At 33.5% G+C, this 61,484-nt stretch overlaps 1 protein-coding gene across 1 annotated transcript; it reads left to right on the top strand.

Moving 5' to 3' along the window:
* Positions 1–13,830: 13,830 nt before the first annotated feature.
* On the top strand, positions 13,831–55,328 carry LOTGIDRAFT_168803 (hypothetical protein; the record flags this gene model as incomplete). Its single annotated transcript, XM_009066717.1, has 33 exons — positions 13,831–13,836; positions 14,102–14,202; positions 21,191–21,326; positions 21,521–21,707; positions 26,248–26,338; positions 39,187–39,301; positions 40,292–40,420; positions 40,646–40,762; positions 41,037–41,130; positions 41,449–41,627; positions 41,872–42,011; positions 42,554–42,659; positions 42,978–43,117; positions 43,347–43,526; positions 43,864–43,957; positions 44,758–44,997; positions 45,372–45,530; positions 45,882–46,119; positions 46,611–46,756; positions 47,057–47,250; positions 47,560–47,640; positions 47,944–48,010; positions 48,316–48,462; positions 48,909–49,068; positions 51,591–51,754; positions 52,250–52,337; positions 52,743–52,840; positions 53,065–53,157; positions 53,686–53,855; positions 54,170–54,382; positions 54,595–54,670; positions 54,869–54,943; positions 55,227–55,328. The coding sequence occupies 33 exons, from the start codon at positions 13,831–13,833 to the stop codon at positions 55,326–55,328; spliced, it is 4,326 nt and encodes a 1,441-aa protein (XP_009064965.1).
* Positions 55,329–61,484: the final 6,156 nt, after the last annotated feature.

The raw sequence follows: 61,484 nt of genomic DNA, 5'->3' as shown, positions 1-61,484 counted from the left end.
TCTATGTACACAATGTCACACGATGCCCAACCATCAGTTCATATGGTTCTCAAGCTCTTGAGACAAACAAAGGGTTTAATTGACAGTTGGAGAGCCTAAAAGAGTAGGCCAATGCCACTGTTCTGACAAAATGTCCTCTTTTCACATTTCCTGGCATTGCCTGTCTTTATATGTAAAACCCCATTTCATTAAACTTTTCCAATGTACCTGATGAAATGTCACAGGAAGTCGTTTTTACGTCTGCTTCAACCAAGACAGACGGAAATTAAAATTCTGAGTAGAAATGTCATTTGGTCGTATTTTATATATCAAAGAGTGCAGAATTTTTTTCAATCACAAAAGGCAACTATATTAGATTTGCGCTATAAAAGTTTCAACAAGAACATGCTCTGAGAATGGTGAAAATTCATTGAAAACTGTTCACTCTAAAAATAAATTTACACTCAATTGAGCTAATGATGAGAGTTTGATTCTCCCATATGTATAGGCCTGACTGCATATTCTCAAAATGAACTTAACGCTAGGATATCCTAGGGTCTTAACTTCTAACACTGTTTCTAGGATGTCCTAGGGTTTTATCTTCTAACACTGTTTCTAGGATGTCCTAGGGTTTTATCTTCTAACACTGTTCCTAGAATATCCTAGGGTTTTATCTTCTAACACTGTTTCTAGGATATCCTAGGGTTTTAACTTCTAACACTGTTTCTAGGATATCCTAGGGTTTTATCTTCTAACACTGTTTCTAGGATATCCAAGCAATAAGATCATTTCAAGAATATTTAGCCCGGATAGAAGGAATACTACGTGTAGAAAATGTAATTAAGAAAACTTACCACAGTTATTGAATGCATATCTTGCAATATGAAGACCTTCAATTATTCATGTGGAATATCTAGGGACATCGTTAAAATGTTCGTATATTATATGCGTTAACAAATTATTATTCATACTGGAAATTAGAAATGGAGGTAAAATAACGCTGAATAACAAAATGGTTAAATATTTAACAGAAATCCATTTTGTGGTGTATTTTGTATTTAATTACGTTCGTCTCCAGAGATTGATATACTCTATTATTTCTTTTGAATATAAAATGACAGTACGATAGCATTGATAAGTCTTTTTTGACACTGACATATTCTCTTTGTTACCATGGCAACATAGATATTTTAATTTTACATGTCAATGAAATAAACATTATGTCTTTTGTGTAGATAATAACAGTTAATATCATAATTATATCATTTATATACTGCACAAATATACTTATAATACAGCTCCAAGTTTTGTTTCATTTAATTTTTGTGGTTTGCTTCAAAAATTCATTCCTCGTTAAATCGTGCTTGATGAATATTGGAAATATTGTATCCGAATATACAGATTGATATTTGGTTTCATTTATATCCTGTGGGTTGCTCCACTCATTCCTCTTTAAATCGTGCTTGATGAATAATGAAAATATTGTATCCCAATATACAGATTGATATTTGGTTTCATTTATATTCTGTGGGCTGCTACACTTATTCCTCTTTAAATCGTGCTTGTTGAATAATGAAAATACTGCATCCCAATATCATTGTGATACAGATCAATTATTTTGTTTCATTTATATTCCTTGGGTTGCTTCACTCATTCCTTTAACCCTTTCAACCTTAGCGTCCACACACTAACACTATATATATACCCGAGCAGCCGGCATACCAGTCGTTACTAAGTGACATCATACAATGTTAATGTCATACAGATTTGATTGGCTGAAAGAAGGTAAATGCAAATGTCACAAGTGGAAAGCAGAAGCTATAAGTATCCCCAATAGACATACAAAGACTAGAAAACATTTTTTGAACCCTATAAAGTCATTCAGTAAATCTAGCTATTTGTCATAATAGCCAAGTTTTCAGGTTTTTCTGCTCGATTTAAAAACTGGCAGCAATTTCCACGTCAATAAATCTTGCGGAATTCACAGCGCCATTGTTAGTCAATAGATCTTAATTAGTGGGCAAGCTCGGTAGAATGAGCATTATGTTCCGTCATCAAGGATAACCATATAGATCTTCATGGACTGGAATAATCTACCGCTTAATTTAATCGCCAGGAAAGGTCGGCATGACTTCCTGTATCTCTAGACACACAATTTCTGTTTTTCTTACAAAACTCTCTCTTTCATTGCATATTTTTTTTTTAAATCTTAAGATTTGGCAACTAAGGTCTTGATTAATACATAATTAAAAAGAATTTGTTGTGTTTCAATATTTCAAAATAGGAATTAGACCAGAGAAAGTTGTCTCTGGATTTTATTTTTGAAATGATGATTGTAGATCCAGGTAACTGGAATTGAGCTCTATCAGCTGATGGTTAATTACCTATACATATAGTCTGAATTCAGCTGGTAAAGTAGATATTTAGATTACTGTACAGAATTGAGCTCTATCAGCTGATGGTTAATTATCTATACATATAGTCTGAATTCAGCTGGTAAAGTAGATATTTAGATTACTGTACAGAATTGAGCTCTATCAGCTGATGGTTAATTACCTATACATATAGTCTGAATTCAGCTGGTAAAGTAGATATTTAGATTACTGTACAGAATTGAGCTCTATCAGCTGATGGTTAATTACCTATACATATAGTCTGAATTCAGCTGGTAAAGTAGATATTTAGATTACTGTACAGAATTGAGCTCTATCAGCTGGTTTAGGAATTGTTTAGTTGGCTATACAGATAGCTTAAATTGAGCTCTATCTGCTGGTTTAGGAATTGTTTAGACAACTGTACAGATAGCTTAAATTGAGCTCTATCAGTTGGTTTACGAATTGTTTAGACTACTGTATAGATAGCTTAAATTGAGCTCTATCAGCTGGTAAAGTAAATGTTTAGTTGGCTATACAGATAGCTTAAATTGAGCTCTATCAGCTGGTAAAAATATATTTTAGTTTGAGCTCTATCAACTATCAGCTGGTGAATAAAATGTATAGATGAGCTCTCTCAGCTGGTCAAAGGTAATATTTAAACGACTGTATACCTTTGATATGAAATGTTATAGATAAATGATATATTCAGTGTGTAAATGTTACTGTTGTAATTGGTAGTGATTATAGTGTATCGTAGGTGTTCAATCTAATATTTATTTTCTAAATGTCAAACATGATACTGTTACAGAGATATCATTGATATTCTTTAATGGGGGCTAGGACAAAGGCAATTCCAGGGTGGATTAGTTAGTGTAATATTCTTCAATTGGATTTTAGGGGGTGAAGGCGGACACCAAACTGACTCTCGGAGGCAATGGCAAAGGCATCAGAGTTTTTCTTACTTTGTAGAGGATTCGAACCCACTGCACCTAATTGCCTAGCAGATGACAGACTGGAGGCTTAACTTAACAGCATTGATAAAGGCATCAGAAGAAGATTCAAACCTGTGGCACCAAATGATCCACCAGAGAATTCCTGGAGACTTAATCATAGCATACTAAGAGACTGAAATATTTAACAGCATTCACAATGGCATCAGAATTGTGTGTTGCTTGAAGAGGATTCAAACCTGTGGCACCAAATGATCCACCAAAGAATTCCTGGAGACTAAATGATAGCACTTTAAAAGACTGAAATATTCAAGAGCATTCACAATTTCTTGAAAGAGGATTCAAACCTGCGGCACCAAATAATCTAAGAGACTTTAAGACTAAGTTATGTGTAAATGAGAAGTATAAGACTATATTATTTGAGTGTAGAAGGAAAGTTTGATATCTATTTTTAGATTTTATAGACTGATAACTGAAGACACATATTTCTTACTTAAAGTGGCTGAACAGACACTTTCTTGCTGGAAGAACTTACACCTTGTTAGCCTTCAGGAATTCTGATTACTCTTCCATTGCTTTTGAGACAGTGTCGCCTATATATCCCCTCCAACCTGAGGATGCATTGATGCCCTTGGGGCACCAGTAAATCAGCACATGGCATACAACAAGCCTTTTAGACAATTGGGAACAGATAATCTGGGAAAGATCAATGTCATGAGAATTGGCCAAGAAAAAGCTAGAAGACAGGATCCTTGTGAACCCAAGTTCTTATCCTTATAAATAATGATAGCTTCAAATTACAACATTCCAATTTTCATTCATATGTCTGTGGTTCCTGCAATTCCACTGAATCTTAGTGTTGATGACGTCACTATCACAAAATATGTTTTATCTTTGTGATAATAAAACCTCTTTACAATCCCTTTAAGAGAAATATAACCAAGGATAGACAATGATATTATTGGTCTAGAATTTTAGGTTACTATTTTTATATGATCAGACCTAGGTATCTGTATGAAGGTCGAAGGTCGTCTGAGATCAGACATCTTGTTTCCGAGAGAGTAGAGTCAGACCAGATTATCTTACTATATTCTGATGATTCCGTCAATCAACTTCCAGACTTTCTAGTCAATTGACTTCTGATTCACTTTGAAATAAATATCATTTTTTATATCAGTCTGTTTGAACAAAATTGGGTTTTGTTTCATCTTCACAATGTCTAGTTATTACAAACTTCGTACTTATACCTTGACTCATCTTAACAATGTTAGACTATTACCAACTTCGTATTTATACCTTGACTGCAATGGCCACTATTCCTGTATCATGTATACAGCGATTTGATTGGATTGTGGGCTTGCAAATACAGCCAATCAGAACCTTTGATAGAAAGGCAGTAAATGTTATGGCTCTGTGTTCACAGACTTTCGGTCCAGGCCTCTGAATGGTTGTATTCCCTAGCGTAAAATCCAATCAAATTGATTCATTTATGAACTTTCATGATACAAGAATAGCTTGACATTGTGAAGATGGTATTAAACGAGAGCTATACTTCAAGGTGATACGAGTACTTTCCAGATTTACTTGAGGTGTGCATGTGGATCAAAGTTCATAAAGATAACAGCTACTGTATTCTTTGATCTTTATTTTTACTGAGACTTATCTCCCCTGAGTGTTTGCATACGGTGTGCAAGTTGAAAGGGTTAATGGCCGAAATCCCAGACGACAATTTGTGAAATGAGATGGGAAGTTGACCGCTGCCATTGTTTGGCGTCTGGTCATTGTCAAACGATGTTGTTATAGTCTGTTTCAATATTTGTCTTGTTAGTAGGGTGAGGATCAATTTATTGTAAATTCCAACGAGAAGATTTTAGCACGAGTGTTTATTCTGTATTGTCAGTGATAACAGTTTTATAATGATTACAGCTTCATTACCAAACTTCGTTAATAAACTGGCCAATTAAGAACTAATCGTGTTTTAAACACACTGTTCATATCTCGTAAAATTAGTTTTTATGGGTTTTATGAATTTTATGGTATATGATGGGAAAACACCAGGGGGTAAGAATTAAGAAATATAGTAAAGAAAAGTATGTTATTAACAATGAATTTGTGTTGAAAAACTGGATTTTGGTGGTCTTTGTTTATCATTGTAATATTTACAGATTGAAGGGAATATCGCTTTGAATAGTATTTTAGTGGATTTAAGTAATCTTTCATATCTTTTGAAGTATTTATGACAGTTGCTAGAAAATATCAAGGAGTGAAAACAAGAATATTTACTAAAACAAAGGTACAATCTGTCGTGAATTTGATATGACAATTCCACTTGCAGAGTGGCCTCAGGTTTTCAGAAATACCAGTAAAAGTTTTGAGCTTAAGGCCATCTAGGTTTTTCCTCCGCAAAGAAATAAAAATTTAGTTTGCCTTAGATCATTCTGCTGTATCTTGTGGAAAAATTTGCAAGGTATAAATGGTTCCAAAAATATATTAAAAGAATTCCTTTGAATAAAGTGCCAAATTTTTCCTGAAATTTAAGCTGCAAGACATCAGAGAAAAAAAACCTCAAAGATGAAATAATATACTTGTTGAGTTAGCCATGTTTCTGAAGATAGTTGTATTAGAAGAATAAACAGATTTTATATTTGTACCAGAAACTTAATACAACTAGTTAATCAACCTCTCCCAAAACACTCCTTGTAAAATAGATAAAATATAACTATACAGATAAAATATTTCAAGGTATATATCCATTGAAATACCTGATTTTTCAAGTTACCTTGGCCAGCGCTTTCAATACACTCTTCATCTCACAATGTCAAGCTATTATGAACTTATACCTTGACTGCAATAACACTGTTCTTGTATCACAGAATGCAGCCATTTGATTGGAAATGTACGCCAGCAAATACAGCCAATCAGAGACATGTAGACATTATAGATTTGTGTTCATAGACATTCTGTCAATGCCTCTGATTGGCTGTATTCACAAGGGATTTAGTCATAATATCTAGATGTGCAGGGTATTTTTTGATTATGCCAAAGATTCAACATCTGGATTTATTAAGAATTCGGGTTCTGACTATGTTCCATTCCTAGTAAACAAATATGTAGAAGAACAGAGTATCAGAAATTGTGGTGATACCAAATATTAGTGGTCTACATCCCTTTAGAATCGGTAAAGTCAGGTGGTACCAGAATCATTTCATTCATCACCTGTGAAGTCGGATACCATTTCTGAAGATTTCTGAAGATTCCTGAAGGATTGAAACTAACACGTTAAAGATTAGAGGCTAAAATTTAGAAATGTTTCGCAGCAAGATACAAATTCAACTGATAAAGACCTTGATCTCATACTTATGTCATTCTGAAAATAGCTTTTCTAAATATGAAGACCTGATTTTGATATCAAATTAGACAGAGTTTGTTATACAGAGTTTTTGATCCATAATGCTGTCTCTTTAAATCAACTGGTATCTTTGATGTAAAATTATAAGAGCGTAGTTATTAAAATGATGGTAATTTGACATTATTAGTTTTAGAAAGTCTCCACATTGGCGTCTCTTTAAAGTAAATCTTATCTTAGAAGTGCGTAGTAATTATAGTGCGTAGTAATTTTACTTTATTAGTCGTAAAGAGTCTTGAAAGAAATTAACGTCTTCTCGACTGTATTAGTCTATTTTTACAAGATGAAAGTACAACAACCTAATAAAGGAGTCATCAATCTTAAATCAACAAAAATTTACCACAATTCTAGTTGAACTTCATTGACGAAATCGTTGCCTCCAACTCAAAATCAAACAACAATATTAATAGGAAAAAAAACTCGTCATAATCAAGTGGCTAAGTATAGAAACTACAATCAATTGACGAAAAAGTAATTTCATACTCGAAGATTCACGTTTAATCGTCTAATAACAAGTCTGTTGACTTAACTCTGACTTATTTGAAAAGATTGCCGAGAAATGTTTTCATGTTTATTTAGCAAGAAGGAAAAATATTTGATTCTACGTATGATCTATTCACATTGAATATTTGAGTTGAAATGATTGTAGAGTATAACGCCAATTTGTATGACCCCTCCGGAATTAGTCAGTCAGTCGCAGAATTTCAAAGATTCGTCGATATTGAATAGCGTTATAAAGATACGATATGAATAGTGATGGAGAATGAGTGGTCGTTATTCGATAAAAATTACACGGAATCGTGTAGATTTAATCAAATTACGTCAATTCGAATTATCACAGACGTAACTTAGTAATATCTAATATGCACCAGAAGAGAATATTAAAATAGCTCCGCAGCAATCAGATGGCTACAAATTTATTGGTAGATGAAATCATTTTTTTCCTTTGGATTTGAGAAATGTGTGCAAGAATGACTCGTATGATGAAATTTGCAGGAATTTAAATGATACAAATTTATTGGTAGATGAAATCGTTTCATTTCTTTGCGAGTTTCCGAATTTCTGCAAGAATGACTCGTATGAAAATTAATGCCAAACTATCAGATTAAAAAGAGGTCTGCCGCAATCAAAATTGGACAACTATGAATGCATGGCAACAACAAACGTAACAAAATAAAAACTTTTTAAATGAAATCTGCACAAGAAAATGAAACTGCAGTTTTAGCAACAAAGAATGAACAGTTGCCAAATGAAATATTCATAATAAAATCTGCACATAAAAAGAATATTAGAATGAAGTCTGCAGAAATCAAATTGCTGCAAATTGATTGGCTGGAAATATGAACAAAATTTCAGTATCAAAATGAATCTTCTATTGAAAATTTGCACTTTTGAAAGTGAAAACTTTGAAATATCTAAAGCAAGTTAGTGCTAAAGTGCAAAGTTCAAGAATAAGCCCTGATCATAAATAGATGCTGTAAATGTAAATATAGAAAGGAATAGATGGAGTAGATAAAATGAATAAATGGCAAATTTCTGACTAACTTTATTAGTTGAATCAAAGAATAGGGAATAATGGCGGAACTCACAAAAAATAAATATGATGATTACAGGAATGAAGAAATATGATAAAACCGGCAAAAACCAAAGCGGTAATCTACAGTTATGAGAATATACAGCCATAACTCTCTAGTTTGATATCTTTTGAATATTAGCATCGGATGATTCATTCCAAGAATTTCTAAGAAATAACAATTGGCCTGATTTTCGATTCCGACGTACTGATACAGAATTGAGTTCTTCCAAATCTTGACGTTTATTGATGTAATACAAGACTCATCTTTCAAATTTTCTCGTTTATCATTTTTTTACCATTTTCCCCGTTTTGATTAGAATCTTGTTTGATTAGAAATGATACATGTATATTAAATCATTCATATTCAGTTAAAAATCAATTTCATTACGGCAAACAAGTTCACTTGGAAATAACACAAAGTTCAGATTCAAGAAATTTTTAATTTGTTTAGGGGGTACAGATCATTTTTTACCTTTGTCTTGTTTTGATTTGATAGTGGATAGTATATTGAGCCACTCGTAGTCAGTTAGAAATCAATTTCATTACAGCAAACAAGTTCACTTGGAAATAACAGAACAGCCAGGGTCAAAAAGTTTTAGCAGTTGGTAAGGGGGTGTAGATATAGGCAGTGAATGTGGGCTATGGGTTTTGGGGGGCAGTTTTTACCATCGAATATTAAGAAAGAATTCTAAAGATTTTTTGAAAATAGGTTCAGCACTCATTGTATTGAGATGTATTTCCAGCAGATTTTTCAAGGTCAATATTTTTATGTGTATGTGTCTGATAGCTTATCCTGGATCTAAAATAGGTTATAATTGAATTCAGGTTATAATTAGATTTTTATATAAGCTAATATGATAAGCTTAGTTTATTAACCTACTTTCATATACTTTATTATCTGATATATAAATATATGTAATCCACTTTGGAGGCTTAGTCTGTGATATCAGCTTTATAAGCTGGAAGCGGATGTTATCTTGTCATCTACCAACCAACCAAGCAGGTTATTTTATTGAGTTCGAAGTGTGCAAACTCACTTGTCAGGAGCTTATAGTGTTGTATAAAGGTTTTGTATGTGTATCAGGTACACTAGAAGTGTCTATTTACACCATTCTGATATTCTAGTCTTTGTATGTGTATCAGAGACACTTATAGCTTCTATTTACATCATTCTGATTTTCTAGTAAATAGAAGCTTTAAGTGTACCAAATACTCATATCATAATAGAAAAGCTCTTCACAATCCCTTTAATATACAGATAATGCTTACAAGTGATATTGCACTTTTACATTTTGATATTCAACTCCTTTGCCATATGACATGTATTTGCAATTGAAACCACTTAAAACCTGCCGTCAAATCATTTATAATTTTACATTAAAATATTATTTCAAGTGTTTCAACATGTTAGTGAAGTAGTTAGGGAAACAAATACTTAAATATCATAGAAACAATAATATTTAATTATGTATTGTTTATAATTTGACCTAATAATATCATTGATTTAAACAAAAATGAATGGCATTTTAACCTAGAGACAGTTTGTTGTTCTACTTTTCAATGCAAATGATTTTTCTGAATTGAACAATGGTTCCTCTCCTAGGGAATCTTTACACAATGTCATTTCCTTGGAACAAATGGTGGTTGTGGGTTCTAATCTCAGTCAACTTGTGTCAACCCAGCTGTAATGGGTACAGATAATCCTGGCCATGTATTCTTGAAATGATCACTAGGATGTCCCAAGGTTCTTATCTTCTAACATTGATTCTAGGACTGCCTAAGATCGTTTCAAGAATACGTGGCCAGGAAAGATCAATGCCAAGACGTTTGGGGACCACCTGGTAGAAAGGATCCTTGTAATCCAAAGTTTTGTTTTTTTAAAAAAAGCCCATCATTGATCAATGTTGACCCTCCGAAAGTGATTGATGCCCAATTTCCAAATTATTATTTCTGTCACTAGTAAAATGCTTGGTAAGATTTCATTCGATGTGGACAGACCGGATTAGTAAAGGATGAGGCACGGTGCCCATTGTATTGTCTGGTAGGAGCCAATCTGGAACCTCAGGGTTTTCACTTTTTAAATGCCTTCAAGATTTACTTCACTTAAGTGTAAAAGACATGAACATTGTTTCCAGCCTGTTGCAAGTGAATTGCTGCGAATCTGTAAATGGCATGATATTGCTGCGAGCCTGTTTCTAATTAAAAAAAACCCTCGTTCTTTATTCTAATCAGCTTGGAAACACTGAATGAATTTTAATTAGATTTTTTTCTGAATGAAGTTTGGTGGGAGATAATTCGTCTTTGTACATCAATAAAATGACAAGCAGATTGGTCTGATCAGCAGTTAATGTAATGGATTTCATCAATTTCGGCAGCAAATTTCATTAAAAAGTGCAGCGGGGCTGATATTGTGTAAAATTGAAAATAGAATTTGCGTTATTGATGGCGAGAGACTAGTAATTCACTTAAAAAATTACTTTAATTAGTACAGACTGTGACCTCGAAAAATCAATTATTTGTTTTGAAGAGGAAAAAAAAATCAATTTTTTTACGTGCTTGATAAAAAAATCACAGACGACTTCAGACAAACAGGTTTTTCTTCGCCTCTTTTACCCAATCAACGTTTGATGTGACATTTGTAATTTTTTATTGAAATGATCCGTCAATTAGACCAGTTGTCTTGATTTCATTTGTACGTCTGCTCTGATTAGATTATCTCCCTTTGACAACCCTTGACCTTGACCTTTGTATCTTGAGAGGAAATTTGATTTCTGTGAAAAAGAAATTCAGCCATTGTTAAGCTAACTTGATTGACATCTTACGAGACCTTGGGTCACTTTCGAGAGGATATCGTTGATCGAGGTTCGTTCGCAATTTAATCGCTTTGTGAAAGATTAAACAAGTTGAGGTCATCTTTGCCACGCAATGTGTTTGAGATTGTTTACCTCCTCAGATCTCATTTTTGAACTTCCGATTAAACAAATAAGTCAAAGGGTACATTATGTCAAGCAAATGCCACGTCCAATCCTCTTGCAAAAAATAAAACAAAGTTCTTCTGCTCTTTGATATTTCTGTTACTCAACAATTATTGAAAAAATTTTTATTTGATCTTTTGGTTATCATGACAACAAAGTGACTTGCATAATGCATTTGAATTTTGAATCTAGTATCTAAAAAAACAAAAAAATTGTCAAAGTTTTGGTCGTCATGGCAACAAATTGTGATCAAGAATGCTTTTATTCCTGGGTCTTTTCTTCATCTTTAGAAATCTAACGCTGTTTTTATGAAGTCTGTTGACCCAGTGTTAAGTCTAGCCAGGAGCTATGTGAAGGCTAATATTTGTTGTCGTTGTATCAGGACAGACAAGATGTTTGTTATTACAGGGTATTACTCTGGTTGTTTGAACAATTTCTTCCATTGTCTTGTCTCTTGTCTCCTGCATTATTCTCTGATTACAGATTAGGTGACGCTGGATTGACTCTCAGAAGCAATGGCCATGGCATAAGGTTTTTTCTTACACTGAGAATGGTTCAAACCCTTAGAACTCTACAGATTTAGCTGAATACAGAACGTATCTGTTGGCTATTCTTGCACTCAATCTTATTGGCAATAGAAAGGAAATAACACCACTATCTTGTGTGGTTTATGAATAGCTTAATAAAAGACATAATAATAGTAATTCTAGACTTAGATACATAATTATTATCATTATTATAGAAAGAAAATTATCTCTACTCATTGATTCTTCTTAAATACTCTTTCAAGTTGGATTCCCTATCTCTCGTTATTTCTCAAACTTTGCATGTTATAGGTCTCTTCAGATATTTAGAAGTCGGTAGGACTTAGGGGCCGTATGCAGCGCTCTTACCTTGACTAAAGTTGAACTTTGGCTAAAGTCAAACTTTACAAACTTAAGATCAAGGCTTTCATTTGATAGTCAAATTTAAGCATGACTTTCGTAAAGATCGATGGGTGCATACCTAAGTCTAACTTTAGTCAAAGTTTAGGTTCAGTATGAGCGCTGCATATGGCCCTAAGAGTCCTATTAGAAAGGGAGACAATTGACTTGAGAACGCCATGTACTGTGCAATGAAGCGAAATTTTCAAAACAGCGGCATTAACCAGGGAGACTCTAACTTAGAAAATAATCTTGAGTAAAACAATGAATAGAGAAAATCAATGAATATGAAGAAAAGTAAAAGAATTGATGAAGTTTTATATTAACGTCTATTGTCTTCGTTGTTTTGCTTTCCAGAGTCAAAATTTTCTTAATTATTCTCTTCTATAACAATAGACTAAAGATATATCAGACTAATTATGTCCCTTGACAGACGAAATCGAAATTTTCTTCATTGCACACTGCATTAGAGTGATAGTTAACTTTATAGAATTGATGAAGGTCTATTGTGTTGGTCGTCTTGCCGACCCAAGTCCAAATTTTCTCTTCTATAACAATAGTTAGTTTATAGTTATTATGAAAGGCTTTTAACATTATAGACGGAAGGAAATATATATTAAACCATATAATTATGTCCCTTGACGGATGGAACAATACAGGCTTAGGCTTATCTCACTGTTCTAGTTAAATTTCCCTCATTGCACACTGGATATAAATTAATGCAGATCTATTGAATGTATTAGATGGTTTAATTTAGTTGGGACATGATAATTTTAGAGATCCCTTGATGGATAAAAATCAAAAAGTATGCTAATGCAGCTACCCTGGTAAAATTTCCCTCATTGCAAACTGAAATAGAATTTGAATACATTCAAGATATATTAGATGTTCTAATATTAAAGATCCCTTGACAGTAGAATATAGAAAAAGAGTGTCATTTCAAAACTTGCTAGCAAAAGATTCCAAACAGGAATAAGATAAAAGTAGACTTGAGAACAGTTGCACGTAGGCGACAGTCATCAATTATATTTCACTTCTGTTGAAGAGTTCCACATTAGCATATAACTTTATAAATATTCCCTTAATTAGTATTACATACGTTGAATTAACCATCACGTTAAATCGTTCGGGGAAATCATCACCAAATCGGGAAATATTTCATATTTAAAAGGATATCAAATTCTCGTTATTCAGATATTTAAAAACATTTTACGTGTCGTCCACATCTGGTAAGTCAGATTGTCATCACGCCCAGACAAAATGGCTTCCAAAAGTTCACATTTTAAAATATTCTGATGAATTTACCAAAAGATCTATGACATATATATAAATATGAATAAATATACTACAATATTTCAGAGAGTTCACATAGATAAAAATTCGCGAAATATCAACCTGACATCTCAAAGACAAAGTAGGTCGTCATGACCAGACATGAAAGTTCACATTTTAAAATATTCTGATAAATTTACCAAAAATCTATGACATATACATAGATATATGAATACATATACTACAATATTTCAGAGAGTCCACATAGATAAAAAAAAATCGTAAAATATCAATTTGACTTCTCAAGGGCAAAGAGGGGACACAGGATCAATGAGGGGGGCTCCCAGCATCAATTTGAAAGTGGGGGAGGGGCAATGCCAGTCAGTTCCTTGGTTTCCCCATTGAAATGCCACTAGAGTGTTCACACAGCATCCACATTTTGAATTGTTATTGAAGAAATTTGAGGGTTGAGGGTGAAGGGCCAATCACTCCCCAAGCCACTAGAGAGTCCACACAGCATCCACATTGATTTTGAATCGTTATTGAAGAAATTTGAGGTTGAGGGTGAAGGGCCAATCACTAGAGAGTCCACACGGCCTCCACACATTTTCAGAATCTTAATGGTTTATGTTCTTTTTATTTCAGGTAACCAAGTTACAAGTACATGATTGCAGCCAGTATACTACTTGTTACGATTGTCTGGGAGCCAAAGATCCGTATTGTGGATGGTGTTCTTTTGAAGACAAGTAAGTCAGTCTTATATAATCTTATTAATGCCCCGATTCCTTAAAAACATCTGAAACAAATATATCAACTTCTGAATTTATTGGACAAGTAGGTTCAAGAAATCTTTTAAAGGGATTGTAAAGAGGTTTTCTAAATTTTTATGTATATCAGTGATACCTATACCATCGCTTACACCATTCCAATTTTCAATCAGACGTCTGTCTTTCTTAAATAACGTCACTATCAAAAAGGTCCTTGATATTTAGCAAGCTTTAGCAATCAAACGTCACCAACTGCTTAGTTTTAGTGGAATTGCAAGAACCACAGATGTCTGATTGAAAATTGAAATGGTGCGAATTGAATGCTATCAGTGTCCCAGATATACAGAAAATCTCTTTACAATCTCTTAATTCTATTGGCCATTATGTAACTTAAGTTCAAATCCCTTTTATGACAAGAAAATATTTTGATATCAAAAGATGAGGATGTTTTTAACACAGAAACGTAGAACAGAAATATCTCTGAGTTTTATCTTAACACGTAATATTTGTTATTCTGTCTTCTAGAGGTGTGATTTTTACTTAGCTTTTAGCACCCAGATACCAGTTTGTTTTTTTCTGGCTGTTAATTTAATAACTGCATGATCAATTATTAACTCTAAAAATAACATGATGATTACCTAATTTATAGAATGGTTTTTGATACGCCCAAATGTGGTTTAAGGGTGGGAATAGAGGAGGAATGGTTAATAGTGAACGGATCAGGGTGAACAGAGAACGGTTCAGGGTGTCCAGTGTAGGATTATCGATACAGTAGAAAATAGAAGATGCGAACACATAACGTTAACGATTTGGACACAATGTAGACAGGATTAGCTTCTTATATTTTATATTGTATCAACAATCCTACAACTTACACCAGTCCTGACACTGTACATTGTTTATTCTTACTTTCCACTTGCCAACCATGATCTGACATAGTTGTTTCGGATCTCATGTTCTAGTTTATGAATCATTTAACCAATCAAATTCTCTGTTCAATAAATATTTCTTTGAAAAGTGATTTTTATTGGTTAACATAAATAATAAAGACTTTTCAAGCTATTGTGTCAAATGTTTCAGCAGAACACAATTTAAAGAAGATGGATCACAGTTGACAGTTGAAGTCATTCGTAGAAAAACATAAAACAAAATCTCCAGATCACATTTAAACTAGATTGTCCATTAATTAACCCTAGCTTTGTAATCAGCAATTAGCTTTTATTAATTAACCATTTTAATTTTTAGAATGGCCTGTTAATATAGAATGCCTTTCTGACTTAAGTTTCATTCATTATTTCTAATTTTTTATTTTGATTTTTTAAAAGAAACAAGCGAGTGGATGTGTGAGTATATAATTTATGTTGTTCTGTTTTGGATTCTGTTGTAGCTTCAGTCAGTTGGTTTTGGATTTGCTTATATTTTACATTATTTCAGTCAATATGTATTAATTGTGGATGTCATATTTTAGCTGTCTTGTTTGGGGTTTTATAGCTCAGTCTGATAGAGCTTGGTGCTTTATGTGACTTCATTTGCTTAGTAATATCTAACAAATGGTGGTCGTGGGTTCTAATTCTGGTCTGCATGTGATAGTCTGAGGACTTGAATAAGTCGACCCAACTGTACATGGGTTCAGATAATCTGGGAAAGATCAATGTCAAGAGGTTTGATCTAGGACCAGCTTGTGAATCTAAGTTGTTATCCTTGTAAGATATTGTTGTTTCTTTCTTTCCTTTTATCAGCCTTGTATTTTTAAAACTTTTAGAAACCAATGGATATCCAAAACCCTGCCACAAAACGTATTATAACATGCTTCTTTGGGTTGGAACCTAAAAATTCCAATTGGCATTCTATTTTGTTTTTGAATTGTTTTTGAAAATAATGGAATCATAATATGGTATGTCTTTGGCTACATGACAAATCTTTCTTATTGATGTAAGCTTTAAGATATTCTAGTTCTCACCATTATATAAAGTAATTATAAATACATGGTCTACAACAAGTTGTTATTTTATGATAAAAACATCTGGTAGGTAGATCACTTACAGAAAATAAATTACATAATGTTTAAAGGGACTGTGAAGAGGTGTTCTAGATTTTTTATCCTTATCGGGGAGGTTTTTGGTTTCTATTTGCATCATTCCAATGTTTAGTCAGATGTCTGTGGTTCCTGTAATTATAGAAATGCTTACTAATATTATTTGGTTTTATTGAAATTGCAGGAACCACAGATGTCTGACCGAAAATTGGAATGGTGCAAATTGATGCTATCAGTGTCCCTGACACTCCGATACACATACATAGTTTAAAAAACTCTTGACAATCTCTTTAATCTTGAGATTTGAAATGTAATAAAATGGTTTAAACAATGTATATTACACCTTTAGACATAAAGTTATACAACAATATAAGTAAGCTTTCGTATACAATCAAGAGATTTTCCTAATCCAGAACAAATGTACAGAACGAGAGATTTCCTGAAAATTAAGCTTGTGAAAATTTGAACATATTTCAAGCACAATCCTCAAGTTAACAAACACAAAATAAATATCAATGAATTTTTTACGATCAGAAATATTTTCAAAATAAACAACCAAAGTCACATGATCAATTCCATGCAAAGAAAAGGCCTGGATAAACAAACAATATTTTTTACGATTTTCTGCATCATTTCACGAACTTTTGTTGTTTTGATTGATGAAACGGTTCTGCAGCAAAGATATTCGGAATTTCGTTGTTAATATTGAATGAACTTGAACTATTTTCTCTTTGCGATGTTTGTTTGAGGAATTTTTTATTTATTTCTGCTGAAAGGCGATCATTAGATGTTGCATTTTGATTCCGTTTTCAAACCTGTGTCTGTTATTTGACTAAACAAGTTGTAACAGAAGTCAACGATTTTTTTCATTATTTTTCATCGTGTTATATTTGTAAGAGAATGTTCGCTGTTGACCAATCAACCAATCAAAAGTATTGAAGGTCTCTCGTGTGGAAAGGACAAGTGAGGTTGAAATTAAATGAAAAGTTGACCAATCAACCAATCAAAATTTAGAAGGAATTGATGGTCGCCCTTATGGAAACAACAAGTTGTGTTCGAATTGTCCAACTTTCAAATGAATAGTTTTATAATGGACCAATCAAATTGGGTATATTGAAGAAGGTATTTGAAGCCTACCGAGTGAAAGCAATAAGTAGAGTTCAAATTGTCAAACATACGAATGAGAAGGGAACCAATCAAAATTGAGAAGAAATTGTAAGTTTACCTTTCATTCCGATGAAAAGTTTACCAATGGACCAATCAAATTGGATATTTTGATAAGGTATTTGAAGTCTCCCGTGTGAAAAGGACAAGTTGAGTTCAAAATGTCGAAAATTCCAATAAAAAGTGTGATGTTTGTCATTCAGTTTGACAGACATATTGACGTTTACTAATTAGACAAACCGATCTGCTTCGTCACTTTTATCTTCATCAATTGATGAAATTAACGAGTTCTAGCTAATTAGACAATTTTCCCCATCCTTATCATAGCGTTCAATAGTACCTTGACAGTTTTACTAATTGCTTTTTATGGTTTTTTTGTGTTAAGAGTTACATGTTCAATGGTGTCTAAACACTATCAGGAATTGCTTTTATTGTTGTTTTCTTACATTAGTTATTGAACTGGAATATTTCTTAATTGCTTTATGAAACCGCGGTGGCTCAGTGAGTGAGTTAGATGTTTGCTCACTTACCCGAAGGTCCAGAGTTCAATCCCTGTATTGGTAGAGATAATACCTTCAGATTTTTCAACCTGGTTTCCCCCCTGTCAGTGATGCAGGTAAGAGGGACTGAGATGGAAAGACAATGGATGAGAAGATGGATGAGACAATAAACTAACATCTTGTGTGATACAGGCTGTACATGTTAAAGATCCCTGTTGGATATTGATCGGACAAATTTCCTATATCAGACACTGCATGGGGTTGTTCAATTGATTGCAGACAAGTAGGACATAATGTAATCTCTATAGCTTTGTATTGTTTTTGTTAATTTGCTCAAATTATAATTGCTATAGCCATTTTAAGACTTTATGGGTAGACTGTTTCAGAGACCAGTTTTTAAAGTATAAAGTTTTTAAGTTCGTCATTGAAATCTATTTGTCTATTGATCATTCATTGGTCTTGAGAGAAAAACATTTAATTCAATTTGTTTTAAAAAAAACTGATTCCAACCGTTTCATTCGGTTTCTGGAACCTGATAAAGCAACAAGTTGGCTTTTTAGAAATTTCACAAAAAATCTATTTTATCGCCAATAAGTGGGACTCGTTTTTAGAAAAAAAAAATTAATTCGATAAAATGGAAAACATCGGCTGGAAGTTTATTCAGTTTATTCGTTTACGATCTATCCCATGATTCATCTTGATGATTTATGTCGATTTGGGCGGAAAATTTTACGTTTCTTTCTGCTTGATTGCCAGGAATATTTTACATTTCTGTCGTTTGCGGCCATCGTAGAGCAATTCATATCAATTAGACACGCTTCACGTTTGCGAAAAATATATTCCTCGGGGACTTGTTAGTCAGAGTGGTTTGTGTTTCGTGTCAAAATACGACTAGTTATGACTGAAAAATGAATATTTTAGAAAACTTGAAGCAGTTTTTATCTGTTTTATGTTTTTTTAATGTCAATTGGTGTTGTTTTATGGTCTAAGTCTTGAGGGATTTTAAAAACTATTTCCCATTTCGATGGATGCCTTGCTGTCATAATGATACATCTTTTACAAGTTAATGTCTTTTTTATGAGTCTTTTGGAATAATGCCTTGAAAATTCTCCTACTTTTCATTTGAAACTTAAACAGCTTTGCAATTAAAAACTTTTTAAACAGCTGTTAAACTTTCTGTTATCCAAATTTATCAGAAGACAAAAATATTGTATAGAACTAGTGAATAAACAATTGAGACATCTGATTGAAAATTGGAAAGGTGCAAATTGATGCTATCAGTGTTCCTGATACACATAAAAAATTTAGAAAAACCTCTTTACAATCCCTTTAAGAATTGGCATAACATATTGCTGGTATTGTAGTCAAAGTGTTACAAAGATTAGCGCTGAAAATACCATAAGATACGAGAAGCGTTGGTAGATTAACTCATAGATGGATAAGATAACAAAATATTACCACGGAATGATTAATACTCAACAATCAATAAATAATTATGCAAATGAGGACAATTACGCATAATGACGTGCACATTTGACCAGAATTTGAATCATAAATAATGTTTGTCATATCATCTGATATAGCATAGTATTTGAATATTGAAATGATAAATAAGATCGTGTTGCATTCTTTGACAATTTAATCTTCCCGATTTACGTTAATTATTGTCCTTTATGACAGCTCCCTCGTCAATCATTTTTATGTTTAAATCATATGAATTGCAAATGTTTCGGGTATTAAACTCCGACCTCTAGGGTTCGTGACCTCTAATATTTTAGAAATTGCAGGAATTAGTCAGACAGGCGGTTGATTAGAAGCAACAGGCTGCAACCTGATGATTCCACTGACTGATTAAAAGATTCTACTACTTGCATGAATGAGTTTCTGCGATTCCATGCTTTCAGGAATGGTCTTTTGTAAATCAGTGATTCACGTATGATTCCATGGCAATTTCTGCCAGAATTTCCATATTTTGATGATTCCATGTTTTTATACCTACTGATTAAAAGTTCCTGTAAGTTGCATGAATGACTTTCTGCAATTCCACACTTTCAGGGATGGTCTTTTGTAATTCAGTGATTTGTGTATGATTCTTTGGTTCATGATTGAATGGCGCTTTCTCCTCGGATTTCCATATATGGTGGTCAATTGTCTATGGCCTCCAGAATATCTATTGATATGCAAATATAGAATGAGTAATATTTCATAGTCGAATACAAGTAACGTTTAATTTTTCTGATTAGTGACTGAATGATTAAAGAGATTGTTAAGAGATTTACTAAATTTTGTACGTGTATAATGGTTACTGATAGCATCAATTGCACCATTTCAATTAACCAATTTTGTTCCTGCAATTCCACTAAATTTAGGGTTTTATGATGTCACAAAGGCTCTAAGGGATGTTAAACTCTTGCTAAGAAAACCATTTTTCAATCCCTTTAATCCAATCTAAGTTAAAGGGAATTAGTGAAGATGTATTATTAGGCTTTGGCTAACAGAGTTTTGCTTAAAGCATTTTCAAATTGTCCAGCCCTTTAGGTCCTTTTTTGGAATCAGTAAGCCTGACTCTTCCTGACACCAGGTGATTCTGGCCAAATGTTACTGATATTTGGATTTGAAGGCCATTCTGACAACAATGTAAACATGAAACTTGTTTGAATATTTTTGCCTATTTGGTATATTATATTTAGTTTGTATGCATGTATAATTGTATTATTTATCTATTATATTTGTCTTGTATTTTAGTGGAATGAATGTTGATCATCTACTGTATTTTGTGCATTTCAAGGGATGTTGTCATTTAATTTTCTTCTTTAAGCTTGACTTTTGAAGTTCACATTTCATTAAAGCAAATTTCACAAAAACTTGACTGAAAATCATGTTCAAGTCATTTGATTGGTTGAACCAAAAATGTCTTTTGCAACCAATCATATTACTGCATTTTGAATTTTGATTTTAATCTTAGTTCTGTAAACCAATCAGATCACTGTATTTTTTTTAAACTCTGGTTAAGATTTTGTGAAATAGTAAATAGTCCGCTATTAATAACACACCAACTGCATAAAGAAAGTTTTTAAGTTAATCCTTCGTTTTCAGTTTTTAAGTTAAAGAGAAACTGTCCTGACATTGTATGTCAAAGAAAATTTTTTCATGACAGTCATTGTGCCATAGTGTGTCTTATCCAAATTTTTTTGAGCTTTCACATTTATCATTTCTTTAACTTTTCATCATTTACAGATTTCTTATTTTTATTTTCTTCTATTTTTAGATGTAGCCCGACAACAGACTGCCAAATCAAAGATCAGTCCATGCGTTGGTTGTCATACAGTGGTCAGCAGTGTACCAACATCACTCAAGTTGTACCATCAAAAATACAGAAGGGTCGTGGGATCACTACTCAAGAGGTAGGTTTATGAATCTTCTTTGTTGCTAAGGAAGTTGCAGTGGCTCAAAGAGTTGCTAAGGAGCTTACAATGACAGCTTACAGTTGTCTGATTGGTCAATCACTAAAATTGATTTTCAATGTAGTTTTATAAACCAATCAAATTGCTCCTTATTAGATTTTTGAAATTATATTTTTAGATATTTTATATTTCAGCTGAAAGTATCGATAGCCTATCTACCACCAATAGATGAAAACGAATTAAAATGTGTTTTTACCAGCTACGAGATTGGCAATAAACGCCCTGTGGTGTTAAAAACGCAGGGGAAGCCATTGTTACAGGGTGGAGTTCGTTGTGATACCCCTATGCCTAATAAACTACCACCAATTCCAACAGGAAAAGGTAAGAATCCTATAAGTTTATTTTTGGGTTTCTTGGCAACTTTTCCCTCATTGCACACTGTATGATGTTGCCAGTCTTCATGAGTCCAATTTTGGCTTTTCTACGTTCAGATGGAGCCGCAGTAATTTAGTGAGTTGGACACTTGCTTACTAACCTGAAGGTCCACGGTATAATCCTGAATCCTGGCATAGGTTGAGATAATTCCTTTATAATTTTAAAACAGGTTTCCTGCAGTTAAAAATGCAGGTTGCAGGGGCTAACATGGAAAAAGCCTCTAGTCTTTTTAATTTCTGCCGCTAAAACAAAATCTGTCCCAAAAGATGGGACGCATTCTAAAACCGCGTTTTTGTCCCCGCAGACGACCTGATAAGTAAGAAAGTAGCAGACGTCAAGCGTCTTAAAACACCGTAATTAACAGCAATAATTAACATTGTAAAAGTGATTGTCGAATCAAAAACAAAAAACCTAATTCCCTTTCTACAGTGACGTCTTTTAACCGAATTTGGTCCCTGCAGACGACACGTCATGACAACAAAACTCATCAGACGTCAAGCATCTTAAAACCACTAATTGACAGAGCAGAAGTCATTGCTGTTCAAAAACCAAATTCTCTCCCTAAAGAGGCATTCTGAAACCATAGCCTTGGTCCCTGCAGACTTTAAACTTTCATAATGTTCTAGAGCTGGTCAATTTGAGTTCAACCAATTAGATTTGACAAATTTTGGAAAATTTTTACAACCACCGTCCATCCCTACAGATGCGATGAACCCTTAAACGACATTCTGGTCTGTGCTGCCAGTAGACATATAAAAAACCTCATCGTTTTGATTCCAACCAATGAAACTTGACAAAATTTATAATCAAGTTCAAGAAGATTAATTTTGTCTTCTATAGCGACGATTTCTTAATCAGAAGACCTACGGGAGTGGAGAACAGAGATCGTAAAAAATCTCTTTATATCATTAAGAATTTGTCAACAAGTTGGATTTGAATTTTATCATTATTATAACGATGATAATGGCCTCACGCTCGGAACAATTTGATTAAAACACGAACAAATACAACCATAAAATGTTTCGTCGCATCTTAAACAGGCTTTTAACCAACGCAAAGAATTCCTTCACGTTTTTTATCGTTTCTGCCATCCAACTTCAAACATTTTCAACATAAAAGGTTGATTTGGTTAAGGAGAAAAGATGGCCGAAGAAATGACGTTCGGTTTAAATCGTCGTTTTACGCAGAAACTAATTTTTACATCGTGTTCTGGGTCATGGACCATGTTTCTTTAATTCATTAACAAGACGGTCTTAATTTAGATTAAGGCAAAATCAATACAATTTGCTGTGTAGACGCTCTTAATCATAAAGAGAAATTGTGTGGATTCTCCAAAGTTTGTAATGCTTTTCTGATTCAGTTGTAGCATAGGATCAAAGAAAGAATAGAGAAGGGGGGGGGGGGCTTCTTTTTTAATCTAATTTTAAGTTTTTGGCAAATCAATACTATATAAACTAATATACATATTCTGGAATTTACCTCATTGCACACTGCATGGTGTTGCCTGTCTTCATAAGCCTCATCTGAAAGGACTAGGCCAGGATTCCAAACCTCATCTTTTTATTCTGTTTGATGTTCCAATAGTGCAAATTTCTTCAAACAAAAAAAATAGGAAAAAAAAAAACAGCAGACATTTTCAAAGGCTGATTAAAGTCTCAGAAATTTGATGTGAGTCAGAAAGTTGGTCAATGGCGGGTCAGGATTGGAGCTCTCTAATTTACGTGAGGAAAAAGGAAGGAAAACGATTGAAGTAATCATGGATTTGTGACTATCAGCGATTATTAACCAAAGTTTGATAAACACTTTCGGCAGATTTGAACAAGGCTGATATTTGTGTTGATGTAGTTAATAGTGGTTTCTACGTCTGCTATCTTAGCTTGTGGCGCCATCTCTACATGTCGATTAATCTTGATCCTGCTTAATCTTCACTGATATTTGTGATAATTTAAAGGGACGAACGAAGCAGGTTCTACATTGTCTGGTCAAGTTGCCACCTTTCTCGAAAAAGAAAAATTGGTTGTTATCCATGAGAACTTTTCAAAAGAAATGGGTTGTTGATAAACTTAACATTATTAGCTATGTGGACTCTCTGAAAGAGATGCCAAGTTGATAAACACAAACACTAAATTTGTAGCGGCTATGTGGACTCTCTGAAACTGATGCCAAGTTTAAAAACACAAACACCAAAATGTTAGCTATGTGGACTATCTAAAAGGGATGCCTAGTTACCTACATACATGCACTAAAGCTAGTCCTATCAAAGGAAGATGTAGAATTTACCAAAACCGTCACTTTAATTGCTTATATTTACGTGTATTAACCAATATTTATCACATTTTAACTCTCAAGAGTAATGAAACCTCATTTTTAAAAAACCTTCATCCTTGAATCAGATTCCAATTTGACTTGCTAATCGCAGAAAAACAGAATCAAGATGTTGAAATTTCCACTTCTACTCAATTATTGAATATAACTGCGTAGAGATCAGCAAAAAAAAACTGAAACTTTGTAACACTTTCAGCAGACGTGAAGTCTGAACCACAAATGAAATTCAATTACATTTTCTCAATATGATTCTTATTCTGCTTCAGCTCCAATTTCCCGCCTTTAAAATAATGGCGGCATATTACCATCAATTACTATGCATGGAATCTATTCACTGCAATTGAAATGCAACAAATTCTGGTGGTGTTTTCGCGTCTGCCTGCTGTTTTTTTGCGACACATATGGTCATTTTAACGAACTTTTTCTGTTGACTTTTAATTCTCTGTATGAAAGGTTGGAAATGTTTTCATTGACAATTTGGCCATTTTTTCTCACTCTAGCACTTTACCTTTCTCCTAACATATAAATGGCCTGTCAATCAACTAACATGCAACAATAGACGATGGCGCCATTTTTTTCCTGGCTAATATATCAGGAATTGTGAAATGGGTTAAAGACAATATGGCTATTTATTAAACATATATTTTATAGTGACTGTTGGGAATTGCATACAAAAGTCTATAAGGGCTGTTGATTTGGTTATATTTACCAGTCATGTAGGCATTTGATTTTGATTGTATTTACCAGTCCTAGAGTTTTTACTATCAATAGTTCTGGACTATTTAATGTTTATATTTACCTACCAAGTATAGCCCTGGTCTGTTTTACCAGGCATGTCTGACTAGAGCTTTAGACTGTTGATTATCCTGTTTTTGCCAGTCATGTTGGACTCAACCTCAAAAATAATTGACTATGAATTCAGTCTAAAGATCTTCTATATAAAATTGAAGTAGCAATATAATTTTTTTAATATAATTCAGAACGATAAGTGGCCGTCTGTGAATATCAAAAGCACCATCCCTTCAGTAATGACTGTTCTGAATTGAATTTTACAGACATATTGAGAATGATAAAGACCACCTAGGGAGAAGGAGAACATTGTTCATAGAATGTCTGCCGTCCTTTGAATGGCTATCGTCTTTTCCCTGATAATTCTAATTAGCAGACAGTTTTTATCTTCCAATTGTTCGAAATTTCAAGATTCAAATTCAATTTATATTGCTCATAAGGGAGTAGTCTTAAATGTTTTTGAAATTTTTGACGCCTATTTGAAGGTTCTGCATTTGATTTGGCAACTGGTACAAAATTCCTGATAAAAATTTGATATCATTAGTGCTTAAGGATCAGCTTGCTAGCAGAATAGTCTGATATATTTCAAACATTGGTGCCAGTTTTAGGGCTTTGTCTTTGATTTGGCAAATGGAAATAAAAGTTTGATAAAAATTAAATATTATTAGCGCAGATCCGCTAGTAGAATATTCTGAAATATTTCAGATATTGGTGCCAATTTTGGGGTTTTGTTTTTGGTTTTTCAAACTTTGGAATGTGCTCAAGATCCATTTCTAGTGTAAAAAGAGAAATGGTCTAGGCCAATGTAGCTGTCATGGCATCTCTCATTGCACACTGCATGGCTTCACCCATCTTCAGTTACCCAAACTGGAGTAGGAAAGAAGGATGTAAAACTCCATCTCATTTCAATTTACAAATATTATAATTTCATCTATTGTGACTCAGGACATGCGTTATTGCATACAGCATGGCTTTGTCCATCTTAATTTTCCCAATCTGGGGCAGGAGCCGCGGTGGCTCAGAGAGTTAGACGCTTGCTCGATAACCTGAAGTCCGGAGTTCAATCCCGGCATAGGTCGTAATAATACCTTCGGATTTTTCAACCCGGTTTCCCCCTGTCCGTGATGCAGGTAAGAGGGGCTGACATGGAAAAAGCGTCTAGTCGTTCAGATGAAACAATAAGGTCTCATGTGGTACAGACTGTGCATGTTAAAAATCTCTCGACAGTTGGAAATAAAAAAAGATCGGGCTAATGCTGCTGTCCTGGCAAAATTTCCCTTGTTCGCCGTGCATGGCGTTGTCTGTCTTCATTAGCCCACATGGTGCAGAAAAGTAGGATGTAAAACTCTATTGAATTATTTTATCATTTCAGATCATATAGTAATGAAGTTATCAATACAGTCAAAAGAAAAAGATGTCGTCTCAACCAACTTTACGTTTTTTGATTGCAGTTTACACGATTCGTAAGTATTTAATATCTATTTTATACTCATCAGTTGTCCTGATGATGATTCTATGTCAGAAACTCTTTTCTGCAGTTAGAGTTAAACCTGTATTGTTTTGGGAAATTTTTGGCTTGGGCTTTCCTAGATTATCCATAGCTATGAACAGACTAGAATCATAAGTGAAGATGGCTGAATGAGATTAGAACCCACAACCACCATATGTGCATGTGTGCAAATTTTATATCATTGCTCTACTATACCAAGTTCCAGCTTTGAAAAAACACAAGAAAGGAAGGAAACTTTACCAAGCAAATGACATCATGTAAATATTCCAACATCCTAACTGAAAACGCTACAGCCCCTCTTATTTATACAAAGACAGTTATAATACAAGGCAAATGATGTCAAGTAACGATTCCAACATTCTAACTAACTGCGCTACACCCCATTTGCAATACAAAAGATTAACATATGATATAAGTCAATATTTGCTGGGATTGCCTGATATAAACCAGAGAATAAACACCAATATATGAACTAGAATAAAATAACAATGTATATTGAGAGAGTAAAGAAACATATTGATTTACCAAATCTCTCTGGTATTCCATGATAAATAGTTATATATTTACTTCTTTAAGTGATGTAGTCGTGTAGTTTCTACACCATTCCTAAGGTAAACAGTCATGTAGATTCTACAGCATTCCTAAAGTAAACAGTTGTGTAGATTCTACAGCATTCCTAAAGTAAACAGTTGTGTAGATTCTACAGCATTCCTAAAGTAAACAGTTGTGTAGATTCTACACCATTCCTAAGGTAAACAGTTGTGTAGATTCTACAGCATTCCTAAAGTAAACAGTTGTGTAGATTCTACAGCATTCCTAAAGTAAACAGTTGTGTAGATTCTACAGCATTCCTAAAGTAAACAGTTGTGTAGATTCTACAGCATTCCTAAGGTAAACAGTTGTGTAGATTCTACAGCATTCCTAAGGTAAACAGTTGTGTAGATTCTACAGCATTCCTAAAGTAAACAGTTGTGTAGATTCTACAGCATTCCTAAAGTAAACAGTTGTGTAGATTCTACAGCATTCCTAAGGTAAACAGTTGTGTAGTTTCTACAACATTCCTAAGGTAAACAGTCATGTAGATTCTACAGCATTCCTAAGATAAACAGTTGTGTAGTTTCTACACCATTCCTAAGGTAAACAGTCATGTAGATTCTACAGCATTCCTAAGGTAAACAGTTGTGTAGTTTCTACACCATTCCTAAGGTAAACAGTTGTGTAGATTCTACAGCATTCCTAAGATAAACAGTTGTGTAGATTCTACACCATTCCTAAGGTAAACAGTTGTGTAGATTCTACAGCCTAACTCTGGGATGTGCTCCACAGCCATGTTGTCAACTTTTGTCCTTTTAAAATATAAAAAATGTCAGTTTTGAGTAATAAAATGTTACTCTACATGTACAACAGGATATGACTATATCAATAAAATTAATATCTGTACTTCCAGCATGTTTCACCATTAAAATTTGACTTTTGGTACCCATTTTCAATCCATTACAACAAATGTTGCATAAAATGTTCAACAATAAACAAAGTGTTATGGCCGACATTAAAATTGTCCATGATTCAACAAGTTTGAACAATAAAACCAAGCGAAAATGGACATTAATTTTAATGACATGCAGATTTTATTCGCGATTTTAACGCAAAAAACTGTTTTTAATTCATTAAATCGGCAAATCATTTCCTCAGAGACGATTAGAATATTTTATAGTTATCATATGAAATATGGCCATAAACTGCAAATACATGATTCATGTTGACACTGGGCCACGCTGGCTCATTGAGCATGCATTATAATTATGGTCTGGATGATAGGGTCTTCATTACTGTATGAAGCTTCATTGAGCACTTATTACACTCATGGTCTGGATGATAGGGTCTTCATTACTGTATGAAGCTTCATTAAGCATTTATTACAATCATGGTCTGGATGTAAGGAACTTTGTTACAGTACAAAGTTTGATTGTGCGCACTTAACATTTATGGTCTGGACTTAAGTTTAATTTAGTACACTTTGAAATCATTGTCTGGATATAAAAGACTACCTTTCAAGAGGAAGCATCATTGAGCATACATTATGATTATGGTCTGGACATAAGGGACTTTGTTATAAGACGATTCCTGATTGAGCACTTACTACAATTCGGTCTGGATATAACTGTCTATTAGGAGTGCAAAAGCTCATTACAATTATTGCCTGGACGATAGGGACTTGTCTAACTGTGGATGCCTCATTGAACACACATTAAAATTATATCTTGACGTTAGGGACAGAGTTAAAGGTCCGAAAGGGAATTAACTTTACTATCTTGACATTAAAGAGTGCCGATAAAAGTCCACGAGAGAACGTGAATGGAGAAGTGTTAATTAGTGATGCTGGTCCGCAGTCGATTTTACCAACTGATTGGATTAGTCATCAGTCAAGTAATGCCACTCGTTCAATCCATCTAGAAAATTTTAAACTAATGATACAGCATCTTCACATTGTCAAGGAATTATAAACTTCAACTAATACCTTGACATCGTTAAGCACTTTTCATGGATCAGGGAAGTTGCCCTAAAATGGATAGTGGCGAATTATGAACTTCATCTCATACCTTGACTTCATTGTGTAATTCATGTAGTGAAGTTAGTGATTTGATTGGATTGTACACAAGCAAATACAGCCAATCAGAGACCTCAACAGAAAGACTGTCAACAAAATGGCAGATAATGACTAGTTCTAATCTGTGTTTTGTGTATAGAAGAAAATGAACATTATATATGATCCATGAAAATATACAAGAAAGTGCCTAATAAAGTCAAGGTATAAGAGGAAGTTCGTAATTCTTTGACATTGTGAAAATGGCAGACAGGTGTCAGGAGACTTTCGAAAATGAAAAATGCCCAATAAAGTCTAGGTATAAGAGGAAGTTTGTAATTCTTTAACATTGTGAAAATGGCAGACAGGTGTCAGGAGACTTTCAAGAAAGAAAAGTGCCTAATAAAGTCAAGGTATAAGACCTAGTTTGTAATACCTTGACACTGTGAAGATGATTCGAGGAAATGAATGCAAGAGACTGAAATTACTGTATCAGAATGGCATAAATTTTAATATTTATGGCCTTTATCTTAGGAATGCATGTTATTTGCTTGATGACTCTACAGTCGTATTTCATGGCCAACGTAGAATTTTATGGTTTATTGCCCTTATTAATGACCCATTCTTGTCAACTCTCTGTTAAAAATCATGTGATGAACGTTGGTAAAAACTCAGACTTAACTCCATCAATAATCAATTACAACTTTCTTCCATTCTTGATTCTGTTCCTCTCTTGAGGTTTGAATTGGAAGTAGAGATGAATTACCAAATTTCCCTCATTGCACACTGCGTGACATGACATGTCTTTTTAGCTTAAGAAGGTGAAGAAAAGTAGCTTAGTTAACTTGATGATTGAAGTAGTGATGATTCAGTCAGTTGAATGTTTGCTAGCTAATCACCTCACCTGTTCTGGCAAAATGTCCCCATTGCACACTGCATGCCTTCTCTGCTAAATTGCTTGAATTACCTCTGACTTATTCATTTAGAAAATTGTAGCATCATGTGTAGTGCTGCAATGTTGGTGTACATCATCATTTCCAGCACTCAGACCTTGAATTAGATCCAACTAATGACCTAACACAAAACATTCGGGCAAACCTTAATTTCTTTTTGGTCTCGGAATGAGCAGCATGTTGGTGTATATCATCAATTTTAGCATCCATCTCAGACCGTAAATAACCAAATAAGCCAATTTATACAATGATGTTCTGAAATGTTGGTGTATATCATTATTCTAAGCACTCAGACCTTGAATAACTAATCACTTAAAACAACAAATTGCTTGAATTGCAGCTGACTGATGAATTTAGCAAATTTTTGCATCATGCGTTATTCTGCAATGTTGGTGTATATCATTATGTCTAGCACTTACTCAGACCTTGAATTACCTCTGACTAATGACCTGATAGAAAAATAACAAATTGGAATTTGAGATAAAAACAGTTATTTTGTGCATTTTAATAACGGCATGGAATAGCCAATATTTACTTAGATTACAAATCTAGAAATGTCATTTCCTATTTTAAAATGGCTTCTATTCAAATCGCGAGTAACGATTAAAAACTACGTGAAGATACATGCTAGTTGTGTTTGTTAAGATGTCACGTGACTCTAAGCTACTTTTTATTTTCGGATTCTAAATGATATTGTCTTTTATTAACTCTGTGTCATAGTCAATGTAATATTTTTAAATTCAAATTAAATTTGAAATGAAATGGAGTTTTACACCCTACTTTTCTGCATGTGATTTAGCCCATGAAGACAGGCAAGGCCATGCATGAACTATGAAAGACAGGCAATGCCATGCATGAACTATGAAAGGCAGACAATGCCATGCATGAACTATGAAAGGCAGACAATGCCATGCATGAACTATGAAAGACAGACAACGCCATGCAGTGAACAGTGAGGAAATTTTTGCCAGAAGCTGAATTAGTCTTCTCTTGTTCAATTTCTATCAGAGCCTCTAATGTTTTACTATTGTCAGCTTAAAGAGATTTTCAAGGGGTTTTCTAAAATGTTTATGTGTATCAAAACCATTTTTGGCTTCTATTTGCATCATTCCAATTTTCTATCAGATATCAGTAGTTCCTGTAATTATAGAACTGTTTATGAAGTAACTATTGTAAAATGGTTAGATTTAGTGGAATCGCGAGATCCACAGACGTCTGACTTGAATATAGAAATAATAGACGCTCTAAGTTTACAAATTCTCCTACAAAGATTTCTAAACATCAGCTTTTTTCTCAGTGAATTGAGTAATTAGAAGTCAGAACCTAAGTTACATTGTCTGGAAAGACGAACTTTAAAAAGGTCTAATAGATAAAAACAATCTCACTTTACATCTGACTGGAATATCAATGATGTTAAAAAATTAAAAAACCCAGGCTGAGTTGGTCTGGTTGGTTAATGGTTATTCTGAATAATTCTCTTTTGCTTACATAGTGGTTATTTGATACAATTTGGGTTATTCATTCTTTCTTTATTTCAATTATTCTTTAATTCATTTAATCATTTATTCATTCATTTAATCATTCATTCATTCATTCATTTAATCATTTATTCATTCATTTAATCATTCATTCATTCATTTAATCATTCATTCCTGTATTTAATCATTCATTCCTGTATTTAATCATTCATTCATTCATTTAATCATTCATTCCTGTATTTAACCATTCAATCATTTATTCATTTAATCATTCATTCCTGTATTTAATTATTCATTCATTCATTTAACCATTCATTCATCCCTATATTTATTCATTTAATCATTCATTCCTATATTTATTCATTTAATCATTCATTCCTGTATTTAATCATTTATTCATTCCTATATTCATTCATTTAATCATTCATTCCTGTATTTAATTATTCATTCATTCATTTAATCATTCATTCATCCCTATATTTATTCATTTAATCATTCATCCCTATATTTATTCATTTAATCATTCATTCATTCATATATTCATTTAACCATTCATTCAATCATTTAATGATTCATTCATTCCTATATTTATTCATTTAATCATTCATTCCTATATTTATTCATTTAATCATTCATCCCTATATTTAATCATTCATATATTTAATTAGTCATTCCCTCTTTATTTCACTCATTCAATCATTCATCCATCCATCAAACTATCCCTACATATTGTCATTCATTCATTCATCAACCTGTCATATATCCATCAAGTTACCCATTCATTCATTCATTCATTCATTCATTCATTCATTCATTCATCCGTCTTTCTTTATGTTCTCATTGATCATCTAGCTATCAATATTTTATAGAAGAGTTTTCAGAGAAAAAATATAAAATTGTAGAATAGGGGAATTATAGTGGAAAGTTTTAATGGCATAACTTTACTTTTTACGAGGGTAAGAATATCGTAAATCTTTTTCGATGGTCATTCTATTGACGAGTGGCCAGACTCTAAGCGAAGAATTTCAACCAATCGATGACAGCAATCAAATTAAACTAAATCCTTCACGGAAATGGCGAAACTTTTTATGAAGTAAGGATTTCAGCTAGCTTAATTTACTTGCATAAATAACAAAGTGCAGGGATAAGTGCGAAGAAAATTTGACATTCACGAGACCAAGGGAAGTAATCTACCAGATTTACCAATAAATAATTAATTCTGATTGATAGCGATAGGGTTACTGGCGGCCATATTGGATTACTGCTCTCAGAATTATCGCTCAAAGAATCTTGTGAGTTGAAATCTCGTTAAAAATATTGAATTGAATAAATTGTTGTTGATTCTAAGATTCTGATTTGTAGAAAGTGCAAACTGAAAGCATTGGGCGAGGAATTGAAAACTTAAAGTTTAAGGTCCTGATTTCAAGGGTGGGAACTGATGGAGTCCTAAGGTCATTGGTTTTGGAATCCAAAACTTTAAATAGTTTATTTTCATAATTGTCTAACAGTCAAGGGTTCAATCCAGACATAGATTGAGATAACACCTTCAAATTTTTCAACTTGGTTTCCTTTTGTCAGTGAAGCAGGTTGGAGGGGCTGACAGTGGTGTGGACGGGACAATAAACTTATGTTCTGTCGAAAAAGAGATGGCAAATGCATTATCTTTGTAAAATTGCCCTCATTGCACACTGCATGTCATTGCCCTCTCCATTAGCCAAAACAGTCGCAGATAAGTAGGACATACAACTCCTTTTCATTTTGTTTTTTCGACAATCATGCTCCATGAAATTTACAATATGCCATCAATGTCAAGTGTTTTTTGTGTAGCCCTAGGGAAGGATATGTGTTAAGACAAGACAGGAAAAAATAACAGACGTAGTTTTGAACTCGATTAACCAAACTATGTTGAAGAGGTTGAAAAATAACAACTTTGTTGATTCTCAAATAGTTGCCGTCTGTTTGTATTTTGACTCACTTCTTACAAATCATCCTGACATTTTTAATCCATTTCAAAGTTTTGACTATTTTTAATACGTCTGAAAATAACATTTGGTTAGAAATGTGTCATAATAGCTTGTGAACACTCTATAGTCTATGATTTGTGAGACTTGCCCATGACTTGGAAAAAGCGTCAAGTCTTTCGAACGGAACTATAAATCGTGGCTCTGTGTGCTACAGGCTTTGCATGATAAAGGTCCTTGACATTTAAAAATCGAAAAAGAGTAGGCTAAAGCCGTTGTCCTTGCAAAATTTCCCTCATTGCACCCTGCATGGTGTTGCACGTCTTCATTAGCGCACATGATGCTAATCTCTTTAAGTTTACGATTGTTGAGTACTTAAATGTCTGGTGTGTGAGCCCCCCTTCACAAGTTTATGCCCCCTTTTCGCCTCCCACCTAATAATCCATTGAAACACCATTGACAAGCGTTTGTGAAGGTGTTTGGTTGTGGTATTGTATCAATGAACAACCATAATATTATTACCATGTCAATCTAATTTTTTTTTAGAAATCACAAGACATTTTGTTTTAACTTTTTAAAGTATCAAGTTGTTTTAAGTCAGAAAGAAATTTTTTTTAACACCAATATGTCAATCATCAGCTATACATGCATTGATTGGAGGAATTTATCTTGTATCTATGACGACAACAGGAAGTGTTGGGTGCTGCCATCTAGAGAGTTGATGAGTATTTAAAGGAAATGAACTGTCAGGCCGACTCTCAGTGCCTGTTGTTCCTCACTTAATGGCTGATCAAGCTCTCTTCAATATGTCTTCTGAACAAGTTGTATATTAAACTGGAATGATAATGCTGTAAACTTGAAAGGTTCCCTCATTGTACACTCTCAAGTGTCTGTTGTTCCTCACTTAATGGTTGATAAAGCTCTCTTCAATACGTCTTCTGAACAAGTTGTATATTAATGCTCCAAAGATATTTTGACTGTTTAAAATCGAAACGAGTTTGAGATTGCTGCTGTTATAAAACGATTTTCCTCATTGTCCACTGTCAAGTGTCTGTTCCTCACTTAATAGCTGATTTTACTCTCTTCAATATATCAACAAGCTGTATATTAACGCTCCAAAGATTCGTTGACTGTTTAAAATATAAAAAGAGTTGTTTAATACTGCTGACTGTTTTTTTTCCTATGTAATAGCTTTGTGCATTTTTATAAAAATGGGCTATATCAACACACCTGTCAGGCAGGTCATTTCTAAAGTTACAGAAACCACAGACATCTGACTCAAATTTTGAATGACGCAGATAGAAGCCTTAAATGCCCCTGATACACATAAAAAGTTCAGAAAACCTCTTTACAATCTCTTTCAGCTTCATGAAGACAAAAATCAACAACAAATCAACTGAAGATTCTTAATCTAAATTTGATTCTTATCTTTCATGATCTGATCAGTGGGTAAAAATTCTGCTAGATTAATGGGAGCTCTGAGGCTCGTTCCATTTCTAATAGATTACTATCTGTCAGACTGGAAATTAATCGTGGATGTGCATGATGTTGCTAAAAACATAACAACCAGGGCCATGTGGCGTGTGCATCCCAGAATGTGCATTATCCTTTAGATACATCTGGCATGACCGATAAGAGAGTCCTGGGCCAAACCTCTTGGCATTGATCTTCCCAGATTATTTGTGTGCATGTCAGGATGTGTTTTGATACATCTGCCATTGCCTGAGTGGGTTACATTTTTGATGGTCTTGGTCCTGGTTAAACTTCTTGGTATTGATCTTTTCCGAAATACAGTACTCTTGTACAGCTGGGTCAACTGGTATAATGAAGAAAGATGACTTACTCAATGATTAGCCATATGACCATGACCACCATATGTTGAACCTAACAAGCAGATATTGCCAATATTATGACAAACTAGATGACTTAAGAAATATACAGCTTTATAAATTGACATTGACATTGTCATGGCTACAACCACCAGACCATATTCGTCACCTGTTCAATGAACAAGGGTTTTATAAATATTGGTGTATTTACCGACCTCGTCTGGCATTGTCTCAAGGTGACAGACTGATTAAAATTTGACATTGAATGGACATTAATAAATTGACATTAATAAATTTGACATTAATATAATAAAAAAAAAATTAAGTTGAAATTGTTGACATAGTTCTATGTCAATATTATGTGTCGGGTAAAATTATTTATAAAACAAATTCCATCTTCTATTCATTATTGATATATCAAAATCATTATTTAAAGGGTGCCTTTCTCATATTTTTATTTCGGATTTTCAAAATCCAAACGATGTTTTGTACATAGAATAAAAAATTCAATGAAACAAAGAAATGTCTAATGATGTCAAGGCATTAGACAGAGTTTATAACAGCTTGAAACTGTAAAGATATAATTAGTGGGAGTGATACCTTTAATTTGAATGATTATGAAGTCTTTCTATCAAGGGCTGTGATTGACTAGCATCAACCAAATCAAATCGTTGAATTTACAAACTTTCGTGATACAATAAAAGTGCCTAATGCAGTCAAGGTATAAAAAAGAGTAATACAGCTTAACATTGTGAAGATTTAATCAGTGGGACTGATGCCTTTTAATATTTGAATAATAATACCTGAGTGTTGATTGGTTAAAATAATAATAGCCAAGTGTTGATTGGTTTAGACAACATGTGTGTTATTGATTGAAAGGTTATGTTATTTTAACATGATATCAGTGTTATGTAAACACTAGTATGATAGTTTTATTAACGATCAACGTTTAATTACTGATTTATAAAATATGTGGAAAGTTTAACAAGGATATTTTATTATGTAAATTAAACAACAGGTGACATATGACAGAGTTTTTTTAATGATAAAATACTGTATTTGAATTTATCCAGAGTTGATTTATTGCCTTCAACAGTTAATGATTAAGATACAACATCCATCATTATGACATGTTTTGAAACAGCTCAAGTTTGAAACCCCCTTTTGGTTAAGGTTTTATTGAGAAACTCTAACAGGCTAATAAGTCAGGAACTTAAAGGTGAAACAAATCAGTTGAACTGTTATTGATGAATAGAAAGTGACTGAGCTTCTTTAAATCATCAGTGAACAAAATGTGGCTAAGTTCCTCAATAAACTGAACTGACTATCCTCATCAGTATAATATAAAAAATCAAAATGGCTGAGCATCTTTAAGTTGTCAGTGAACAAAACATGGTTGAGTTCCTTTAAATCTTCAATAAACTGAACTGAGTATCTTCATCGGTCTAATATAAAAAATCAATATGGCTGAGCATCTTTAAGTTATAAGTGAACAAAACATGGTTGAGTTCCTTTAAATCTTCAATAAACTGAACTGAGCATCTTCATTGGTTTAATATAAAAAATCAAAATGGCTGAGCATCTTTATGTTATCAGTTAACTAAACATGGCAGAGCCTGTTTAAATCCTGAATGTACAGAAAACAATTTGACTTATATAGAGATCAGTGAACTGAACTCAACAGAGTCTCTTTAAATCCTGAAAGTATTAGTGTGTATCAAAGTAGAAATGTAGTCAGAATAGTCAATAATAATAATGGCCGACAACGTTAGAATCTGACTCAATTACTCCCGATTCCTCGCTCCACAATTTATTTCCGTCCATGTTTATTTTAGTTAATACTATAGTTAGATTAGTTTGATGAAAATTAACGAAATCTTCACATTCATCTTCAAACGACTCAACCATAATTCATTTAGTTCCCGCCTCTTATTCTACTACCTTATTTACCTTCTTTCCACTACTCTCTAATTTAATTACCTCCCTTTCTGTGCGTCTGTTACTGAAACATACAATTATATTTATAACTTAATAAATAGTCTTAGTTTGCTGCGAGACTTTGATTTACTGCGGCACTGTTTCCCTAACATACTTATGATTGGATAAAATTAACTAAGCTTGCTTGACTGAGATTATTTGAAGTATTGTTAATAGCTATTTTGGTAAATTCCACTTCAACATTTTCCTGAAATATTTTTTGGACAAAAAAAACATTTGCTTGCTGCGATTAGAGTTTTCGAAGTATTCCTACTTCAATTGGAGTAGTTGAAAATCTACTTAAGAACTGTAACTCTTGCATATCATTGTGATTCGATAAGCCTTCCTTGCCATATACCAAATTAACAATATTAGGTATGCGACCTCTCTGAAAGTGATGCTGAGTTCAGTTCTGCTCTCCACTGGATTCATGGCTTAGATTAATTCAAGAACCATAACTCTACACACCTATAACTGATTAAATGCCTTTGTTGGCATGGCAGCATAGACCAAGCTCTGCTTAGTTCCTTTTTTATGTTGGCTTAAGACTAAGATCTATTGAGGAACATTAACTCTATCATACAAATACACTATCTAAGCTCTATTCAAGTAACGTTAGTCTTAATTTCGATGGTGCTCTGGCTTAGATACACTAAACTAAAGGACCGTAACTCTAATATATAATCATATTATTTTTACTCAGCAGCCAAAATCAATTCAAGTACCATTAATCACCTCTTTAGTCAATTTCACGTTTTGAGAAATGACCGTAAGATGACCTCCTTCAACATTATTTCAATAACTGTATTGATATTTGATGTAAATTTCTGCCATGTATTGATTGAACTGTAAGAAGCTTAAAAAAAGTAAAAATTAATTCTATTGAACCATCCATTGTTGTCGATTGAAAGTGGGAATGTAGGCAATCAGGGGGAGGGTATTATAAGAGCCAGCTTGTTCCCAAACATATAATGAAAGAAAGAAACATCTTACTTTGTAAGGTTCACAAGAATCCTTTCTACCAGCTGGTTCATGGTCAAACCTCTTGACATTGATTTTACAAGGATAACAACTTAAGTTCACAAGGATCCTTTCTACCAGCTGATCTACAACAATGGTGTTTATGGAGGACTATTTCTGCACTTTATTCATTGAAGAGTATATACCTGCTTGCGCTTCCATTTTAATTTTGAAGAGTCAAGCATTAAATCTTAACAATATAAATGCTCTGTTATAGTATCCATGGGATAAAATTCATTTGTAAGGTGATTGTTCTTAGCTGTTGTCGATATCCAATTACCTCTTAGATGAAAGAAGAAGGGAGGGTCTTTAAAATATCCTAATTTTCATTCTGTGCCTTCCACCATGATAGTCTATTAGAAGTTCCTGATATTAGCTAGATTATTGTGTCATATTTAATCAAGAGATAGCTTATTAGTTGCCACAGCTGTTGATTTTAGTTTCCTAGTTTTTTCCTACGATATTACGTTTTTTTTAACCCTTTCAAGAATGAAAATATATAACAGAAGCATTCACTCACTCAACTCTGTTTAATACAGTTTGATTTGAGAACAGTCTGTAGCTCAGTTGGTTAGATAGTTGGAATATTTAATTGACATCATCAAACAAAAATGGTGGACATGGGTTCTTATCTTGAATGTCTTGGGACTTTGGATGAGTCATCTTTTCTCATCATTCAAGTCAATCCAGCTTTAAATGGATGTGGATAATCCAAGCTTTAAATGGATGTGGATTATCCAAGCTTTAAATGGATGTGGATAATCCAAGCTTTAAATGGATGTGGATAATCCAAGCTTTAAATGGATGTGGATTATCCAAGCTTTAAATGGATGTGGATAATCCAAGCTTTAAATGGATGTGGATAATCCAAGCTTTAAATGGATGTGGATAATCTAAGCTTTAAGTGGATGTGGATAATCTGGGAAAGATTAATAGGTTTGGTAATGTGTCAATAGATTGATTTATTTCCATATTTATTTCGATTTTTGTTTGTTTCAGCTGTACAAGATGTACCCTGAGTGACTTCCCTTGTACATGGTGTGTACAGAGTCACATCTGTACCTACGAACCTGACCAAGAATGTCAAGGTCAAAAACTGGTCACAGGATCTCAGGTAAGAACAATAACTCTATATTTTGATAACCTTGACCTTTGGTTTGTTAGTTCTGAACAGGTTTAATCTCTTCCAATTCTTGCGTCAATCAAATGGTACATGGTACGGAACCGGATATGTTAACATTGAAAATTTTAACCATCTTTTCCTTTCTGTGCCATTCCATGAATCTTAAACATTCAGAAGTCATCATTTAACTCGAAGCCATTATGTAGGTAGATAGATTACGTTAACTTGTCATCTACCAACCGACTTACTTACTTACTTAATGGCTTAATTGAGAAGTTCTACATGTTATGGCATTAAGTCTGCCTGTTTCTGATTTGTACCCCCGTTTTTCCAGGAAGCTGGCGCCGGTTAGATATGAGATGAATCCTTTTAAGATTAAACGCTATTCCAATCATTCCACTGTTTTAATTCCTTATTATTTATTCTCTTTCGAAATTCTCTGTGACTTTAAACTCGTGAAGGATTTCAAACATTTTGTAGTTTGAATAATTAACGATGTTAATTCTGTTAAAATAGACGCCTGATTAGCGGTACGGGGAAACGTGACGATGATACTTAACCCATAAAACATGTCAATTAATAGACTGGAAATTGAAATGGAGTTTTACACCCCATTGTTTTTTACCTTATTGAGTTTGAAAGGACTAAAAGTTATTAATTCCCTTTCATGTCTGCTCTTTCAAAAGAAAATATTGTTTATATGTTCAATAGTGTGGAATAAGGGAGACAACTACATTTAATGTTACATTTTCAGACTACAATTAATTCTTCATTGAAATTTAAGCTTACAAGTTGATTATATCGAGTTGAATCTTTTAGTTACTAGTCCAAATAAGAACTCTTACACAACATCATCTTAGATCTTTGGGGTGGTCAATATTTTGGATATTATTTTGGGGGTTTTGAAAAAAAACAACTTAACTCGCAGGTTTTGTTGTTTTCCTGCACATTCGCTCTAAATGTTGATGATTTTTATTACAGAGACCAGGAAAGACACTAGCCCCCGGACCAAAGTCCTGTCCTCGGATAGAAATAGTCAACTCGTTGGAGAAGATTCTGGTAGCCTCCAACACAAAGACGGATATTTCTGTTAAAGCTGTTAATCTTTACGTAAGTCACAAGTTTTACTTTTTTAAATGATTTATGTCTCTGTCACACTCAGCCCTGTCTTCAGGAATGAATTGGTGCTGGGGCTCGAATTCTGTACTCAGAAAATTTGAAGAATTAAAGGCCAAGAGAACTCATTTCTGACAATTTTGATGTGCCCAGCCCACCCTAAGGACGGAGCACAGCCACAAAATCTATACCACCATGTAAAAGGTTTTTTTATTACAGGATTTCCAAACGTTGAATGGAATCAAGTGTTTTTTCAACATTAAAGATGGCTACACAGTTTCAGCCCAGGTGGTCCAGCACGCTGACAGTACAGATATCACTTGTGGAGAGGTCTTGGTGAGTTTTCAGTCAATAACAGTTCTTTTCCTCCTGTCAGTGATGCAGGTGGGGGGGACTGACATGGAAAAAGCGTCTATTTGTTTGGAAGGGACATTATCTAAACCCAGGACAAGTGTGATTTGGGTTGTGCAAGTTAAAGATTCCTAAACGAGTAAGGTCCTGGAAAAATTTCCTCATATGCATTGGCATTGCCCCTTCTCACACCTTTTCAAGGTGCTGAAAAGTAGGATGTAAAACTCCAATTAATTCTGAATGTATTGTTTTATTACAGTTTGATTATATACCTGATATCAAGTCTCAAAATGTTCCTTTTGAAATATTATGGGATACAGATAAACCACTGGATAATCCTTCTAACATACAAGGTAGATAACTCACTTTGACTTTGACTACCTTCACACAGATGCAGAGAAAGCAAAAATTGAAGTTCCGTTTACGTGAGCCTATTATAAAAATTTTAACACGTCTGTTTACGGTAATGATAATAAACCGAGGCTTCATGTGCTACAGGCTGTACACGTTAAAGATCCCTCGACAGTTGGAAATCGAAAAAGAGCAGGCTAATGCCGCTGTCCTGGAAAAATATCCCTCATTGCACCATGCATGGTGTTGCCCGTCTTCATTAACCAACATGGTGCAGAAAAGTAGGACGTAAAACTCCATTCATTTCATTTTGTTTACAGTAATGATGTATAAATGTGAGATTATGGCCAAGTCGTGTGGTGAATGTCTAGCTCTAGATGAACAGTATCTATGTGGCTGGTGTGATAACAGATGTAGCACGCAGAAATGGTGTAACGACAAAAATAATCGCTGGCTTCCCGCTAAAACTTCCATTTGTCCGAATCCTAAAATTATCAAGGTATGAAACGAGTTATTTTGTTGACTGTTAGTTATTAATTTACATGAAAGTATAAAGATTTAAATTCTTTAATGGGGGACACAAATCTGTCCCATTTCAAGGTCCAAATCCTAATCCTGCATGTGTGGAAGAGTTCATTAAAGATAGAAGGGGTGACAGGTAGATGATTTTCCAACTTTTTCCAGCCATATGTGATATGATCATGAATTTACTCTTGCTTTACCCATTATGTTTCCTACTTTAGATATCACCTGAATCTGGTCCTCTATCTGGAGGTACACATCTCACAATCACCGGTCAAGACATGGGACAAAATAAAAAAGACATCACGGTGGAAATCGGTAACCAGATCTGTAAAATCATTGACTTTAAGGCTCCTAAAGAGTAAGTTAGACTGTTGGATACATAAAATTTATATCTATATGAAAAATTTCCCTCATTGCACACTGCTTGGTGTTAGGGTGTATTGAGACGAGTCTCAATGAAAGCATTGGCCTAGGTGAGAGCAATAGATAAGTCTATTGATTATGTGAAAATTACTTAGTCATTAGTATGATTTTAGTAGAAAAGACACACACACAAACATACACTGCATGTTATATAATATACTGTATATAGCCATGGCACCAGTCCTGAACCCATCTTCACTTGCCCAAAAAGGTGCAAAAGATCAGGATATAAAACACCATTCATTTCATTTTATAGTGAAATTGTAGGACTCACAAAATATATACAGACATTTGGTTATTGTAAAATGTGGTTTGAATGCAGAAACCCTCTGTACAATCTCTTTAGTGAAAAAACAAAACAAAAAATATGTCATATCAAGTGCAATTTATGTGGAAAGCTTTTTGAATTTCAAACTGCACTTCAAATTTGTATTTTATAAGAATCTTGAAGAATCAGTACGTTCCTGCTATTTTCAGGTTGGTGTGTGAGACTCCTAGTTTTAACAGTGAAACCAGAGTCCAAGTTTATATCAACGTTAGAAATCAGTATAAAACTAGTGGACTTCATTTCTTTAAATATGTGGTAAGTACTGTATCAATACATTAAACAGACAAGTGCGCCATTTATTGGTGATTGATTTGAGTCTTGAATATATGTAAATAGTGTTCAGAAGTACTAGAAATGTATGAAATTCCTTGAAAAATATCTCTAAACTAGAAATTTCGTTTCTTTTTTTCTTTAAATGTCTTTTTATGTATCGCAGAGTCTCAAGAAAAGACGAGTCGTCATTTTAACATTCAAATGCAGATAATTCTGGCCATTCATGAACATGACAGTGAGCTTAGAACACTATTACTGCTTAGCTTAGCTTTAAATGCTTTATTATTTGGATTTTTTCAGGATCCATTAATATCCAACATCTACCCGAGTAAAGGTCCACTGTCTGGTGGTACCCGGGTAACGTTGAGTGGTGATAATATGGACGCTGGATCTAAAGCCATTATAACTATTGGTACTTTACAATGTATTGATATTGAAAGGTATGTAGTGCTCCGTCTTTTAGAACTTTTAGACGGACTGTTTAATGAATCAATTGTCACCCCCTTATCTCCTATCAATAAATAGGTGAAATTCACTCTATTCAAATAGCTTCGAATCTGACAGGTAACTTTAACCAAAAAAAATACCTCTTTTATACGAGAAAAATAATACTCCACTGCATGAATGTATAAAATAATTTCATTTTTCCTTCTTTCATTTTAATTTCAGAAAAAGTGATAAAGAGCTGGCCTGTACGACGACAGAGGCTACAAATGAAATGGTAGAACAATTATCCAGGGTCAGTGTGACTATAGACAACCAGTTGGTGGAAACTACCACGGATATCGATTATAAATATGTCGCTGACCCGACCATTAACGCGATAGACCCTAAAAAATCTGTCAGAGAGTAAGTATTGAAAATTCAATGCCCTTCCAAACCGTTTTTTAAAACGGTTCAGGAGGATCCTGTCTACCAGCTGATCCTTGACCAAACCTCTTAGCGTTGATCTTGTCCTGATTAACTGTACTCATGTGTAGCATACTGTACAGATTAATGAGGAAAGATGACATATTCAAGGTCACTAAATTTTCACATGCTTACAGAGTTAAGAGCCCACAACCATCACGGAAAATGACATCATAAGGATTTTGAATTGGAATTGAATATATACTGCGAGGAACCTTCGGAAGGGTTAAAAGTAAAAGATCATGGATTTCATATAATTATCCTTTTTTATCTTCAGAGGTGGATTGACCATCACGATTTACGGGGAAAACTTTGACAGTGTTTTAAAACCAACCATGATCTTTCCTGATGATGAAAATCCCATTGAAGGGGTAAGTCGAGAGTTGCTAGATTTCCAGCCTTGATAAAGCTATATCCGGCTAAATGTGAAAGGTGCAGGCTAAATGGCCCTACTGTAGGCTGCACACAAATTTCCCTTATAGCTCACAGCATGGCTTGATTGAAAATGCAGAAAAGAAGAATGTAGAAACCACATATCGGAACAAAATGTTCATCAGTCCAATAGTACAATGACAAACAACGACAAACTCTATTTCAATTCATTAGTCCAATAAGATACAGAACAGTAGGTTATAAAACTTCATTTCATTTCATTAGTTCAATAAGATACAGAACAATAGGATATAAAACTCCATTTCATTTCATTAGTTCAATAAGATACAGAACAGTAGGATATAAAACTTCATTTCATTTCATTAGTCCAATAAGATACAGAACAGTAGGATATAAAACTCCATTTCATTTCATTAGTTCAATAAGATACAGAACAGTAGGATATAAAACTCTATTTCATTTCATTAGTCCAATAAGATACAGAACAGTAGGATATAAAACTCCATTTCATTTCATTAGTCCAATAAGATACAGAACAGTAGGATATAAAACTTTATTTCAATTCATTAGTCCAATAAGATACAGAACAGTAGGATATAAAACTCTATTTCATTTCATTAGTCCAATAAGATACAGAACAGTACGATATAAAACTCTATTTCATTTCATTAGTTCAATAAGATATTGAACAATAGGATATAAAACTTCATTTCATTACATTAGTTCAATAAGATACAGAACAATAGGATATAAAACTCCATTTTGGTTATATTTTCAGTCATGTGAAGTTAGATCCAGTACGAAAATGGTTTGCCTGTCACCTAAACTACAGAGTTTTGATGAACCTTATGAAGAAATATCCTATGGTTTTAAAATGGATGGCGTCAAGGAACTATACAACCTGACAGAGAATTTCATCGATTACGGATCTTTTAAAGTTTTTCCTAATCCTATTCTCAAAGAATTTCCTAATGGCATGGAATCACATCAAACCAAAAACCAGTATTTAACCATTAATGTGAGTTCTGGTTTCCATAGATACATGGTGGTGATTTGGTGCCAATGTCGTAGGGCCTTGAACTGATATTAACTTTCTTTTCATTTGGTGGATAAAGACTTTAGTGACCAACAGTAAATAGCATCAAGGATTCTTGTCTATCAGCTCATCTGTGTCCAAACCTCTTAGTATTGCTCTTTCCTGGATTAACCTTACCTGTTTACAGCTTGATTGATTGGAATAATGGGGAAAGATGACTTATTCAAAGCCATCAGACCCACAACCACCATTTGTTCAACTGACAGCTTACTTGTGACTTTTTCTAGATTAAACGGCCATTTTGATCTTGATCTACAAGTAAATAGAATTGAAATATTTGTTAATCTTACTTTTAGGGTCATAATTTAAACGTGGCTGTGCAGAAGTCAGAATGGAAGGTACAGATTGGTCGAGAATTCTGTAATGTTACATCGGTTGCTGAGACACAGTTGACATGCACCCCGCCTAAAACTGAGCCGCCATCTTTAAATGGAAAAGAACACCCAGAAGTTGTGGTAGGCTTTGGTTTCATTTTTTACCAAAAATTAGTCTAGGACCTTTTATTATTATTGTTCTCCTCTTGTGACCTTGGCCAGTACTTCTGTAGTAGAGTATCTTCTTATTAAACACCTAATACCAAAATGATCTTGTGTGCAAAAGATTGGTCTTGTTAAAGTTTCCTTAATTGTAAAAAAAAAGAGCAATAAAATCAAGCAATTTGTAATAATTTTCCCCATTGCTAACTGCTAGACATTAATATCCTTCTTAATCAATTAGTAGAAGAGTAGGCCATTGAATTTTTTTTTTCTTGCATTTCGATTGATAATTTCTTGTTTGAGTCTAATTTTTTCATGATATATTTTCAGGTATTTGTCGGTGCCAATTTTTCCAGTAGTATTGGATTACTTCAGTATGAAGAACCAGACGGACTCTCATTACCTGCTATTATTGGTATCAGTGTTGGTGCGGCCATCTTGGTTGTATTTGTGATAATATTCTGTATCGCGTACCTGGTCAAATCTCAACGCAGTGACGATATGATGAAGAAAATGAGGATACAGATGGACAGTTTAGAAAGTCGGGTAGCCAATGAATGCAAAGAAGGTGAGCAGCGTTTAAAAGTTTTTGATATTTTAATGAGATTTATGGATTTTGAATGTCTTTATAGATTGAGAAAAAAAGGAGGACTGAGGTACAAGAAGATGTTTTCCACAAACTGGTCCTTGGTCAAACCTCTTGGTATTGATTTCCCATGAAAGCAACTTAGGTTCATGAGGTCCTCTTACCAGCTGGACAAATCTTCTTGATAATGATTTTATAAGGATAGCAATTTCAAGTTTTTAAGGATGTTGTCTACCAGCTGGATCTTAACCAGACCAGAATGATGTTGTCTTTATTTGTACTCACTACCAGTGGCTGGGCCAGTTTTAAGTCCAAGCGTAAAAATATCTGAAATTGCCTGAATTTCTAACCTAGTTATGATATTTTTGCCCGAAAAACTTGCTTTCAGGGCCGTAGGGGCCACTGCTCACTACATGCTTTCTGTAATAACGCGCTAAGACAAGGGTGTAAAACTCCTTTTCACCTTATTTTAGCTTTTGCCGAGCTACAGACTGATATGACAGAATTAACCAGTGATCATGTAGGACAGATCTCCATTCCTTTCTGGGATTATCGTACATTCTGTATGAAAGTTTTATTTCCTGGACAAGAAGACCATGTTGTTGTTCGAGAATTACAGGTAAGAGAGAACCATTATTTTCAAGAATATCAACTTAGATTCACAGGCATCCTTTCTATGTGCTGGTTCTTGGCCAAACCTCTTGGCATTGATCTTTCCTGGATTATCCATACCCATTTACAGCTGGGTCAATTGAAATACTGAGGAAGATATGACCTTTTTAAAATCACTAGACTTTAACATGCTAACCTAGATTAGAACCCACCAACACCATTTTTTTTAACATATCCTAGATTTCAATGCTTTAACATACCTTTTTGAATTCTACATTGAGATGTGTTTCTGTTTTCTTATCTGCAGGTTGACATCCGTCATAATAAAGAAGATATTGAACGAGGCTTACAACTGTTCTTCCAACTCATCAGCAATAAAACATTTTTATTAATTTTTATCCGAACGTTAGAATCCAACCGTAACTTTCAGTTGAAAGATCGAGTCAATGTGGCTTCTCTGATATCTGTTGCTTTACAGACAAAAATGGAATATGCTACAGAGTAAGTCGGTTTTTTTTTTCATTTTTCTAAATTTATTACAATAAATGGTGTTAGTACATGTTTCTGATATAGAATCCTCATCAGGACTAGTTTAAAAATGAGAGCTAAATGGAGATGATTTGTTTTCTTCTTTTGTCAATTTGTCAAGGTGCATATGGTTGTCTTGTTTCCTTTTTTCCATCCATTGGAAGTTCAGTGAGTTTACTGATTTAGCTGAAGAGTTTGAAGCCCAAGTTTCCTATATATTTCCCATTGTTTTTCCACAACAGAATTTTTCGCTGACTTCAAATTTTACTGTTCTTTTTTCAGTATATTAAAAACTCTGTTAGCTGATTTGATAGAGAAATCAGTAGAAGGACAGAAAAATCATCCCAAATTATTATTACGAAGGTAAAGATTGTATTTAACAATGTCTATTAACAGTGGATCTTTCTTTCGTTATATAGTGAAATCAGTTTTTCACTCCCCAGTCAGCTAGCCATAGTATTATGGACTGATGCGTTAAATAGATATTTAAATGAAAAGCCTCTAAATTATCATGAAAAAAAATTAGGATATCGACTATTTTTTTTATCGTAGAATTCTTTTGATTTGATGTTTCTTCTTGCAAATTTCTTGCCATTGAGACATTAAACTTTTTTTTCCGATGCGAATTGTTTAATGTATCTGCAACTTGTTTTATTTATTTTCTAGAAATGAGTCTGTAGCTGAGAAAATGTTGACCAACTGGTTCACTTTCTTATTATACAGATTCATGAAGGTTTGTAGGAATACAATAGTTGTTGGTATTGCCAATCTACCTCTTTTTTGTGCCATAGATATCCCTTTCAGAGAGTCCACATAGCTTATAATCTTTATTGGTATTTGTTAACTCTGCAACTCTTTCAAAACTAAAATTGTTTTTTTGATAAATTTATTACACACCCCTCAAATCTCGAATGGACTCTTCCACACATGCATACTTTATATCAATATGATACAGTGTTATGCATAGTTAGAATAGTTCATTTCCTAACATAGGGGTGTTTCTAGCTTTAGTTATGAATATTATTGTTTCTATTGTAGGAATGTGCAGGTGAACCATTATTTATGCTGTACCAGGCTATAAAACAACAAGTATCTAAAGGACCAGTAGACGCTATAACCAGTGAGGCTCGATACTCTCTATCAGAAGACAAGCTGATTCGACAGCAGATTCAATATAAAGTTATGGTCAGTATCTTGTCTTGTTTTATTGGCTCGTTTTGGGTACACACTGTGAAACAGGACACTACGATAGAAAACTAACAACATTATTGAACACTGGGTTGCAAGCCGGTTTTTTAAATTTTTGTGATTTGATTTTTTGAACAATTATTTATTCATTTATTCTATTATTCATCTTTTCACACGTTTCTCTTTCATTCATCTTGGAAATCCTCTATTTGTCCATCACAAATTCATTCATTCATTCATTCGCAAATTCATTTATTCATTCTATTATACATTCATCCATCATTCATTTATTTATTCACCATTCATTCATTCATTCATTGATTTTTACATTCATCCATTCTTCTTTCATTTATTTGTACATTTATTCATTAATTCATTTGTACATCCATTTATTCATTCATTCATTCATTCATTCACTAATCTATCCATTCATTATATTTAAGATGGTACATGTGGTAGATGTTGACAGTTTTCCTCAACAAACTCATCCAGTCAAAGTTTTAGACTGTGACACCATTTCTCAAGTCAAGGAGAAGATTCTAGACGCCATTTATAAAAATGCTCCATTCAGCAGTCGACCATTGAAGGAAAATCTTGATTTAGGTAGGTTGTTTAAAATTAAATTTGAGATGAGGTCAAATTATACATAGGAAGACTGGAAATAGTGTGTCCACTATTTGACACCCCTCATTTTTTTAATGGACTTTTCTGCACATGCATTTACCCAATTACTATAATGCAGTACTTGTTTAATATCATGTAGAGTATGCATGTATAGAAGAGTTCACTTGAACATTTAGGGTTTTTGAGATTTGACACTCCTCAAGAAATGATCGAACTCTGCCACAAATGTACTTCCAAGACTGTATAATTTGACTTCATCTTTAAATATCGAGAGTGATTTTTGTAGTCGATTATTTACAAATGACATTTTGATCGATGTAGCTTACGTCTGTTTTATATTTTTTAGTCACATTTACCCAGAATTCATTTCAAATATCATCCTAGTTCCTATGTTTTGCTTTTTGTGGCATCATTTTTCGTAGCCATTCTTCGCAATCATGATTTTTTTTTTTTTCGTTGTTTTTTAAACGTAGTAAATGTTTTTTCAGTTTATTTAAAGAACTTAGGTTAGTTTTGTTTTTAGTTAACACATTTTAATATTTAGTTTTTTTTTAATTTAATTTTGTTATGTTTTGTTTGTTTTGATTTTAAAGAAATTGTATAAGAATTTCCATTGGTTGAATTTCCATTGATTGAATTTCCATTGGTTGAATTTCCATTAAAATATTACTGAAATGTTTAAAATTTTTGGGGGGAGTTGTTATTAGATTGAAATTAAAAAGATGTTATTAATTTTCAACGAAATTTGGAATATTTTTGGAGGTTTGGGTATCTGCAGTGTTGAATTTCTTTTTTCCTTTCTTTTATGCTTTTTTTAATGTTAATGTTTTGCAGTTTTTCATTTTGAAATGCTTCAGTAACACCTATCAATTTCTGTGTTTTCAGTCAGGTATTCCATTTGGCAAAAAAATCTGGCAAAAATCTCCCTTGACCTCCCAAAATAATCACGAGTTCCTATGATTTTAGCTTATTTGTTGCTTAAGATCAAAGTTTCATTTGGATTGGAAAGCGAGAATAATGGCAATTACGCTTTTTGCAATGTGGACTCTTTAAAAGACATTGTTGACACACCCAAAACCAAAACATTAACTATGTGGAAACTCTGAAAGGGAATATAATATACCAGAATAATCTAGCTATGTGAATTCCAAAAACAGGATTCCAAGTTGACAATCCAGAATAAGGTTTCCTGAAAGAGAGATACACCAGCCATTTACTCTGGTATTCCAAAACACAGAAATTTATAGTTCTGAAACATTTCATTAGATTTGTAGTTCCTTTTAGACTTATATTTCATTTTTTGTTTCATTTTTCACCATGCATGAGTAGAGTTTTGCACGTAATTTACTATGTATTTGGTGGACCCTAACTCAGTCATATTTTTGAAGAATTGTCACCATTTTGAGATGACTGGTTAAAGAGATATTGTCATCTAAGTTTGCTTTAGAGTTGTCAGAATTCAATTCAATTCAAGCTAACTGTGTCACTTATCGTAATGAAAATCAGACTTAAAGTTTGTCTATTATCAATTCAAAGAAAAGGAAATAGCAAAACAAATTAAGCTGTAGGATTTCATTATGAAAAGTGACGAAGCTAGTCAAAATTGAGCTCTATCAGCTGTTTAAAGCAAATATTTCGCCGACATATTCCTTTAAAGGGTAAAACTAATGCTTAGTATGATGATATTAAGATGCATTATGGGATAGTATCCTAGAATAATAACAACTAACATATATTACTAAAACTTCATTCCAAATATCAAGTCCTGCCTTGTTACTACTGCTTAGAATAAGGAATTTGATATTTCTTGACCAGACCAAAACTCAAAATATGTAGGCTACTATTAAGCTTTATTCATTGTGCTTGTTTCTTAACAGAGAGCTTACTGAGCTGAAACATGCTTGAAATCTCATCGCAGCTTAAACAGAATGCTAACATATTTATATATAGAATGCCAATTTAGCATGTTTCATAACTTTATCATAACTTTAAGCTTTTGTCTGATAAAATTACCTGTATGTTATATGTAATGCCTAAGCTTAATGAGATTGCCAAGTAATCATTATGTAAGCTTATCTATAATGCTAGGGGCATGCTCAAAGCTAAAAACATCATTATTACATCTTCCAATTTTAAGCTATTACGAATGTCTAATACCTTGACACCATCAGGCACTTTCTTATATCACGGGATGCTGCGATTTGATTGGATTGTACGCTTGTAAATAACAGCCAATCAGAGCCAACAACAGAAGAAATGTAAACATGATGATTTCCTGTAATAAGATAGCTACATTTACAAACTGCAGTGATACAATTTAAGTGCTTAATGATGTCAAGGTATTTGACAGAGATTGTGAAGATGAATCATGTATTAACTGGGTATGAATTAGCGTTATCCTATAATCTTATAACAGAGCATGTCTATTATATTTCGCTCGATCAACACTGCAGAGCGGGGCTGTTTTTTAACTCGGGGTTTTATTTCATGTTTTCAAACAGTTTTATTTGACCATAAACCAGAATGGCTGTGTCCACCAAACGAGAAAGTTCAGAGTTATCTCCCTTCACATAAAGATACACATCGCTTGGTTCTACATGATGAAGACGCCACATCCAAGATGGATAGCGATTGCCGAAGGTTGAACAGTCTGGCACATTATAAGGTAAGTAACTCTACTTTTGTTTTATTTTTTGGTCTTGTGTGCTACAGGCTGTACACGTTAAAAATTCTTAGACAGTTGGAAATAAATAGACTGCAAAGTTTCCCTACTATATCATAGTTTTATTTATGATTTTTTATAACTTCTGGAAGTAAAGCTAGGACTTGTTAACAATCCCTTGACATTTTAAATCAAAAGGAAAGAAGGGGTATTTCACCATAATGGCTAAAGTTTCCTCATTGCACACTGCAAAAGTACAGGGAAGTATAGTATTAATTAGTCATTTTGTACTGACAGTTATTACTGATGACCTGAGTTGAGTTGAAACTGCATGTAAATATGTCAATATTGAACTAGAAATCTGGCAAGGTATTAACTTTCAGATTTTGTTATTTGAGCCCAAATAAAGCTCTATCAGATTTTTAGATGACCAGATCCCTAAAGAGAATGCAAATTTTTAATGTTTCGTAATGCCTATACCTTGACAATATTTTACAGGTCCCTGATGGTGCCTACGTGGCTCTAGAAGCTAAAAATACCATCACTTATAACAGTAGTATTATTTCAGAAAAATCTCTTAAATATGGTGAGTGAACAAAATACTTTAAAGGAACACTTCCTCTTAGAAAATATATAAATTTAGATTCTTAAACTAGGTCAATTTGAGTATATATTCATCAGTGGATAAAAGTTGTCATAACTATACAACAGAATCCCTGTAAAATCTGGTAATTCTTAAAACTAAGTAATTATTTGTAACACTAAAAGTAATTATTTGGATTCTCGAACTTGGTCAATATGAGTATATGTTCATCAGTTCAACACTTGGTTTGATACTATGTGATCAGTCGATTTACCTGGTGTAATAACTATACAACAGAAGCCCTGTATAATCTGGTAATTCATAAAACTAAGTAATTATTTATAACACTAAAGTAATTATAAAACTAAGTAATTATTGAAAAACTCTATAAATTTTTTTAAATTTCAGATAACATGTCTTTCTATAACCGCAGTCCCTCGTTGAACCGAACAACGTCACCTAATTCTATCAACATAGACGTAGATAGCGTCAAGTCATATCATCTGGTGAGTGGAATTTACAAATCAAAGTTAAAACAATTGCAATATCCAGACATCTGAATGAAAATTGGAATAGTGGAAATCGATGCTATCAGTGTTCCTGATACACATAAAATTTTAGAAGACCTTTTTACAATCCTTTTGATTGGTCAAATTCTTGAGTGAATGAACCATTTTTTTCCATTATGTGGAACTTTTCACAATATTTTAAATAATTATTCATATTTTAGGTCCGTCAACACGATTCTGATGTCCAGAAAGAGGGTGATAGAGGTAGTAAAATGGTGGCTGAAATTTATCTTCCACGTTTATTGGTCACCAAGGTAACAGTTGCTTCTAATTGGGGATCCAAGGTGCTGCATAACCAAGAGACTGACAATGAAAAAATTAGTATATGAATGGAACCAGAAACATTGGTCTTTGCATGCTACAATCTGTGTATAATCTTTTGAAACCCAAAGATATGCTATTGCCTCATAGCAATTTCCCTCATAGCACACTGAACAATGTTGCTTAACAGTCAGAACAGTTGGAAGTCATGGCAAAATTTCCTTCCTATCACAATGCATGTATTTGCTCACAATATGCAGTAGACCTTTTGAAATTTATTTCATTAGAGAAATACGGAGTAAAACTCCAAAGGGGTTGACATGGAAACAGTGTCTAGTTATGGGACAATACCAAGGCCCAGTGTGCTTCAGGCTGTGCAGAATCTTTTACAAATGGAAAATCAAAAAAGAAAAGAAAAGGCATATGTCAATGTCAAGCAAAGCACACTGCTAAAATCAAATGTGATACTGAACAATCTGGTGTAAAACTCCATTTCATTTCATTTTATTTGTGAATTTCAGGGAACGTTACAGTCGTTTGTAGATGATTTATTCGAGAGAATATTTAGTACGGCTAACAGAAGTAACGTACTACCCCTCGCCATCAAATATATGTTTGATTTCCTGGATGATCAAGCCTTATTACATAATATACAAGATAATGAAACTGTACATACCTGGAAATCAAATAGGTAAGCAATTTATAAATTCCGTGGCTTCTAAGTAATGCTCCCTAACGCCTGACATGGAAAAATCATCTAGTCGTGGGACAATAAAGACCCGTGTGCTACAGGTTGCCCATGTATGATTTCACATGGGAATTTTTTTTTCCATTTCATTTCATATGAGCAATATTCTGTCTATTTCATTTCATATGATTGATATTTATTTCATTTCACATGAACAATATTTTCTTTCTGTTTCATTTCAAATACACATGCTCATTTACTCATATTTCATTTCATTTTCCATTCCATTTCATTTGATCAATATTTTTCTATTTCAGTTTACCGTTGAGGTTTTGGGTGAACGTGATGAAGAATCCTAACTTTGTGTTTGATATTTATAAATCTAATATAGTAGACTCATGTCTTTCTGTTGTGGCACAAACTTTTATGGACAGTTGTTCAGTGCATGAACATGTGTTGGGAAAGGATTCCCCTTCTAGTAAATTACTTTACGCCAAAGACATTCCAAAATACAAACAATGGGTGGATAGGTAAGTCTCTGAAGATTTTTGGAATGAAGATGAAGTCTGTATTGGGTAATCTCAAGTGGTATTTAGTTTCCTATATTTTCTGTGGGTTACTTCACTCAATCAAAATCTATTAGGCATAGATATGAAAATGTGTCTTATTTTGAATTGAAGTTACCATACTTGATATGATATTTCATAAAAAAGTTGATATTTTCTGATTATTTTTGTTGTAGATATTATCAAGATATAAAAATGATGCCAGCGATCAGTGATCAAGATATGACGGCCATGTTAACAGAGGAATCTAGGGTTAGATATATTACTCTCTTTACAACCCCTAGCTAGAGGGCTTCCTTTCTTGAAATGGGACAATAAACTGAGGCCCTGTGTGCGACAGGGAGCAGTTATATTTTATCTTTGAGCCTGAGTGGTGGTCAAATATTTCTTTTATCATTAAAATATTTATGATATTTTTTGTAAATTTTGATTATGAATTTTTTTTTCCAGTTACATAATCAAGAATTTAACACGAATGCTGCTTTATACGAGTTATATAAATACGTCAATAAATACTATCCAGAGGTAAGGTCTTATCCTTTTTCTTATATTGGTCTTCATCTGGAACCATGGTAGCTTTAAGTTGAGTGCGGTGGCTCAATTAGTTAGATGCTTGCTTGCTAACCTGAAGGTTCATGGTTCAATCGCGGCATAGGTCAAGTTAATACCTTCAGATTTTTCAACCTGGTTTTCCCCTGTCAGTGATGGAGGTCAGAGGGGCTGACAGCAATGAGCAGTAATGTTTGTTGTCATGGAAATGGATTCATTGGATTAAATCACACTGAAATCAACCTTTTTTATCTTTCAGTTAAAAGATTCATTAGAGGATGACGAATTTGCCAGAAGAAGTAAATTACGCTATAAACTAGAGAAAGTCCGAGCGACGATGGATGGTGATGCTGTCTGCTAGGTAACCAAACATTGTTGTACATGTTTTTAACTTTGTGATTTACTCTTCAGACAATATGACAGGGGTCAAAGTTCAAGGTCAATGTTTGTTGATTGACAAAATTGAAGGACAAGAAAATTTTGCAAAATGGATTTTCAAAATGGTGGATGAAGTCATGTGGTCTATTGAATATTTTATACATGATCTATTTTTAGATCTTACGCTACTGAGGCAAAGATTTTTGCAAGATGGTTGCACAAAACCAATGGAGTAAAGTTCATCAAATGACCTTTCCATATACCTTACAGTTCTGTGTTTAATCCAAGTGATCTTTTGATATGCATTTACCATATAATTGTGACTATAATGCTCCAGTTTATATAACGCGCACCCTAGACTCTGCAGTATATATTATATGTATGTGGAATTTGTGATTGGTGCAAATTTTTATGAGGCACGGTACAAAACCATTGAGTATTTTTCGGCGGGCAAAATTAGGATTGTCAATTCATAGAACTGAAGGATTTTGTGTTACTTTAAGAAAGAAACACCATATATTTAGCAATTATTTTGTTGTTGGAATTTTCACCTAGTGCTCCTTACTTTCCTTAAATGGCTAAAAATTGAAAAAATTTCAAAGAATGTGTGAGGTCATTCTAATATGCAACTTTAAGGCAATGGCGATTTTGAATACCAAGTAATAGACGAAGAGCTGTGCCTATTTTCTACTATCGTTTAGTCTTTGTTTATTCCTTGTGTACAGTGACGTCATTGAGTTGGATTCTCGAATATTTTTTTTTTTTTCGTGTGTGCTCATCAAAAGTGCCAATCTTTCCGACATTTTAAGTTTGTGTACAAAATTTTTGGATGTAAATGTTCGTTAGATTAGAATTAACCAATCAGGACTCAGGATTTTTATATATATATAGTCGTTAGATTTGTATAGTGCTCATGGGAGAATTTGTGTGACGGACTTTGTACATGGTGCTCTTTTAGAGAAGTCGTCAAGGTTGATGTTGAATCTGGGAAATTTTTGTTTTTCCTGACCAAATATGGAAAAGTGTGCTGAGATATTGAACCTGTGTCATATGAAAAAGGAGATGTAAGATGGAAAAAAGAAAATAAACACATTTTGCGTAATGGCAAACATTTTTGTAATCTTCAGTCGCAGTATTTTTTAATAAAAATTGGCCGTCTGCAGGAATTTTGCAGTCTATGAATCAGCAGAAGGATTTTTATTTGTAGGATTTTTGTTTTCTAAAGTTTAATCATAAAATTGAGATTAAAATAAAAATCGCGCTCATTTGTATATAGGACAATTATTTTGGTGCTTTTTAACATTTATACCAAATAAACTCTTGTTTAAATATGTAAATTAAGTTGACCTTGAGCTGACCTTGGGTTGACCTTGGGTTGACCTCATGTATCATGATATCGCAATGCCTTCTTTATTTCATATTTCAAAATTGCAAGATCTGTATTGCGGCAATATTGTCAGTGAAATTTGTAACAGAAATAGAATTGAATTCATAAATTTGGCTTGTCATCCATCTTGGAATTTGGGCAGTAGTCTATCCTTAGCCTAAGTGTTGGACTGTCAACTACTAGGGAATAAGGTGCCATAGGTTTGAGTCCTAAATTGAATTCTGCTGCCATTGCCAGTACTTTTGAGAGGCTGCTGGTCATCGAAACAAAAATATGTCTTAAGGTTTGGGAAACTAATTTATTTCGATTTCTCTTTACTTAGCTTCCAAAATTTTGATTGATTTAAATTTCGTTACTTTCTTGGCTATGTGACTTAAACTACTTGGTGCTTTAAGCAGTTCTATGCATTCATTTATATTTTCATGTGTCCTTTTGTTTATAAAAAATGCAGAGATATTCATGCACATCCATGGACAGCTCAAAACAAAAATAGGAGCAGTCCATTTTATTTTAAGTTAGTTTAAGTAGTAGTGAGTACATAAGAGCATTGGTTTGAATAGTTTCAATAACTATTTATTCTACCTTTATGCGAAATGGACTGCTCTTTCAAGAATCAGGAACAGTCCACTATATTTTGAGGTAATTTAAGTAGTAATCAGCTCAATATAGGTTACTGTTTACTCTACCTCCAATAAAATGGATTGTTCCTGTTCCAGCATGTGCATAAATATGTCTGCCCTACTCTAGCTGTGTTAACTTGTCTTGATTTTTATATATTTATAACCTAAGATTAGCTTTAACATCATCATACATTATATGACAAACTTTATTTTATTAAACCTGTTCATAAATGATATTCGACAAGCCTGTAGGTAAAAAACAAGATTTATGAATACTTTCGTCTTTAATTTGAGAGCATGATCAAATACATAATTTTTCTACTATAACTCACATTACATGTATTGTGTATGATGATAACTTAATATCATATAATCTACAATGTTATATGGCCTACTTGGCAAGTGTTTTATGGCCTACTTGGCAAGTGTTATATTACCTACTTGGCAAGTGTTATATGACCTACTTGGCAAGTGTTATATGACCTACTTGGCAAGTGTTATATGACCTACTTGGCAAGTGTTATATGACCTACTTGACAAGTGTTATATTTCATGTTATAATAACAGTATTTATTATACAGTGTAATTATAAATCATATAATATATAGATATATATCAGTGTCTAATTAATAGCAATCATTTCTAGTCAACATAGCATGAAAATTTACATAAACCCTATTATAAAATAATTTTATATTTCATTTCAAAATTTCAACATGAAAAATGCGTTCTCTAGAATTTATCTCAATATGTATATTTCAGTAATGTTTAAGTTTTAGGTGTGAATGTGAAAATTTTTATGTTGCAATTGTTTGAAACTGGCTGCATTTTTGCAGTTTTTCTGACTATGTACTGTTTGACATCTGTCAATCAATAGTCGGCATGTTTTGAATTTCGAGAATATAAGTGTAAAATTTTGAGTGCCTATAATTTCAAATTTTGTATAGATAAAATTGTTTTAATGTAGAATTTTTATATAGATTTTTTTTATAGATTTTTATATGTGGAAAAATTTGATTAAAATGCAGAATTGGATGTTGTTTCTTTTTTTCTGTAGGTGTCACCACTTGCCCTCCATTAATGACGAGTGGAGTCACCCAAAGAATAAATATGAAACAAAATATCTCGATCTTCATTTTGATCAGATGGTACATCAAGAGATTTGTTATTTCATTTTTTTGTATATTCATTTTGGCTTTCATATACAATACAAATATTAAACAAATATTAATTGTTATACAAAATTATACACAATTATGATATATAGTTCCGTGCTGGCATGTTATTCAATTTTGTATAGTAGGTCAAAGTAAGGTATGTACATCCGAGGATGTCTAAAATCATCCCATTTAACAGTTCCTGACATAACCAATCTAAAATTGTTCGCATTCTCATAGTAGTTGCTCAGAATAAGCTCTTAGCTCAGAATAAGCTCAGATATATAATTTATAAGATAGCAAATAAATGAAAGCTCATTATCCATCTTGCCATATATTAATCATATCTACCCACCAAAAGTAGATAAAATCAAAAAACGCTTTTTAAAATTGAAACTTATAATTGCATTGTTAAAACGCATTTTTGTATAACGTTCATTTAAAATTGACAAAAGTACATTTGAATATTTGGCCTCATACAATAACTGTATAATTGCGAGAATAAGACGCATCTGTGTAATGCGCATGTAAAATGGACAACTTGACCTCATACGGTAACCGTATAATTTCGAGTACAAGACGCATCATTGTATAACCTGCAAACGATAATACATACTCTCTTGTCTGTAATGGTGCATATCTACACACTATTTCTTACTAGTTTTGTCAAGAACTTTGCGATGTGATTTCTCAAGTTAAATTTGTGATTTTGAAGATTTTTTTTTTAAAAAAAGGCCTGTTTTTCCTACTGTACTTGAGCATGATCGGCGAATTTTTTTTAGTCGTGTAATTACTTTGTGTATTAACATTAAATATCATTTTATCTAATCATTTGTCTGTATATTATAAATATGTATAAAGATTTTTATATGAAATAAACCAACAAAAAATTTACAGCAATCCAATCGTTTATATTATTCCTTTGAGGTATGACAATTTAGGTCTGGAGGCCAGTTACAGCAATCCGGTTGTGTTTATCATTCCTATTGGGAGGTTTTTTGAGGGGTTGAGGAGGGAATTGAGAGGTCCGAGGGAAGGTATCAAAATTCGTTAATACTTGTAGGATTCTAGCAGATCAAAGGAGAAGAAGTCTTCACTAGTATTGAGAGGTTGGCTCTGTAAGAGTGCTTAGATGGACACTTGTGTATTGGGCCTTATTCTGACCTATATATTATAAAGAGTTTATTTATTAAAAGCAACTGTATTTTCTGCTACTGCAAGAATATGTTTGTTCAATCGCTGATTTAGTGATTCCGTGTTGTTGGTTTGGTAGTTGAGAATACGAAGATCTGGCCGGGTCGAATGGCATGGCGGGGGGAACTAAACTATTTTTGCCATGTCTTTTAATAGGCTTTATTCACGCCTCGTTTTGGCAACCTCGAATACGAGGCTTACAAAACAAATTACGTCATCAATTTTAAAGATGGCGGTTTCAAAAGAAGAAGTAGCCTAATTATGTAACGTCACTAAAAACCCGATTAACAGCGAGAAAATGAGCTTGAAACAACAGTTTCTCAGAAATGTCTTAATACAAACATTAATGGTTAAAATGATGTAAATTTGAGAAGGTTTGAGCTCATGAAAATGGAGGAGGCGTTATAGACGATTTCACTGCCGTGACTGAGTGACACAATGTTATTCGTTTACTTTTGCGTTATGAGCCTCGTTCTGGATTCAATATGGTTGACGCTTGAATAAGGTGACTGAATGATCCGTACCTCTTGATCACTTATCACTAATCAACTGTTGAAGGCCGTGAGTTTTGCTGAACAAATATATGTCGAGCCTCAAGCCGCACTTACACTTGTTCACTTCAAGCGGGCAATTTTAAAGGCTGAAGATTAGGCTAGGCTAATGATCACCTGATTCTGAGTTTTGCTAAATCAATTTGAGCTACACATGTATTATATAAATCAACCCGCTCATTTGAGTAGTGAACTGATTCTGAGTTTTGTCAACCTGAACACTAAACCTCTATAGTTATTACTCCAGTGAGACTGTTTGATTTTCCCTAAAAACTGTGCTTTCATTGCCTGAACAACTCCTAAACATAGGATAGCATCGTTTACCACAGGCTTGGACAGAACTGAAACCCGTTAGAAAATGTGGACTGAAAATATAAGACTGAATTTCTATCTGAAATGAGAGCATTCATGGATCTGAAGATTAATTTTGTGTGGTGTCAGTGAACCTTTCAAAGTGAAGTAAGGTAAGAGTTTTCTTTTAAAATTTATCAAGCTGCTGTGTTGGCCAAACTCTGACGCCATCCCTCAACACACCCACACAGCCATACATATACAAACCCAATGGAGCCCTTTTAAATATCTAGAGGAAGCAATGACCCTGTATATAATGCAAGTCACTTAGTTCCATTACTAAATGGAGATTTTCTTTAGTATTCTAAAGAGGAAAAAATACAAACATATTATCAAGTATAGGCCTAGACCGAAACATCTGTCTTTATTCCACCTCGGATAGCTGTTTGGATAGATGTGGGATGGTATAGAGACAGAAAAGGCAGGCCCTGCTAGATGGAGACTTTCCGCATCTCTGCATCCACATGTAACAGGACCTATTTTTTCTGACTCTACGCCAACCGACAACTGTCAATATATCCATCAGAGACTGAAATAGAGGAAGATGTTTCGGACTAGTATAGGCCTTACAAGTAAAACTTTCTAAAACCACAATAGAAATAGAGAAGAGGAATAAGAACAGAGGTTATTTAGACATCATAAAAGCCACTCCGAACTGGATCTATTGTTTTAAGAAATGTTTAAACAGAACCTGAAACATATTACTCAGAGATTCACGCTGTGCGATTTTAAGACGACTGATCTACATTAGCGTTTTGTTTAAAGGGGCAATACCTTATGCAAATGGTTCATTAAAAATTATGTATATATTCCTTTTGTATCTACTTGATCAAACTGAATTGATCGAAAAAGATTAATTAAGTAATCAAATGGAGTGTG

The sequence above is a fragment of the Lottia gigantea genome, assembly GCF_000327385.1.
Source record: "Lottia gigantea unplaced genomic scaffold LOTGIsca_79, whole genome shotgun sequence".
In the NCBI taxonomy this organism is placed as follows: domain Eukaryota; kingdom Metazoa; phylum Mollusca; class Gastropoda; family Lottiidae; genus Lottia; species Lottia gigantea.
The sequence above is the reverse complement of the archived record's forward strand: the minus strand, read 5'-3'. Positions and strand labels throughout refer to the sequence as shown.